Raw genomic sequence first — 72,089 nt, 5'->3', positions numbered from 1 at the left:
CTGACCAGAGCGAGTATGTATCCAGCCGGGAGGAGTAGAAACGCTCCCAACATATCACTGAAAGACAATGGACCGCTGCGGTGTTTAGAATAATTGCTGGAATTAAAACTCTTCTGGCTGCGGGAGAGTTCGTTTCTGTAGAATTTGTGATATATTCCGCAATTCATGATCCTCGAGATGTACTTCATAAACGCCTTCTTGCAACAAAAGTCTTTCCTGACAGCGATGGCGACATTCCAGGTTTCGATGGATTCTTCGAAAATGCGTTTGTTCGTGTGAGGGGCCACCCCGTACTCCAGGAGGTAAAAGAACTTCGGTCCGATAATAGCCGTGTTTTCGGCGATGTCCGCCGGTGCCACCACCTGCTTAGAAGAAGACTGCCATTCTGTTTCGATGATGCTCCTTCCGATCAGCCTCAGGTTCTCGTCCGTACTTTCGGTCAGTGTTTCCTTATCCGTCGATCCCTTCGTGGCCAGTACCTTAAATGTGCCACTCGAAACGGCATCCGCTAGTTCTTTAATGTTCTGCACTCCTTTTTCTTGTATGGGGACTGTAAGAGACGACAAAAGTACAGCGTTGTAAGAAGAGGAGAGTACAGCAGCAAAGATGAACCAGCTGCCCAGAAGTATTCTGTCTATGTTGGCACTGACCACAAACGGCAGCGCTTGCTGGACAAAACATCCGAACATACCCAGGAACAGCCTCAGCAACCGAACGTTCTTTTTCATCAAGTATCCGAACAGGAAGGGCATGATGAAAGTGGTCACCGTAGAAGCAATCCAAACTCCTAAAGTGAACGGTTGCAGGTAAGAACCAGCTTTTGTTCGCTCGCGAGGCAACCTGGTCACAAAAGTGTTCTCTTCGATCGTGAAGGGAAGAAAATCCACGGCACGCATTCTTTTGGGTGTCATGGTGAGGTGACCGATGGCAAGGTCGGCTTCGTTTCGAAAGACCATGCCGACGATTCCTGTCCAGTGATTGTTTTCGTCCAGTCGACCCCATTCTCTGTCGTCTGGAATGACTATCTCATAAGCGAATCCCAGTGCGACGGAAAGAGCGTGGATGAGATTTGCCTGCACCCCTCCGGTGAATGTCAACCTTCTCGTATCACTCGTGTTCACCTCGACGATATGCCGTATCGTCAACACAGCCACTCTCAGTTTGTTGGGAATCATCCTCACTGCATAATTTTAACGCATTCAAATAAAATGTTGTGGCTTATTCTCACGCAGGCGTCTAGAAAGTACATTCATTTTTAATACGTCAATGGTAGTAGTTATTCTTAATCAAGAAGTAAAATGGTGCCGTTGAACATTTACGGGAGAATATTTTCAAACATTTCACAAACACCTGGTCAGCAAGTTGAAATATTTTCACAAATAATAATCCTTTTTATCTTAAAAAAGATGTTCTAATAACGAAACAAAGGCAGCGAATAAACATATTTCTCTAGCTATACAGTTTGTCATTCCGGCTTACGCTGACCACAGAGCTAAAGTTAAAATATCCTTAGTGGTAGACGGATCATGGGAAGTTTTTATAGCCCATTATGCAGTTCTTGTGCGACGTAAATGAACTGCAACAACATGGGAAGTTTTAGAGTTAGTTCCCCAAAATTCTGTTCGTATTATTTACCTTTGCCGAGGAAGAGGCCAAAGCGTCAACGAAGACATCCAATCAAATAGTATCTCAAGCTACGTCTCTGCCTTTTTTTTTATTAAATTGAAAACTATTTCTGTAGTTAAACAGTTGTGAAGGAAAATAACTGGTTATAAATGTCAATATTTAATAACACAAGAATGACACTTCAACTTCGTGTGTACTTTATAAGTACTTCATCATTTATAGAATGCGGATGATATGTATTGACAAATACTTTGTTCCAAAGGAGAGAGAATGTTTGAAGGTCAGTGGAGCGTGACTACTTCAAAACAATAGGAGACAAGAGATAAGAAAGGGGGAAAAATAAACTGAGCGATTTCTTTCATTGAAGAATAAGTGGATAAACACTCTATTTATCATGCCATAGTCATGTTGGAACTCCGCCCACAAATCTCCCTCCGCCATGACGTTGTCATTAAACTGAGTCAATAAATATTTGGAAAGGAGAGGCGTCCATTCAATAATTATACTTTATTTATCAGACAAATTGATTGAATGTGCCCTCAAGCGCATTTTATAATAACGAACGAAAAAAAATGAGTACGCTCCATATAACCTTAAATTCAAATTGCTGTTCGACACGTCAGGTGGAAACGTATAAAATTATGAATTAAGTCTAAAAAAAACGGGAATCAATATTTCCTTTTTCGGGAAATTGATAAATAAAACATGAAATTATTCATGAACATGAACACGTTTTTTACTGGGGTTCCTTACAGGAGGGTGAAAACAGACCTTTTGCTTCGATCGTTTCATTCATTTTATTTTTGTAATGAAATCAACTGATGCAAAAATTGTTTCCCTACGCATCATCAAACTCTTATAATTATTATTATTTTTTGGTGGACTTCATTTTTTTCAGTATGTCCCATTTTTCTATTGTTTGATCACTGTTTAACGAAAATTTAAAGTGCAATTAAACTATTTAACCATCAATTTAAATAAAAAAAAAAGACAAAAACGACACCTTTATGGGTGTTGATAAGCTTATTAAATAGTAGGACGATACAAAGCGTTCTCCAGCTTTTATATTTCCTTGATTACTTGTTAAGAATAGGAATTTCTTGGAAAGAATACTTTAATTGGAGAATTATTGAAATTCTCACAGAATTAAACGAAAACTAAAATCTGATCATTATCGAAAATATCACAAAACACATTTTGTGTGAGCTGAAAAAATTCTTAAAAAAATCTTTGTTCAAACTTTGTTCAAATCAAAAATTCTTAAGATATTCTAAAAAATCTTAAGATGTTTTAAGATAGCATTAACTCAGGAAACTGTCTTAAGAATTTCTTAAGAAAATCTTAATTCACCTTAAAGATATTCAAAATGCCTGTAAAATGTCTGCAAAATTTTTTAAGATATTTTGGAAATCGAGTTAAATCTTAAGAAATTCTTCAAAATTTTGAAGAATTTCTTGTGAAAATGATATTTTTTTAAAGTCTTAAGAATAGTTTTAGTGGGGTAAGCTTATCAAATTGTAGGAAGAAAAGAAACGTTCTTCAGCGTTTATATTTCTTCAATTACTTGTTAAGGAAAGAAGAATGATGGTAAAGCTTCGATCAAATTCATGAAATTCTTAAAATTCAATATTTAAATTTGATTTTCTGCTTTGGATTCAAAACAGTTTATATTAAAAAGCTTATCTTAAACATTTTCAGAGCTGTAAGCATATATAATTCTAATATTGTGCGTGATGTTTTATAGAACAAAATATTGTTTACTGTTCTATACTTGAAATGATTCGAATAATCCTTATTTTGGGCCGAGAAAAATCCTCTGCTTTTTTTTAAAGGCATTGAAGTATGATTTTATGTACTTTGGATTGTGAAACTTGGATTCTTTATTTAATTTAAAATTGAAATCTTTCTATGCCACCTCTTAATTAGCTGGAAATAAGTACAAGAACGGTGAGTAATGTATTAAAGCTGAGGTCTTAGTCCAATATCTCAAATTTGAATACATCGTGAATTTACGTTATAACCGTCGTTGAACAGCTGTCCCAATTTTGGGCTTTACGACTACCAATGCTCAACTCTGTAGCCTTGTAATTTTGAACCCAATCCAGAAGACAAGGAAACTCTTGGATTAAGTATCGGGAGAAATTTGCCTTCGTGGAGGACTTTTTGATGGAACTAACCCTCATTTGCGTTACATGGGGTGGAAAATCTCGAAAACCTCCATTATCCGAACTCTCTATTACTCTCAAAAACCTCCATTATTCGTCTACCACTGAGGATAATTTACGTCAGCACTGTGGTCGGTGTAAGCCGGATGCGGAATTCGTATCGACGAGCCATCGCTGGAATTCGAACCCAGTTCACGTCAATGGAAGGCAAACGCTCTATCTCCTGAGCGATTTCGACTCATCGAAAATTTACTAAGAGGTGCAGGACAAAATTAACGATGGCTGTGGCACCTTTCTGATGCAAACATCATTTAGGGTTCTTAACCGCAATAAAATTTCGTGCATGAACAATAGAGCCTCCTTTTCTGGCAACCCCATTTTCGCGTAATATGATTCTGATTTCAATTTAAATATATATATAAATAAAAATGAGCGAAGCGAAAAAATAATAATGAAAAGTCTCATTGAAAAATTTCATCAGATAGAACCCACATCCTTATGGAGCAAGAGATTTGATCGGTTAAAACAAAAATAGCTTGCATTTCAAATTACTTAACCACCCACATCGTAGCGTTACTTAAGTGTCTATTCTACTATTTCTTTTTTTATTTATTTTAAACATACCATTGAACTAAAAATTGACTTTTAGTATTCAGAGCAATTAAGGATGGGAAAAGGGGTCATCTTCCCATGGCTCTAAGAGACTTTAGACTTAAGAGACTTTTAATAAATAAAAAATTTAAATTTTTTAAAATTGTACGCTATTGATAATTCGAAAACAGTTTTGTTTTAACATTACGAAAATATGGGAGAATGCAATAGTATCCTCATGTCTGGGAAAAAACTTTATAAACCAAAACTGGAAAAAATTATTTATTCAAAAAACTTAGACAAAAAAATAGACGCACCAAGAAGGAGTTGTCCGATTGAAACGAAAATTGGTGGATAGGAAGACAATGTACAGAATAGTAAATGGTTAAAATTTCAGAACAATTGAATAATTTATTGCAGAGTTACAGTAACAAGTTCAATAAGGTGTTGACCCACCTCTAGCTTGGATACAAGCTGCCACACGGCGTGGCATAGACCGATAAAGCTCCCGGATGATCTCTTGAGGTATTTCCTGCAAATTCGATCCAATTGTCGAACGAGGTCATCAACATTCCGTGCCAGATGCAATCGCCTTCCCATCATATCACAGACATGCTCGATGGAAGAGAGATCTGGTTATCTGGCAGGCGATGGAAGAGTTTGACAAGCTTGCAGACAGTTCATAGCAACACGTACCGTATGTGGTCTGGCATTGTCCTGCTGAAAAACCAGCTGCAAAGGGAACGGTAGCAAAACAGGTCTTAGGATGTCGTCGACGTACCGCTGTGCAGTAAGTGTACCTCTAATGACGACCAAAGGGGTCCGGCTGTCAAAGGAAATGGCACCCCAGACCATAACGCCTTGTTGAGGGCCGGTGTGGCGTGCAATAGTGAAGGCAGGATCCCCCCCTCTGCCCTATGCGTCTCCAAGCACGTCTTCGATGATAGTCAGGACACAGTTGGAAGCGGGATTCGTCGCTAAAGACTATACGTCCCCAGTCGGCATCATTCCAGCCATATCTGTTCAAAACATTCACGCATACGTAATTTCAAAGCAATGGGATGATTGCTTCTTGGTGCGTCGATTTTTTTGTTATAGAGTGTAATTATCTTGCTCGCTTTTAAAATTCTAATTCACTTTTTTAACTGTGACGGCATAGCAGACAATTAAAAACTATCCATCCATTTTATTTACAATTAAAACATTAAAAACGTTCCTAAAACATTACTTTATAAAATTATCTATCTCTTCATCAGCCATGTTTCGCTTTTTCTATGAGAGAGAGAGCTTTTAATTTATGCAGCTGCCACTTTTGGCGATACATATCTACTGTTAGCGAAAAAGTACATGTTATATTAAATTAGAGCTATTGTTATCTGATTTAGAAAGGCGCCATAACAACTATGGATAAAAAGAATTCTACAACATGTTTTCTATTTGTTTAAAAACTAATCGTTTTGTCAAAGTGGCCACCGTTAAAAATTCTAAATGATTTCAAAATGGGGCTAGGTGTTTGACCATGGTTGAGTAATGAATGTTAAAAATACTACAACTGACCAGTAATTTTTTTTTTTAATTTCGTCCAATAGAAAGAGGAGGAAAAGTGAGAAAAGAATTCTTCAAGTTAGGTATTTAGTTTCCTATGTTCATTTTTGCGTTGAAACTAATTAGAACAAAATCAAGTATACCGGTCACAAAGCTAGAAGAACGATAATATGATTCAACTTAACCCAATATTGAGGTCGTAGTATTCTTTTTTTAGTAACTTTCTTTAACAGTATATTCTAACTAATGTAAAATTTATCAACCTTTTCGCAGGTTTCTGAAGGAATTTTATCTAAAAAAAATGGCGCACATTTTATCATGAGGTTTGCTTAAACTTTTATTCGTTAATTTCTTATTTATTATTATTCCTAGTAACTTACTTTTGTGTTTGTTAGGAGGGAATCTTGCGATCATAATGTTGACCTTTTTCTAACTAAGTAAAGCACTCAAATCTCTACTGGAGATTGGCACCTGATAAAAATGCAAATTTCAATCGTTTTTGGATTGTTATACTTAAAATATTTACGTAATATATTAGTATACTTAATATAATGTATTATTATGCTTAAAAATTTGCAAATTTAGCTTATGCTATGGTTTTTAATATAATTCAAAGAGTAGAGCCAAATTATAAGTTTCTTACATTTACACATAATCTTCTCTTACATTTTACTTTTTTTTTTTTTACTTTACAATTTTCAATTCCTCGAAACTTCGAGATATGTCTCAGCCATCAAACTCTTTTATTATTCATTCAAGTTCCGCCCTTGTTGTTTCGCGGGAAATCAGGAAAAAAACTTACATTTTCTTGAGTATTAAAGCTTGCTTTTAGAAACTCTACATTTTTTTGAAGATACATTGAGAACACTTTTAGAATAATAAGTGATTTCCGAAGAACAAACATTTTTGGTTTGTCTTTCAAGTGAATTTCAAAATGTTCTAGAACTTTTTTCCCGTGGGCCCAATTTTCTGCCTGTTCTGCTATACAACATGTGTGTAATATAGGAAAATTTGAACTACAAACATCATGACTGTAGAAGAAAATCTTAAACAAAAGTGAAAAGTTTAATAAAAAAAATATCTAGAAAGAATCTAAAATAATGTAATATTTTTCAAGACGCCAATCATTTTAAAATTAAAAAGTACTTATTTGAACTTTTTGAATATAACTTGAGAATTTTAAAACCTTGCGTGAAAAAAAAAACTCAAATACACAGTGAATATAAAGAGAATTTGTAGACTGGGTCGATTATCTCTAGAACTACTAAACCCATTTTAATGAAATTTGATCCGTACCTACAATGATACAATACAAAACAAATAACCATTCAAATTGTAATACACACGCATGATAGTGCATAACACTCGCTGGAGTCGAAAGGTATGAAATTGCCACACCACAATTCAGGCCTATTGCCACTGGAAATGATAAACTGCCTCATTTCTAGTATGAAATCACTGTGATGGTCCTGTATATCTGGAAGAGAGGACCCTACTCCCTATTAACCCATAACTTGGGCGCTCGAGTTTATTCGACCGCTCTAAGCAGGCCAAACTGTGCACACTCGAGATAATTCGAGCGGCGTTGCATTTTATGCTGATATAATTTTTCACACTTGGTTATGCTGCTATAATTTTTCACACTCGAGAATTGAAAATAACAATGTGAAAGTTAAGAAAAAAATTGTTTTATAAATATTTATCATGTACATAGGATTATTCAAAAATAAAATATACGGAGATGCCAACTTGCTCCGGACAGCAAATATATATTTTAAAGTGGTAGTTTATCAATTGTGATTCTTGGTTTAATAAATTCAATTGAGTAGATTTTGATCCACCACTATTTCTAAATAATTCGTAGGCTTATACTATAATTCACCACTTTATAGTACTTACGTCACGCTATACCTTTTAAATAGCAAGCAAAAATAGTCAAATATTTGCAAAATTTGCTTTGTAGTTATTTACAGTTTTTTTTAATAATTATTTTGGCATGTCCGGAGCAGTTGGCATCTCTGACTATAGCCTTTTTCTATGGAACAAAAGCGCAGTATATCAAAATTGTCCACCAAAAGAAAAGGCAATGTTCTAAAGCAGTGTTTCCCAAACTTATGACTTTTGTGTACCCTTTCTAAATTTTTCGTAACGCTGCGTACCACTCATAAAAAAATGAATGGATTTTTTACTATGAAAAAAATGCACAAAAGCTAAAAATCACAATTGGCTGTTGATACCACTCATTATTAACTGTTAACTCTGCAAAAAATAACCAATAGAAAAATACGTAATCGTAAATTTTCATGGCTAGCTTTGTTTTTAAATACAATTTTTGAAATTTTCGTTTGTTGCAAGATATTTCGCATAAGGACGCGTACACCAGCTAAACTGTTCCCGTACCCCTGGGGGTACGCGTACCACACTTTCGGAAACGTTGTTCTAAAGTGTGTTTTTTTACATTACACAAATTAATTTTTTTAGGTCGATTTCTTCTGTTAAAAAACCTGTACGTTTAGGGGTTAATCTCACCTTAACTGTATGAGAGTGATAAACTGTATTTACATGATCCCAACAATAAACTATTTTTTTTCTTTCAAAAGATTAGTGCGATATCACTTGTGCGTATTCAAAATACTAATAATAGGTATTGATGTAAACTATTGTTACCATTTACTGGACATCATAAGGGAATGCGCATCCCAAAGCAGATATCCATTATCCTGAGTCTATTGCTGCTTTCGAACCAAATTTGTCTTCAGGGGGGGGAGGAATTGAGTCGCTTTCTAATTACAGAAATTTCTCATTTACTCTGCACAGGAGGATTAAAACTGATCCGCACCAAACACTATCTAATGGAATTTTCCTTTGGCATTTACAGATAAACTACTAACCTCCAAATCAACGTTCGACAGTTTCCTTTAAGGTGCCCGAATGTGTCCCACGCATATCAGTTCTTTTAAAAACAAGTAGCATATATATTTTTTTAAAAACTCAATTCTTATTTAGGTCAACAGAGAAATTTTTTAGTTAAGTTACTTTTTCTTAAAGAATTAAAAAAAATTTCCCCCATATAAATTTAAAAATTAACTAAGAAACATAAAGTAGCGACATGGTGACTGCGACTCGTGTAATTCATAGAAAAACAACGGTTTTATTATATCAATCTCTTTTTAAGATCCATTTTTACATGTGCTTGTGAAACCTGGATCCTGTCTCGTACGGAGGAGGATATGTTGGGTACCTTTAAGAGTACTTTTAAATCTTGAGAAGAATTTTAGGAGGGATTTTTAAAAGAAATGGTGCATGTCTCGCACGGAGGAGGATATGTTGGGTACCATTAAGAGCACTTTTAAGTCTTGAGAAAATTGTAGGAGGGATTTAAAAAAATTGTACGTGTCTCGCACGGAGGAGGATATGTTGGGTACTTTTGAGAGTAATTTTAAGTCTTGAGAAGAATTTTAGGAGGGATTTTTAAAAGAAATGGTGCATGTCTCGTACGGAGGAGGATATGTTGGGTACTTTTGAGAGTACTTTTAAGTCTTGAGAAGAATTTTAGGAGGGATTAAAAAAAATGGTGCACGTCTCGCACGGAGGAGGATATGTTGGGTACCTTTAAGAGTACTTTTAAGTCTTGAGAAAAATTTTAGGAGGGATTTTAAAAAAATGATGTTTGGCTTAGAAGAACAAATGTAGAGCTTTATCACTCTGTTTATCACTTAATGAACCTCCCATTATTAACTTGATTACTTTCATTAAAGAATGAAATGGCCCATTATCAGAATGCATGAAGACCGAACCACAAAAAGAGTTTTTAATGCCAGACCAGCTGGCACTCGAAGAAAAGGTAGGCCGAATTCGATAGGGATAGATGGCCTACAAAAAGACCTCTTGGTCTTTAAAACTAAAAACTGGAAAACGCTAGCAGAAAAAAGGTTTGCCAGGAAAAAAAACTTCTTGAGAAAAGCCAAGGCCCACCCTGGGCTGTCGAGCTTTTGATAACGATGATTAAACTGTTTTTGAAGTTCCCCCTTATAATCAGTAAACTTTCTAAAAAATCTTGCTAGAACCACGTCTCAGGAACTCAAAAATAAAAACGTGATCTAATTTGTTTGAGAATATTGTTTAAAAAAAAGTTAAAATAGTTTAAATGTCGTATTTTCTGCCACACAACCGAATTAGTTAAGGGTTGTGAGTGAAATGGATTTCTTAGATTCGTGGTCGTCCATTACTTTTTCAGAGAAAAGAGGCCGCAACTAATGCGATTTTCTATCCAAAGCTTCTCATTTGTCAAATTATGTGTGAAAGAAGGTTTTCATGTGGTAAATTCGATTAGTTGTTCCGTGAGAAATGTTATTCAGTTGGCTTTCAAATAATGACCGCGTTATTGGGAGAAAAATTCAATGCTTATTAATAAGTTTAACGCCAAGCTGTTGTTTTTCTTTCACTTTATTTTAAGTCAATATGGGGATAAATATTTATAACATTGTTTCCGAGAGAAGATATTGCAATTATGTGCTTTGATAGTACAATACATTTTACTAATGAGTAGATAATTTTTACGATTATGCATAATGATTTATTAATGATTTCTTATGGTACATTGCATAATGATTTATGATGTTATATTTATTATTTTTTCGAAGTTTTGGGGTTGTACTAAACATTTTAAATATCACTTCGTTGCGCAATCTTTGAAATATTAATAAAATCGGAGGAAGCTCTTAAAATTCGTAAATTTTAAAACGAGTTGATACAGTCTCTTTTAAATTTCGAAACAGTACGTTCATTTTATATAAAGTTTGTTTTGTAACGTGTTGCAAGAATCTATTATAAAATATTTAAATGCAACAATGGAAAAATTTGTACACCAAATAACTTTAAGAGGGCTTATAAGTCACTTTTGTAGTGAACACACAAACCTGTACATGTATTTGCAATTATAAACAAGTAATATTTAAAAAAATTAAAGTCAATTCCTAGTTAGATCAACAAAGAAATTTTGTTATTTTAGTTACTTTTTATTAAATAATTAACATTTTTCTTTCTCATATAAAACTAATATTAATTAATTTCATTTAATTAATGAAAACTGTGTTAACATCAAGTGTTATAAACTACAAGTTTAAAAAAAAATATTTGAACATGAGTGGATGAATAATAAGTATTAAAATTTGAACAATTGTATGAACGATACGAATCTGTGAACTATACGATTAAAAATTTGAACAAGATATATAAATATATATAGGGAGAGTGTGAAATAATAGTAGGAATTGCAAAAAAAAGTTGCGTGGTATCAGATAACTGAAAAAGAATAAATTTTGATGACGTGAACCACACGTGCTACCACGTCATGTTCTTTATTGAATTTATCTGACACAGAGAATATAAAATAATTAAATATTTGAATGTGAACAATAAACTATTTTTGGTCAAATAGAGCTATAAGTTAGACATTATCACTGATGTTATCTTTAAAATAGGTGAAAAAAATGAATCGTTTCTAGCAGGGTTGGCAAGATTTTGCCGCAGGTGGAAAAAACCAAGGTAAATACCGGTAAAAACCGTCCTGGCAAAAACAGGTTTTTGCCAAGCAAATTGGCAAAAAGTGGCAAAAACCTATATTTTCCAAGATGAGAGGACAAAAACACATTTTTGGTACAAAATTATTCTTAAAATTGAAACATATACTAGAAATATAAATAATTACAAAAAAATTAACAAAATTATTATTCCATAATTAAATCATAACTTAATAATATATCATTTTAAGTAGTTTAAAACATTATTGATTGGAAAATTTGCGATTATTCTCTTTTTTCCAGTGAAATGAACTTATTTTAAATTAATATAACTATAATTTAAAGCATAAAATATCTATCAAGATGTGTAGTTAATTATTGTACAAATAATAATTTTTTATAATATAATAATAATAATATTATAGAAATAATAATATTTATTTATTTGTAAAAAAACATTTATTTGAGGATTCTAAAATGAAAAGAGGTCGGTCAAAAACTTACAATGTTTTAAAAATTATTGCCTTTATATTAATTACTAATATGTTAAAAATAATTTTTTCGTGTAATGTATCAAAATTACTATTCCTTATGATTGATTTAAATTTGTTTCAAGTATTTTGTAATAATATTTAATTAGCAATTTAGATAATTTGGTTTTTGCCGGTTTTTACCAGTTTTTGCCGGTTTTTACCAGGTTTTTGCCACTGTCCTGGCAGAAACCCCTTTTTGCCGGCAAAAACTCCAACCCTGGTCTCTAGTAAAATTTAAAACAATGAGTAACGCCTAATCCACCAGAAGATTCCATTTCGTTTTTTGCTCATCCTTATTTAATGAATGAATTAATGTTTAAAAAAATTGTATTAACATCAAGTGTCATCGACTACAAGTCTTAAAAAATGTATTTGAACATGAGTGGATGAATAAAAAGTATTTTATGAAAGATTGAAAATTTGAACAACATAATAGGGAGAGTGTAAACTAACAGTAGGAATTGAATAAATAAATTCGAGATTTATTAGGTGATCATAATTTTAAGCAGTGTGTGCTATAGTCAAAGGAAAGATTCTTAATTCTCTTGAGATCGAACGGAACATTTTGTTCCTAAAGTTAAATCTTTCATTAAAATTCCGTTCATAAATATTGGACATAAGCCAATATGAATGAAAACTAAATAGAGAGAAAAATTGAATTTCTGGTGGATTTATTTTCCAAAGTAAACGTCTCTCAGCATAAAATGGAATAATTCTTTTGGAACTACTTAATACATCGAAATCTGTTCTATTCAAAACTGTTACAATGATTCGAGCTATAGAACTGTTGAAACTAAAACTGGAATACGGATGAATAGTTTTTGTCATGTCGTTCAAGACAAAATACAGGCACTTGGCTGTAAGCTTTCGAAAAGATTTTTAAATCTACTTTTAATTTGTTCGAAAATGTATTTTTTTTCTTTCTGTTCAAATCCTACTTCAAATTGAATAAAAATAATATGACACTCTTCGAATAACTTGAACTCGGTGCAAAGATTTAATGTTAATCTATAAATTTGAAACAGTCAAAAAGCTTGAATTTTTTCTTTAAAATATATTAAACTTTATTTTATTTTTGAAAATAAAATCGGCAGATTTTTTTTCTTCATTTTTTGGGAGAAATTAAAAAAATAGATATATGAATCTCATTATCTTTTTTTAAAAATTTCATTTGAATCTCATTTGCATACTCTTTATGATAATTAGAGAAAATTTTTCTAACATTAAAAAAAATACAGCAAAAACTAATTCTTAAAAGTTTTTTTTTAATTTTCATAAGGTTATGGACTTTCTTCATTTTTGATAATTTTCACCGTTTTCATAATTAGCAATGAGATCTAAAAGTAGAGAAAACTCTAAAAACAACTGTTAAATATTCTGAATAATTTCAAAAATAACATATTATTTGCGAAACATGATATAATAACACACATAAATAACATTAGTGTTGTGACATAAACAGATGAGATGCAAGAAAATGGCGTACGTTTCGAAGTTTTCAGCGAATCACATAGTTATACTGTAAAAAAAAATTAATGCTGTAAAAAAATTTAACTACTTCACATCAAAGTTGAGTAGAACCAAGGACAGTTCCTGGCTTAGTAAAACACTAAGAATGTTCTTAACATTATTCGGTGTAAAGTAACTGATATAATTTTTATAAGTCAGCAACACTAATATTTATAATTACTGTAAGATAAGTTTATATAAGAGATGGTAAAGTTATTTTTACGAAACAACATAAAGCATAAACAACATTGGTGTTTTCGAATTCACCAATGTTGGTTAAAATATTTAATGCATGTTCTGAATGCTTGTGAAGTTGGTGTAAACTTTTCCCATTATAAGAGATTCAAGTTAACGTCCTTAAATCTTATTACTACTTTTTGTGCAAGTTCACATAACTTATTGTTCAGCATGGAATTTGGAGAATTCGAGTTAATTCGTACAGCACAGTTTAGATTTGGCAACTAATCAACTAAAAAAAATTCTTAATTTAAAATCTACTACCAGCTTTTAATTTGAGTTTCCTCAAATAGCTTCTTTGACCAACCTGCGTAAGGACCGAGGATGTGCAGTATCGGCCCTCGTTAAACTGTTCTTATTATAATGATTCATTATTATTACATATATTAATTCATTCATTAAATTTAGTAAATTAATTTCTGTTTTATATGGACGAAAATATTGTAATTATTTAATAAAAAATATCAAAAAAAAAATTTTTTTTATTCACTTAAGTAAGAATTGATTTTTTTTAATATTACTTGTTCATAAATTATGACCAAGCTATTTTACTATAGCTAATCACTGAATAACATATAAAGCAACACTACATATTTTAAAGGGAACTCTTAGTTTTGTTATAAATTCTTCACAATGTAAAAGTTTTACTTCCCATAATGGAATTCTAGAATTTATTTTCAGTTTGAAGTTAATAACCATACACTATAATTACTGTTATGCCACAATAGGCATTATATATTTCCTTGTCTTAATAATTTCGTTAATTTCTTAAACTTTTTTTTTAATCATTCTTAAATTAAATTCCATCAATTACTTAATTTTTATTACAATTTATAAAAAGCGAATTTAAATATTTTATTCTTTCATATCGATTAATGTAACGGCTAACTTTTTTATTTAAATGCTGATATAAGACTAATTAATTCATTTTCAATTTCCACTTTTTGGCGACAGGAGGATGCCAGTCCCAACCCTTGAATATCAATCTTAACTTAATTCTTCTTCATCCCTTTGAGGGTTTTTTATATTTTTTTTCATATTTCGAATTATGGCCATTTTCAATATTTAATAAATCAATATTTCTTAAACGATTTTATTAATTTCTCTGAAATAATTTTACATTTTATAACCGCCGTTGAACAGTCGATCCAATTTTTTGGTATACGACTACTAATGTTCAACTCCTTAGAATTGTCATTTTGCACCCAATCCAGAAGACAAGGGAACTCCTGGATCAAGTATTGGCAGAAACTTTTGCAATCGTGGATGACTTTTTGATGGAACTAACCCGCGTTACATGTAGAGGAAGACCACGAGAGCCTCTCACGGTTAGTCTGACGGCAAGGGGACTCTAACCCATGATCCGTCTACCACTGAGGTTATTTTACGTCAGTACTGTTGTCGGTGCAAGTCGGATGTGGAATTCGTATCTACCTGCCCTTTGCTTGGATTCGAACCGGGTTCACCTCATTGGAAGGCGAATGCTCTATCCCCTGAGCCATCCTCTGAGATAATTATATTACAACCAAAAATATGTTTGAAACTACATGTACGATTCCACAATATAATTTAAAACGATCACCGCCACAATAAATTTTTTTATCTAAAAAATATTTAAGTTTGGCCTTTTATTTTCCTGCATGTTATTATTACGAATGCTTTAAGCTATTTAAAAAAAAAAAAAAAAACTTAATTTATTTTTTAAATTATTATTTATAGTGTTATTACTTTCGTTGTTTTATTTTTAAAGACCAAAGATGGAGAACGAAACTGTCATTTTGGAATTTGATACGGAGATTTTCTTAAGGGGATGTGAAAAGGTGAAAGTTTAAGGCAAGAAAAGACAATTTGCTGTTACTTTTCGAAGAAAGCGGCAAGATTATTTTCCCTCAAAAAGAAAGATAAAGCCTCAAGTAGACAAATGGGGTTGGGCAGATTGGAAATATAACTTTCAGGGGGATTGAAAGGGGGGAGAAAACAGAATTATGTCTTTCTTCTTATTTTTTATTATTATTTTTTTTTTTTTTAGAATTTCGCTCCAGCAACAGCCCATTAAAGGTAAGGGTGGTGCAGAAATTCTATTTTATTCATTTTGAACAAATATTCTTTTCTTACATCCCATAAGTTTCAAAGTATTATCAGCTTTCTTTCTAATTGGCATGATTCTGACAATAGTAGTAGAAATTCCATGAATTTTTTTTTTTGGCTTAGTATCACAAAGATTCAATTACGAAGGGATTTTTTCTTAGAGCTATAATGCGCTTTCAAATTTTTTTATTTTTTTTGCTGTTTTCTTAAACTATATTACTCTAATATATTTTATTAGTTAAAAAATGTTTTCTTACAAATGTTTTTTTTTCGTTGTGCAAAAATATTTATTTTACATGCTTATCAATGAATCGGTATTTTTCAATTCCTACTATTACTTCACACTCTCCCTATTATCTTATTCAAATTTTCAATCATTAATAAAATATTTTTTATTCATCGACTCAAATTCAAATACATATTTTTAAAACCTGTAGTGGATGATACTTGATGTTAATGCAGTTTTTTTCAAATATTAATTCATTAATTAAATAGGGATGAGCGAAAAACGGAATGGAATTTTCTAATGTGTTAAGCGTTAGTCATTATTTTAAATTTTACTATAAGCGATTCAGGTGTTCACATATTTCAAAGATAACATCAGTGATCATTTCTAACTTATAGCTCTACAAAAAAAAAATAGTTTATTGTTCACATTTAAATATTTAATTATTTTATATTCGCTGTGTCAGATGAATTCAGTAAAGAACATGACGTGGTAGCGCGTGGGGTCAACACAAGGCCTGAGTACGGAAGGAATGAGTCATGCAAGGCAGACCGGTGGTGTTGGGTAGATAGGGAATAGGATGGTTTCTTTGCTTCTCATTCCGTTATGCATTACAGCTTAATCATCTCAATTTGTTAGCTTCTTGTAAATTTGAAGATAGAATGTTTTTTTTTAACTATTTGCAGCTTTGATTTAATAAATTCATTTGAAAATTTTTTTAATTTGATTTAAATAAGTTTTTTTGTTTTTAAAAATATGAAATCATGATTTTTCTTGATTTTAAAGAAATCTTTTGGAAACTTCATTTACAATAGACTAATAATTTATATCTTTCCTTTAGAAAAAATACAAAACTAAAGAAAAGCTAATTAATATAAAAACTTAAAATTATTTACAAATTGAATATAAACAATCATGTATTTATATCTTGTATCAGAAATTTTGCAATAAGAATGAGTGACAAACACTCAATTTTTTAAAAATCTTAATATAGATATTCCTTTCATGAAGTATAATTTCATTTCCAATAACTGATTATTCGTTTCATTTAAAATTGTAATTTTGATTGTTTTGTCTACTTCTAATCAGTTTTGCAATTAATTAAGGACATTATATAAATTTGGAATAAAGTAATTCTAAAATATTTAATTCTTTCCTCCAAAATAAAGTAATATTTTTACTCCTTGCTCAGAAATCAACAAATATTACTGGAAGAAACCAATCAAAAATATAACAAATAAAAAGAATTTTTAAGGGAAAAAAAGGTTGTCCTTATATGCTGCAGTAATATATTGAGAAATATTCTGTCCATTAAATTCTTAAACAGATTTTTTTAAAAATACTATTTAAAACAAAATTCATATTTTGAAAATTTTCCTATTTTGGTTTTCTCCATATACAGATTTAAATAACTACAACCCTGCAATTTGCATATGAAATACATAAGTCTTAAAAAAACCTAATAAGATGTCGAGCATTTATATTAGAAAATATATAATAGTCAAAATGTTTATTTAAAAAAAAATATTATATTTTGTACTTAAATTCCTTTGATAATATTAGCTGGAAAAAAAGCTATGGTGGTATATTTTGAAAAAAGTTTTATACTGCGGCATAAATATGATTTTAAATTTGTTTAAAATTACTTGGGTATTTTTTTTTTTAATTATTAGCTTGAAAAATTACATTGATACTAAAAATTACAATTGAACAAGTAAACAGTAAATTTAAATTTATACTAATCACTACACCCAATTTATACTTTTATAGCTGTCTGATTCCAGGGGCCTTTTTTTCAATTCCTACTGTTATTAGTTCACACTCTCCCTATTATCTTGTTCACATTTTCAATCTTTCATAAAATACTTTTAATTGAATGCTAAAAACTAACGCTTTTAAAACATACATTTAATATTTTACTGAAAAAGCAAAAAAATCAGCATTCAACTGGTCATTTGGATAATTTCTACCGTAATTCATCAACTGATACTTTGAATCGTCCCTTTGAAGGCAGATGCTTTTAATGTGGTCATTTGTAAAAGATGAACCAAAAGAAAAAATCCACATATTTTAAAACGAAACCAAATGTAAAAGATTCGCACTTTTCAGAAATTTAAAAAAAAATTGCAAATTGTCGACTCTACTGTGTCGATTATATTCACTCTTGAAATACCGTGTTTTGGTCAAAATAATTCAATTTAAAAATATTTTTTTCAGTATTTGTAGACATAGATCTGCATTTTCATTAAATATAACTCAATTATTTAAAAATGAAAATTCAAATAATATCGCGCTGTTCAAAATATATAAAAAATATACGCAAATTGTCCTTTCTATTGCTTTCTTAAATATGCACGCTGGGAATAGGGTGTTTTGCACAAAGTTAAACTCAGTTAAAAATATTCTTTCAGCATTTTCAGACATATGTAGTCTTTTTTAGAAAATATGACGAGCATATTTGAACATGAAATTAGTTTTAAAAGAATCGCACTTTTCAGAAAATCGAAAGTTCTCACCGTACAGTGTCTTTTAAATTTACGCTTGATATATCGTGGTTCGAACAAAATAAATCAATAGAAAATTATTATTTTAGTATTTGTGGAAAAACATACACATTTTTAGAAAATATGAAACACACGTTTTAACATGAAACAAGTTTTAAAAGAATCGATGTTTTGAAAAAAATTAAAAAAACTCGCAAAAAGTCCATTCTATTGTTTGGTTTTTATATTTACATTGGAAATATCCTACTTTTCAAAACATAAATCTATTTTAAAATTAGAAATGTTCAAGAAATTTGATGCGAAAATTTTGAGATGTAACCAGTTTTATAAAACTCACATTTTTCAAAATTGTTTAAAAAAAATCCCAAAATGTCCGTTGGGTTGTTTCCTTAACAAGTATGCTGGAAACATCGTGTTTTGCACAAAATAAAAAGCCTTTACAAATATTCTTCCAGTGCTTTCAGACATATGAGGGTATTTTCAGAAAATATGAGACGTATATTTTAACATGAAACAAGTTTTAAACAAAATGCAGTTTACCAAAAATTTAAAAAAATCCATTTCATAGCTTTCTTCATACTAACCCTGGAAATATCGTGTTTTGGAAAAATAAATCTATTTTAAAATTGATGATTGAAAACTATATGTATTTTCAAGAAATTTCAAGTGAAATTTTTAACTTGAACCAAGTTTTAAAAAAACTTAAAAAAAATCGCAATCTGTCTCTCAATTATTTCTTTAATAAGTACGTTGGAAATATCGTTTCTTTTTTGTAGAAATAAATCTATTTTAAAGACATTCTTTCGCACTTTTAGACAAATGGAGGTATTTTCAGAAAATAGGACGTACATATTTCAATATAAAACCGATTTAAAAAAAATCGTTCTTTTCAAAATTTTTTCTAAAGAATTCACAAAGAGCAGAGAGGAGAGCAGGGGTTGCCAAACTTTTTTGATCATCGACCCCTACATAATTTTTCGAAATCTCCATCGACCCCCATAAAAGTAATTTTCTGTTAATTAAAATAAAACTCTATTAGATACTGTGTTTGTACATTTATATTATGATTTTGAACATTTATTAAAGTAATAGTACACAGTGTAACAATAGTTTTATGAAAAATATATTAATGTTGAAATATAAATACCTTAATATTAATGAAATAATAAGTAATTATAAGTAAGTAGAAATAATAAGTAAAGTAACTACGGATTTATTGCTTCTTAATCAATGACTTGGGTGTGCCTGGTGTTTTTTTTTTTTTTTTTTTGCAAGGTTTGTTTAATTGGGTTCAAAATTGGTCAATTTTAATCTTAAATCCCCTCGAAACTCCACATTTAATTTATTTCTGTTCTTAGTTAAGATTGAATTTACGTGACTGAAACCGGCTTCAACCATATAGGAACTTGGAAATGCTATCATAAATGGCTGAGCTATTTCGTAAAGTCTTACATATTTTTGCATTATATTTATATTTGTCCAAAATTTGCTTATTGGTAAATTTTTAAAAAGCGTCTTTGCTTCAAATCCCCATGATAATTCAGAAAGCTCATCTTGCAGGTTGATGCCCACGTTTTCAATTTGAGCAGAAAATGACACAATAATCCAATCAGGGATGTCAATGTTTTCCAAATCAACAAAACGCAGTTTAAAATCGTCGCTCAATTTTTGAAGATTACCTGTATATATTTCCAAGTCTTCTTCTTTTATTTCTAATTGTCAAATATCTGAAAAATACTGATAATCCTTCGACCAATCGATCTTTTCGGTTCGGATGGACCCCCTGGCTCAGATCGACCTCCGCTTATGTTAAATAGACCCCTGGGGGTCTATATAGACATCTTTGGCGACCTCTGCTCTAGAGCCTTTTATATTTTTGCTTGAAACGTCGTGTATTGAAACAAATCAGAAAGCACCTTTTGCGGATAAAATCGTATTTGTTGAGACGCTTGTGGCATTTAAAATTATTAATTGGAATTTCTTTTTTAACCTTTTTTTTTAAATTTTAAGTTTCTTTTTTATTTTTCTACTTGTAATTTTTGTATTACAAAATATAATCGTCAGAAGAAAGGCTCAGCATTATTCAATTAATATCACTGTAGAATCAGTAAAAAATTTATTGGCCACTAGATGGCGCCTTATAATGAAATTGCAATTCAATATAGATAGATTTAAAAATTTAAAGAAGGCAGATGTAAGCCTATTGTACCAAAATAAATTTTTGTTATTGTTTGAAACGAGAGCTTGAATCTACTACTTACCACATCCTTGAATTGTTCATAAGAATAAATGAGAATAATGAATTGTTGACTGGACATAAGCAATAACCTAAACCTTAACTAAAACCTTCATGAAGCACACTTCCAGTGTATCCCTCCGCTTGTGTTATGAGATGATGTGTGAACAGGCTTATTATTCTAGGACGTTTTATTATTATGATTTGTGTTTAAATTCACGCGTAATTTTACCAGTCATAAAAGTTTGTAGTAATTTATAAATTCCGACTGATTGTGATTCTAAAACAAATTTCAGAAAATTAATATCACAACAAAAACAAAGTGTTTTTTTCTTTGTTTTGTTTTTATTTTTTAACCATCGTTGAATAGCGGATCCAATTTTTGGGTTAATGACTACTAAAGTTCCACTACGAAGTTTTAACTTTGAACCCAATGCAGAAGACAAGGGAACTCCTGGATCAAGTATTGGGAGAAATTCGCCTTTGAGGAGGATTTTTTGATGGGACTAACTCGCATTCGCATTACATGGAAAGGAAGACCACGAGAACCACTTACGCTTAACCTGGCGGCAAGGGGACTCTAACCCATAAACCCTCTCCCACTGAAGATATTTCACGTCAGCACTGTGGTTGATGCAAACTGGATTCCTATCGACCCACCATAGCGGGGATTCGAACCCGCTTCTTCTCATTGGAAGTCGAACGCTCTATCCTTTGAGCGATCACGGCTCAAAATATAAGTTTTTTTTTTTATATCCGTCGTTGAACAACCGACCCAATATTTGGGTTCACGACTACTAATGCTCAACTCCGTAGCCTTGTAATTTTGAACCCAATCCAGAAGACAAGGGAACTCCTGAATCAGTAGGGGAGAGTGGGGTCAATTGTAACAGGGTACGATTGTAACAGAGCAAAAATTTCGAGTGTCGGGCTCTAGATTTGGTTCCTAGGTGGCACACAAGGTGTATTTAATAAATCTACATGTACACCCCTGCTGGCAAACATTTTTATGTACTTTTGAAAGAGTTACATCACAAAAGATGTTTTCACGCTACGTAAGTACTTTTTTTTGGTATTAGAATATTATATTGTAACAAAGTAATTTTTTTAGACAAATAAAAATTATTAACCAAATATGTAAGTGGACACCTTAATTAACACTTCAGAAAAAAAAGATTAGTTTTGTTAATTAACTAGCATTGTTTTTAACAAATGAAGTTGAAATGGCGTCTTGGGGACGATTGTAACAATAAGTAAAGGGACAATTGTAACAGCTGAAAATAAATAATCTTTTGTTTACAAACCATTACTTAACTCTTTAAGAACCACCAATAGTTTCCTATATCATTTATATTATGTTGCATATGCATTATTTTATTTGTCACCTTTCACAGCATGAATTAAATTTTTTAACCCTTTAAAGTTAAATTTTAACCATTTAGGTCTCTGCTCATTATTATTTTTACTCCTAAAATATCGCTACTATTTTGATCAATAAAAAAATATATCACAACTATGATAATATGTATAACTAACTATGTTTTAGTTGAATTTATGAACTGTTACAATTGACCCCGTAAGTGGGGACAATTGTAACAAGTGCATGACTGTCAAAAATTGTTAATAACTAATATAATAACATTTAAAATTAGGTATTTACTTTTTTTTTCTAGTAGAGGATAGTCTACTTTACTCGTCTGTCAATTAATACTAATAATATATTTGATTTTTTGTTAGTTAAAAATTATTAAGTGAAAAATGTTACAATTGACCCCACTCTCCCCTACCCGCAGAGGTATGTTATGGGAAAATAGTATTTGTTATGGGAACATGAAGGACTTTGCGACTCGACAGATTTAACGTGCATCAGTCACCATTTACTACACGGGGAGTATTCGGCCGGCGGGGATCGAACCTAGGACATTTGCCCAGCTCCCTACCTATCAAGCTATGCCGGCTTGGATAAAATAGCACCGTTAGTCATTTATTGGTTTACATCTTGCAGAGTATGGCAATGCTTGCGGAGACTTCCAAATTTTTACGTTGTTTATTTCCTTAACATTTAAAAAACGCGTTATACAATTAAATTCCTTTAAATTTGAAACATTATTACATTTTAAGTGCATTTAAATTTTAAAAAAATGCGTTATGTCGTAAACACTCCGAGTATAATAATATTTTCTGGAGCCGTTTTTCAAACTTAGGCATAAAAATCAATCGGAAGTATTAACCCGGAAGTCTTACGACGAATTTTAACTACTAGCGCCATCTGTGGTTAGTGATGGTCAACCACCCATACTGAGCTTATATTTTATTTAAAAAGAATGCGATTCGTTTCGGCAGCTGTCCGACTAATTCTCCATCTAACACAGCTACCAGTCAGATTTCCAGAATTCTTTTTTTTTTTTTATCACTTTAGTTCTATCCGAAAGGGTTTATTTATATCTTTTAAATATTTTCTTTTCGCCCTTATGAAAGGCGTGTGTATTGTGGATCATATTAGATATTGTAGTAAATAAAACAAGAAGAACAAGAATAAATAAATAATTTTATTTTTTAAGCTCTTAATTCTATGTTCCATAAAATTGATCAAGTTTTTCACAAATAAACAGTTCCCGCGGAATACAAATAAAAATGCTTCTTAAAAAAAAAGGAAGAAAAATAACAAGCATTTTAATAAACACATCACTCAATCGATTATTATTAACGAACCCAATCTGTTAGTATTTTACCTCTTTTAATATTTTCTTTTAAAACAGAACTTTAAAATGTCTATCAGTCTTAACAGTTCATCTAAGCAATACTTATATGTAATTTGATATACAATGTTTGTCATAATTCATATATATATATATATATGCAACTACACTTAATATTTCTCAAGTAAAAAACTGTTGGTCATATGGTTTTAAAAATATGCATACACTGGTCTACGATACCCATGATAATAAATCACTACAAATACTTCACACACAGTTAAAGAGAAATCATAAACTAAACCATACCTGTTTTCTTTGAGAGGCAATTCAATGATAAGCCACATTTTCGAATGGTTCTTTAAAAGTTTTTAAGAACTATTTTTGAGAAAAACATTGATTTTCATATACAGTCTCTGCCAAATTATTAGACGCACTTTATGATTCTATGTAAAATCATAATTATTAGGTGATACAATACAGCTTTATTGTTTTTATGTGACTGAAACAGGTTTGCACTTGTTTACGTTCGTGTATGATTTTTTTTAACATTGTAATACAATACGTTAGAAATAAATACAAATAGGAAGTATATAAAAAGTTTCCCGAATAAAAACCCATTACATGTATGTTTAATTATAAAAGTATTGCATATAATTTTGTGCAAAACATGTCATTATTAAAAATCTACAGTACATCTCATAATTTGGTCTAATTATTAAAGTATAGGGGAGAGTGGGGTCAATTGTAACAGGGTACGATTGTAACAGAGCAAAAATTTCGAGTGTCGGGTTCTAGATTTGGTTCCTAGGTAGTGCACAAGGTGTATTTAACAAATCTACATGTACACCCCTGATGGCAACCATTTTTATGTACTTTTGAAAGAGTTACATCACAAAAGATATTTTCACGTCACGCAAAGTACTTTTTTTGGTATTAGAATATTTTATTGTAACAAAGTAATTTTGTTTAAACAAATAAAAATTAGTAACCGAATATGTAAGTGGACACCTTAATTAACATTTCAATAAAAAAATATTAGTTTTGCTAATTAACTAGCATTGTTTTTAACAAATGAAGCTGAAATGGCGTCTTGGGGACAATTGTAACAATAAGTAAAGGGACGATTGTAACAGCTGAAAATAAATAATCTTATGTTTACAAGCCATTACTTAACTCTTTAAGAACCACCAATAGTTTCCTATAGCATTTATATTATATTGCATGTGCATTATTTTATTTGTCACCTTTCACAGCATAAATTAAAATTTTTAACCCCTTAAAGTTAAAAGTTTAACCCTTTAGGTCTCTGCTCATTATTATTTTTATTCCTAAAATATCACTACTATTTTGATCAATAAAAAAATATATCACAACTATGATAATATGTATAGTTAACTATGTTTTAGTTGAATGTATGAACTGTTACAATTGACCCCGTAAGTGGGGACAATTGTAACAAGTGCACGACTGTCAAAAATTATTAATAACTAATATAATAATATTTAAAATCAGGTATTTAATTTTTTTCTAGTAGAGGATAGTCTACTTTACTCGTCTGTCAATTAATACTAATAATATATTGGATTTTTTGTTAGTTAAAAATAGTTAAGTAAAAAATGTTACAATTGACACCACTCTCCCCTACTAATATAATACGTGGTATAACAAATATTCTTATTTATACAATATATCGTCCAATTTATACAGTCGTCGAATTTATATTCTATATCAGGGGTTTCCAACTTGCATGAGGCCGGGGGCCACAATTAAAAACAAAAATCGAATGGAGGGCCCAACTTTAATTATGGCGGGCCAAAATTTTATGTAGGACTCTTTTATGTTAGAAGGAACATTAAATATTACTGTCAGATTTTTACCAAGTTGTACAAAACATAAGTATGGAATTACAAATTAAAATAAGAAGTAGATTTTTAAAAATATTTAATTGCATATTAAAAAATTAGGGCTACAATAACTTTAATGTGCACATATGTATTAAACAATTAATGTGCAACAGATATCTAATTGTTAAGATATAAAACTTTAAAAAGGTTGGTATTAAAACTTACATAGTAGCACACAAAATATTCAATGAGAAAATCGAGGTTTGTCTGCTTCAACCACCAGAAAATAGATATTTACATTTTAAAATTTACAAATGTGTGTGTAAATATTTTTGTTCAAAATGAGTGGTTTCAAAAAGTTAAATCGGAGAATTTCTTCGAGAAAATTTCTGATATACACATGCTAAATTATATTCATAAAATACAAAAAAATGAAATAAAAAAGAGCAACATACACGATTATTTATGTATTTGAATAAATATTTTCTTGGATGCAAAACCTGAGAAATAAATTTTTGTGCACCGTCGGTATGCTAAATTTCACTGAAACTAAGAAATTAGGTTTTTATTAACGAGAAAAGTATTTTAAACCCATACAGATTTTTTACGAAAATTGTCCTCCAAAAAATGACAACTAATATATTTTAGTTCGCGGGCCACGAAAAAAAGCATCGCGGGCTGGATACGGCCCCCGGGCCGCCAGTTGGAAACTACTGTTCCATATCGTCGAATTTAACCCATTGATCCACGAACGTAAAGAAGTGCAAACCTCGTAAAAACAATAAATCTGTATAGAGTATGACCTGATAATTAAGATTTTACATAGAATCTTACAGTGCGTCTAATAACTTGGCTGTAGGCTGGCCATAATCTACTAAAATAATATATGTAAAGTATCAAGAGGAAATATTGGAACTCTATCTAAAGAAGAATTTGATACAAAAATGTGACTTATCATTACGTTGTCAGTCATTTGTAATATATATTTACAATATCCATTATAATAACAATACGAAAAAATCATTTATAACTATTCTAGTAAACATTTAAAAAGGAATGTTTGAGATGAATCACAGATAATTTTTGCACCTCATCTGCTTTCAAACATCATAACTATTAGTATAAACCATTATGAAACATCGGTTTTTTTTTTCGTTGGATACTTTAGTACTTTTTTAAAAATTCAATTCAACCAATAATAAAAATAATTTTCTATGTAATTTGTTATGGAATGAATTAGAAATTTTTTCTGAACTTAATTTAATATTTTAACCACCGAATTTTATTTTTGTGCGTAGAAAGACATTCCTCTTAAATAGTTGATTATCTTGAAGAAGAAAAAAAATACTAAGACAATAACTTCAGGAAATTTAAAAAATAATTAAAATCACTCAGATAAAAAAAAAAAGAGTTTTGCCTTATTTCTTTCTGATTTATATGTAAAATAGACCTTCTAAAAAAAGTGACCTAAAAGAAAAGAGATTTAGCAGCTCCTAGTATGAACTAAGAATCAACGCATGCGCAGGAGAGTCAATGTTACAGTTAGGAACTACGTCACGTCCCTTTAACCTACATTTTATTCTTTCGCTCTATCTCAAAATGTGCTAGTTCATCAATATGGATAATATAAATGAACTTTCGACAAAAAAAAGTAATAAATATCTAATATATATAATTCTCTTACGTGGCTCCCAAATTTTGGCTGTATTTCTTTTCCGCCGGTGGCAACGTTTGCTTTGTTTTATTTACGTTACTATTTCTCTTACACGGCGACAAAAAAAGGCTCATTACAACTCCCCGAATGACAACGCTAGAAAATCGACCCATGATTGCCGCTAAAAATGTCACATGCCAAATCTAGCTAAGGTGGCTCAACATATAGCGCTTTTAAAAACGGAAACTGAAATAACCACAGAGCATCAGCTGCGGCAATCTCATACTATTAAGCTAGGCAGAAGTGAGTAGTCTTTGTCGATAGATCTCTATTTTAGTATTATGTCGAAAGCGCATTTTTTCACGAATTTATTTGACGATTTTTGATTTATATCACGAATTATACTATAACACATTTCTAACAGGTTTAACGAATTACATGTCATTTATTTGAATTCAAATTTATTTTAATGACTTAGTATTTACTAAAAAGATGTAATTTTTTTTAAAAAAAAAGTTTTTATATGGATTTGAATGATTGTTTTATATTCTTAGAATTTTGTACATTTGCAATGTGATTTGAGATTGCAATGATTTGAGAAAAGTGAACCAGTTGTGCTCATGAACCCAATTTCTAATTTAAAAGTAGTTATGAGAAATTTATCATATATATTTGAGAATTAAATCTGCAGTGGTTGACAAGTAGATAAGACAAACACTGGTTTACTTTCATAGTGGTCTCATCTGACTATCTATAAGAAACCGTGTGGAGAAGTTATAGGAGGCTTTGGTCCGGTTTACATTATGTCTATGAAACCAACCCTTCCCCTTTTATGAAAATTCTTAAACTAAAATAGCAAAGAAGCAAAAAATGTCAAAATAAATAAATAAACAATGTTTGATTTTGAGTTTCCCAATTTAAGGAGAAGGGAATTCCCCATAAATCTCCTTCTTTAGCATAAATGTTCCATTTCTGTTCTTAGCACAATGCTCCATTCTTAGCACACATGTTCTATTCTCTCGCTCCTGAGATGAATTTTTAAGGTTAAAATATGTTTCCATCCCTTTTTTAAATTACATTTACGGTCAATTAAAAACATTGATTCCATGAAACGGTGCTGGTTGTAGAAAATAGGAGCCACACATGAATATAGGAGGTAACTTTACATATAAATCATGAAGAATTGGTGCCTTGGATAGTTTTCAACCAAATCAGCACTATCTCGAAGTTTCACTATTTTGAAACATTCATTTAAAATCATGAATGTACTAAAAACGTTGATTAAAATGTGCTGATCATAGAATTGCAACTTTCAGAAATTAAATATATTTTTCCTTAGTTTTTTTAATAGAGTGTTAGCTTATTTGACAGGGATAATAACTCTTAATTCTTGTTTTTAATGTACAGTGCGCACAGTAAAAATAGTATCACCCTCAATAACTTTTGCTCCAATGAACGGATCTTCACGTTCTAGGAGTCAATCTTAATGTAATGATGGTTAATTAATGAGTGCAGTTTCTAAGGGGTGACCTCAAATATGCTAATTTATTAGTGCATACGATATTTTAAGTTATAAAATCAGGCACAAAAACACTTTCTCTGAATAAACATACCGTTGATCGGAATTCTGATCACCAAAATATAGGGGGTAGTCGCTATCTAGGAAAAATGGTCCCAATAGTTTGAGAGCACTCCAAAATTTTGGACCCCTTAATGTTAACTTTATTTTTTACATATTTCGCCATATCTCAAGAAATTTTTAAGCGAATTAAAAAAAATTTAAAATTTGTTCTTCAAGAGATAATTCTATGCAAAATATAAGTTTTAGTATATATTTATTATTTTATTTAATAATAGTCGGAAAAATTTTGAATCATAAGGTTAACAATTTTTCACATCATTTTATAATAAACAATTTTAAATGGCAAATGAGCGAAATTGGTCGAAACATTTACAATTTACCAACCTTACAATTCAAAATTTTGCGTCTGAAATAAAATAAACTAATGAAAAATAGTAAATACTCCCTAAAAGTTGTTTTAGAGTGGAATTATCTTTGGCTAATGGAAATTTATTATTGTATGCAAAAAATGTTTAGTACGCAAAAAGTAAAATTAACATTAAGGGGTCCAAACTTTGAACCACTCTCAATTAAACTATATGGACCATATTTCCCAGATTGTGGCTAACCCCTGTTTTTTGAGTGTCAGAAATCTGAATCCGCGGGGGGAAAAAGTATGTTTATTCAGTGAAAATATGTTTCATGTCTGATTTCGCAATATCGTCTGCACTAATTAATTAACATATTTGAGGTCACCCTTTTGAAAGTTTAATATTGAGTCCTAGAACGTGAGGATCCGATCACTTGATCGAAAGTTTTTGAGGATGGTCCTTTTTTTATTTTGCGCATTGGACATGATAATAAGTTTCAAATCTATTATTACATAATAAAAGTAATATCTTTATTTTTCAATGGAAAATTCAAAACATGTTGAAATGAAACTAACAAATCTGTTTTAATTTAATTGACTTTGTATGCACTATTTAAAAGAAAAGCCATCATTTTCTACTCTTTTAGTATCGCCAAGTTACTACAATTATCACAAACAACAAGGACATTAACTATTTATTTTACTACACATGAAGCAATATTTACTACCACAGAAAGACTACAAATTCCTTAAAACATTTATTTCTTTATTATGGTCCATTAAACTTGTCCTTAAAGGAACAATATTTCAGCTAAATATTTACGAAAACTGAAAAAACTTTCCTCAGAGTTTCAGTTAAATAAAGCTGAAAACCTAAAAATGTATTTTTCTTTTTATTTCATTTTAACAGAAATATGATTTTTGGGTGAAAATATATATTTTTACTTAAAATGATACAAAAAAATATAAATAAAATCTATAATTATCCGTTAAGCCATGGTAAGAATATATAAAAAAAGAATTTATGAATAGTTTTAAATAAAAAACATTTTATTCAAAACAAATAAATACATTTAAATGACAATTTAAAAATAATGCTGTGATTGAAATATGCCAACTTTTTGAAAGGAGCGAAATTATATATACATTTTTATAAAGGGTATATTTGTTTATTTTATGAATAATGAGTAGTTAGACTTAGTTATTTGCTAACTATTGAAATCTATCTCGTTGGTTATGTTTCGATTTTTTTCTCCATCCTATAGTATCGTATGGATAAAATAGAGAGATACAACTTAAAATCGTATCTCACAACTAAAATTTCAGGTTACGAATATTAAAAGACATTGAAAGTAAAAATAATTATCATGATATATTATTTAAAAACGATATTGCTTTAAATGTAAATATTGCACTGGTGCACTCTTTTCTGCATTTTTATTGCAAAAATTCGAAATGACATCATGTTGTACATTTTATTTATTTATTACAAAAATCTTTTAACATCCATGGCTTTTGGAAGAAAAAAGATGAGAAAGTTTTAAAAAGACCAGAAATACATGTTCTTGCACATACAATTTAAATTTGAAAAAGAAAAAAATGTGAAACATTGTGCATTGAATTGATAAATATCATATAAAGTTTATTCAAAATATATAGAAAAAACAACGAATGTAAAAACACCGGATTATATTAAATACTTATATTGTTTCTCATGTGTGCACGTGACTTTGTGTTTATATATTGTATAAAATATCACACTCCACAGGATTTCAGTATCAGAACTTCAATGCAATAAAAATTGAAAATCTCTGGTTCATAAAGAGTTTGATGCAACTGTTTCCGTTATCGAAATCTTTTGAATTGTTTTTCAAAGTATAGTTCGTTCACCAGGAGTTGGCACTTGGCTCCACCTCTTCTGACGCAGAGTTCATGTCAGCGCGGAGAGTAAGAAGAGAAACGCGCTTGAAATGAAGACAATCCTTAATGAGAGCCAAACACAAACAGTGATTTCTTTTTCAGTCACTTACTTCGCTTTATCATCCGTTATTATACCTTTCAATTCTGTAGCTAATTAAATAAATTTAAAAACTGTTCTTTTCCCAGCAAAATGTCTTAAAAAGGACACAATTTTCACTCAAAACAGAGAAATAACATTAAATTTATGAAATATTTAATGTTAAAAAAATGCAGATAAAGTTTGCGAGATAAATATTTTTGCCATACGATCGCCAAATATCATCCTAGTTCAGGATTTCTCACATCCTTCGCCTGAAAATAACGAAATAGTATCGTCGCAAATCACGTGGTGAAGGCGGAGCCAAGTGCCAACTCTTGGTGAACGAGTTATACATTACACAGGATAGAAGTAAAAACATAGTAGATTAAAAAAAGGCTATACTGCTTTGAAATTTAACTCATTCCCGACAATAAAAAACATTTCCAAAATATAAGCGTTCAATTTAAAGAAAACAAATTGTTTCTCCAATTGCTTTGAGAAAATAAAGGAGACTGATTTCTTTGTAATTCTGGAAAACTTAGCGTTATAGAAATAATGTAGTTTAACAACTTTCTAAAACAAAGAATTACTTCCTACGTTGTAACAGATATTAACCGTTACTTCCATTTTCAAGCAAAAGTTAGGATGACAAATTTTTATTTGTCATCCTAACATTTTAATTTTAAAATTAAATTTTTAATTACCCGGCCCCAATGTAATTCGCAGAACTATTCAATTAATCATTTCATTATACTTGTTTCCAGATATTTATTTTTCTGATATTATTCTAATCTATTTTGTTTAATTTTTATTATTACTTAAAGTTTTTCTTTAAATTAACACTCGTTTCAAATAATTGTCAACCTTTGTTTATTTTTTTTTGTCTTATTTTTTTGAGCTATAGCCAGTTAGCTGATAGGAATTTAAAAACATTTTCAAAATTGAAATTACTCGGTGTAAAACGTCTTAGCAGATCGTATTAAATAAGTGCACTCTTTCTTCTAACTCAAACCACAACTGTTTGCTTTGTTTTTTAAATGAACAAATTCGAACTGCAATTTTATTCTGAAGTTTAAACTTATATATTACACCATTAACTTTAAGAAAACTGCTCTAAATCCATCTCTAAAGATTAGAACAGTCAAACATTCTTTAATGAAACTTACTTAGCATCCAAACTGATTTAATGCCGCAAAAAAGTAATAAGTCAGTCTTTTGTTTGCCGATTACTGGTCTATACTGCACTGGATTAGGAGGGCAGTGGTTGTGGGTTCGAATCCCACCGTAGGCATGGATGTAACTTTCTCTATCCTTTCTTCTGTGTGATTGTGTGAATGTAAACCGCCGTATAAACGGTTTTGTGGTTGTATGAAGTGGCCGACGATACTCCACCGCACTGACTTAGACACAGGTGCCCACTGGGTAACGGTAACAACAGAGTATTATTCGATCAACAGGAGTTGACACTTGGCTCCACCTCCTCGGACGAAGAGTTCATTTCAACGAGGGAGTAAGAGGAGAAACGTCACCTCGTTTGAAAATGAAACAACCCGTAATGCGCGCCGCACGCAAACAGTGAATTCTTTTTCAGTCATTTCGCCTTATTATCTGCTATTATATCTTTCGTTACTCGAGAAATACCATTAAATTTATGAAATATTTAATGCTAAAAAAATGCAACTAAAGATTGAAAAATAAATATTTTTCGCAAATGATGGCCCAACAGCAACCCTGTTCAGATTGTTCACATCCTTCTCCCAAAAATAGCGAAATAGTATCGTCGGATACCACGTGATGAAGGCAGAGCCATTTCCTGGTGAACGGACTATATATATATATATATTTGTAAACATAATAGGTGACTCAAGCGTTCACGATTTCCCCACGTCAGTGCATATGCCATCTTCTTTCAGAAACGTATTGATTTTATAACCGTTGTCTAACAACACACCCAATCTTGGGATTAGCACCTTGTCATTTTGAACAAGAAAACAAGGGAACTCCTGGATCGAGTATTCGAAGAAATTTACCTTCGAGGAGGACTTTTTTGATCGAACTAACCCGCAATTGCGTTACATGGAGTGGAAAACCACGAGAACCTTCAACGGTAAGCCTGACGGCAAGGAAACTCTAACCCATGATCCGTCTACCAGTGAGGATATTTCACCGTGATTGGTGCAAACCGGATGCGGAATTTGTATCGACCAGCCATCGCCGGGATTCGAACCCAAGTTCATCACATAGGCAGGCGAACGCTCTATTATCTAATCCATCACGGCTCTAGAAACGTGTTGATGTGGATAAAGAGTAAACTTTGCCGTAACAACGGAAATGAAGAGGGTAAAAGTTTGGAGAAGTGAAAAATCGCCTAACGAACTATAACAATTCTGGAATTTCTGAAGGCAATGGGAAATAGATCCAAGCACCCGGAAATGAAAAAAAAACTTGTTTACCAAATAAGATGAGAAGAACCAGAGATATTCAGAAGAGGATATTATTCCAGCAATCGTCCAGCACGTCATAGAGGAATGGTCAGGCGATGAGATGCGGAGCTGAGAAGAGGCAGATACAGGTGGATAGCACCGTGAAGAGTGTAAAAAGGATGAGGCAAATCCTGTCCACCACCATGGCCGCGTACTTCCACTCTGAGATGATCTCACCGACCTTCTCTTCCCTCTTCATGCGACCGGTCACGTACCTCAGTTCTCTGAGGATGGCGTTCAGTTCTCTTTGGGTGGCGAAGCAACCTCGGACGGTAGCAGGTGTCTCCTCGGTCGGCAGGTAGGAAGAAGAGGCGTTCTCTCGAACGTCGATGTCGAGGACATTGGCGAGAAGACTCTTCGAGGATCGCTCTTTCAGTTCGAACTCTTTCTTCGAGTTGAGACTCTTCTTCTGGAGCTGGTTCGTCGGCCGATTCATTCTGAGCAGGCGTGGCATCCAGACGAGAAGTAAGGAACGAACCTTAAAGGCAAAAAAGACTATTTAAAAAAGGATTTCTTCGTGAAAAATCTTATTTTAGTTCTAATATTAACTAATATTATCATAATAATAAGTTCTAATACAAACTTGTATTAGAAAGTTCTAATATTAACTTATATTAGAAAGTTCTTATATTAACTCCCGCAGTGGACTGATATTTAACTCACGGTTCCCAGCAGATCACCGAAGTCAAGCATCATTGGCTGTGGTCAGTGTGTGGTTGCGACCACTTAGATTAGTCTGTGTAGGGACCGATGGTGTGTGGTATGGATCCTCGTTAAACTGTTCTACCGTAAAGTGCTCGACTTCGCGTTCAGGTCATCCGGCTACCGAAGCCGGGGTGCGATCCCTACTCAGAGGATCAAAATTGTGATGGTATGTCTTCGGATCTTCCTCTGGGATGTTTCCCAGACAGTCGCTAATTGCTCATTGTGCAGCTGTAGTGCGATGTAAATGAACTATAACAGCAAGTCTAATATAAACTATATGTGCCCGGTGGCTGAGGGGTAGCGCTTCGTGATCTCGTGACGCAAGCCTTGGGTTCGATCCTCGGGCCGGGCAAGGTTGACGCAATCTTTCATCCCTTCAGTGGGTAGATAAAATGAGTATCGAGCATGTCTGCGGACTAAACACTGGGGTTTAGTGTTCGGCTGACCACCGAAACGGAACATGTGCTCCTGCACCCCAGAGCAAAAGGTCAGGAAAACTGAGATGAGCATAGTAGGCCTTGGCCCTCTATGGGCTGTCACGCCAGTGAGTTTAGTTTAGTATTAAATGTACAATATTGATTGATTGAATATCCAGAAAGGCATGTGACAACAAACCAGTCGGCTACTAACCTTAAGAATACCTCTCTTTGGGTATCAAAAATGACAAGACACCGAGTGCTATACGATATGAAAAATTTGAATAAGTGTTATTTATATATTTTGCTAATTGTAGATCTGTAACTGCAAGGCATATTTTTATTGTAAATGTCGAAAACTTTAAAGCTAATTTAAAGAAATTCCTTAAAATGTCACTTAGAATGAGCTCTATTGAAATTAAAGAGGATGCCACCCTACATTGATGCAGATGGTTATGCAAAAAGTAGAATTATTTACTGAATAGGATACCATTCCCTTAAGAGAAGTATACGTGATAATATTATGTTGTCCTGCACACCCAGAGTAACCAATGAAATCGAAGAATAATCTCTGGTAGAAAGTAAAGGGCGGTTGAACATTGCAATTTCAGACTGATTCCAAAATACAACTGCTTAGTTAAACTGAACAGAATATATTGACTAATAGACTGCAGTCCCCAAACACTATGGATAACTACTAGTCTATTCGAACCGTGGCACTAGAGGAAAGGAGAGAAATATGTTAATTTGCAGCAGAGATGAGATGTTTGCTAACTGTACTGGACGACTCAGGATCTCGGGTCCTCAACGCATGGTTTCTTATCTTCTAGAAATTTGATAATTTTTAGGTTCTAATTGTGTGAATTCATGCGTTTTTAATGCATAGCTTTTATCATTTTTGAAAACCTTTCAGTGTTTTTTGATTATTTAAAGTTCCGTTAATAATGGCGCATTGCTCGATGTCGCGACTTAATGTAATGGATTCAGTTTTGAATTTGACATACTCAATAAAATGACAATAAAGTCGTCTAATATGAGTTAACCTTTTGCTCACGACAGGTACAACATATGAGCCATATATGATGGTGCAACAAGTGGACCGTATGCGATGATACAACATGGTATACAATAAGCAAAGGTTTAAGCACAATTGCAAATTTCTATAATGTTTTTTTTTTGTTCAAATGCATTAAAATAGTAACTAAAGTGGGCATTAAAGAATTTATTTATTTAAATAAAATGGTAGAAAATTCATTTTATGATTTTTCAAACACTCATTTAGGCTAAATTTTAAATTTCATTCGAGTAATTTCCACTTCAAATCAAATTAATCAAACTTTTAAGCTTATAATTAAATAATAGCTATTTTTTGCTAATTAAATAAATTTTAAATCTATTTGTGCTAATTTGCAATTATTTTGTCCCGCATTGAACTGGCTGTAAAGACACGGCTCCCAGTAGAACATCGAACTCAAGTATCACTGACTCCTGTCAGTGAGCGGGTGGGTGACCACTTTGATCAGCCTGAGTAGAGACCGAGGTTGCGCGGTATCGGTCCTCGTTAAACTGTTCTACCGTAAAGTGCTCGACTTCACGCGTCAAGATAGCAAAGCAGGGGAGCCATCCCCTCTACAAAGAATTGAAATTGAGATGGCATGTCTTCGGATCATCCTCAGGAATATTTCCCAGACCGTCTAAAATATTGTGCAGCTCTAGTACGACGTGAATAAAATACCTATCTAAAATCATTCTATGCATTTAAAGGATATTTAACAGTTGTTTGCAATAAATGGTAACTCCTTGAATATAATTTTATTAATCTTGTAATAACATTTGTTTTTAAAAAAAATCTCGTTTAACTTAATTGTGGAGTTTCCTTAAATTTTAATTTTCAGACATATTTTATTCCGTTTGAACCTTTGACGACGTTTATAGGAAGAACAATGAGTTTGAATAACAGCCAAGAAGAAGGTCAACGACCGTAGAAACTGAAAGAAAGTTATTAAAAAATTGCAGCAAAGGAGAAGAATTTCACCTTGTATGTTGTAAAAATTGAAAAAATTTCGTTCCATTTCTCAGAGATTCATTTACTTTATATCTAATACAAAAGAAATAGTTTAAGTGTATTTCTTTCTAAACAAATACCGATATAGTAATTACCATAGCAACAACTTTACCTTCGCCCCAATTTGGCTCAAAATTGGCTCAATATGGGTCCTATATGAACATGCTCCGAAGGACCCATATTGGGATGTCTAGACTTTTTAATATGGGTCCTAGATACGGCCAATATCGACTTACATACGGCCAGTATAGGCTCTATAGCGGCTGAAGAATTAGTATGTAATATCGAGTAAATGTAACAATTCCATAGAAGGTCGATATACGTTGTACAGTGGCTGTAAAATATCGGGCGAATCGTACTGTTCTATCGAGAACCAATATCGGAAAATAACGGCCCTTTGAGCCAAGAATCGTGAATATGGGTCCAATGAGGGCCCAAGATATTTCGTGAATATGGGTCCAATGAGGGCCCAAGATATTTCGTGAATATGGGTCCAATGAGGGCCCCAGATATTTCGTGAATATGGGTCCAATGAGGGCCCAAGATATTTCGTGAATATGGGTCCAATGAGGGCCCAAGATATTTCGTGAATATGGGTCCAATGAGGGCCCAAGATATTTTGTTGCTAAGATATATCTGCACCAAAATGAGATAAATGAGATAAAAACAATTGAATAACACTACAATAAGTTTTTGAGCTTTGCATCTTTGTATTAGTTATTACTAGGTAATAATTTACTTATTTCTTAAAGAATTGGGCACAATGACCTGAGTGGGAACGTTGCTTTCAAAAAGTAACGAGTAAAAGTACAAGTACTTTGAGCAAAAGTAACGAGTAAAAGTACAAGTATTATGAGTAAAAGTAACGAGTAAAAGTACAAGTACTATGAGCAAAAGTAACGAGTAAAAGTACAAGTACTATGAGCAAAAGTAACGAGTAAAAGTACAAGTACTTTGAGCAAAAGTAACGAGTAAAAGTACAAGTATTGTGAGCAAAAGTAACGAGTAAAAGTACAAGTACTATGAGCAAAAGTAACGAGTAAAAGTACAAGTACTTTGAGCAAAAGTAACGAGTAAAAGTACAAGTATTATGAGCAAATGTAACGAGTAAAAGTACAAGTACTATGAGCAAAAGTAGCGAGTAAAAGTACAAGTACTTTGAGCAAAAGTAACGAGTAAAAGTACAAGTACTATGAGCAAAAGTAAAAAGTAAAAGTACAAGTACTTTGAGCAAAAGTAACGAGTAAACAGTAAAAAAGTTTTGATTTTGTAAAGTAACACGTAAAAAGTATATGTTAAAGTACAATTAGAAAACGAACGTGAATAACATGATTAGAAAACAAACATGTTATGATATGACTATATTTACTTGATATTATATATAATAATGATCTCAAAATACTATATTTAAAAAGTAACGACGTACAAACAAAAGCACGCCATTTTTACTTTTACTATCGTTACAAGTAACGAAAGTAAAAGTATTGCCGTGTACGCAATTGACTCAGTTAAAGTGTACACATTTTGTATCTTCCATTTCTCTTATTGGGGGCATTGATAATGGTGATTTGTCTGAGCACTAGTTTGTGAAAAAAGACAAATTTGACTGTTATTTATTATATTGGAGTGATAATCTTCTTACTTCTTGAAATCCACTAACAGTTTGTTTTGTCACTCTTAAATGCATGTTTTCTTATCATATTAATAGAATGAATATAAAATACTTACAAATTGGGGCATTTCGTGTGTATCTGAACTCCTGTGGTGATAATTGAGAACCACAACTGTCATAACTACTGAGAATGCCACCATGATCATGATGCAGGCAAAATAGGTACCTAAAATAACAAATCGGTTGAAAAGGAGTGGTTTAGTTTTATTCTATTCCTACTATTAGTGTCACACTCTCCCTATTATCTAGTTCAAATTTTCAATTGTTCATAAAATACTTTTTATTCATACACTCAAGTTCAAATACCATTTATTTAAACTTGTAGTGGATGACCACTTGATGCTAAAACAGTTTTTTTTTCTTCAAAAATTAATTTATTCATTAAATTTAATAAATGTTAGTTTTATTTTTATATGGGAAAAAATATTGTAATTATTTAATAAAAAATAACTAAAAAAAAATTCTTTGTTGACCTCAGTACGAATTGAATTTTATTTACTTTGTTTTAAATATTACTTGTTTTTAGTGTACACCGAAGAGCTATTATAACCACCCTCCATCTATAACAATGGGCTCGCCCAGGAACAATGTTTTCATGGGGCACATTAGGACCCATAAACCTCATAGAACAATCCCTGACGCCTCTAAACTACTTGAACATAGTTCACCCATTTATGGCAACAGTTTTTCCTGCTGGGGATGGTGTTTACCAACAGGATAATGCAACATGTCATAAGGGTCGAATCGTCATGGATTGGTTCGAGGAACATTCCAGTGACTTTCAAGTCATGTCTTGGCCCCTAAATTCATCTGACCGTAATCCAATAGAGCATTCGTGGTCCTACTTGGAAAACCAAATTCGTGCTGCCACGCTAACCCCTAGCAATGGGAGGGAATTGCAGGACCAGTGGGTGAGCACATGGTACCAGATACCTCAGACTACCTATCAGCACTTTGTGGAATCAATGCCACGGCGGGTGCTAGCAGTTTTGAGGGCTAAAGGTGGTCCTACATGTTATTAGCAGGGTGGTCATAATGTAATGGCTCTTCGGTGTATAGAGGAGGTAGCATCACTGTAGTATTAAGCATATTTTTGGCAGTATCAGACACATTCCAATCCATAGGAAGAATGGATATTTATCCCAGGAAAATAAATAAAACCATAAAATCAAAATTTATCTATTATCTGCAAATATTATTACAAAGAGCATTGTCATACTTTTAAAATCACAAAATAAAAAGGTGATTCGAGAAAGGGAGATCCATCTAGAATTCAAAAAGTAATACTAAAATTGAACTTTTGGTCTGAGGACCGCAGCCCCCAGTTCTATCCAAGTCAAAATTTCTGACGGTTTTCCATTGATAGATCAACATAGTCTTGATGGTAACCATCAATAACTCCATCATCAACCATTATTTTTTTTTGATGCCAAGCAACATAAGTAACCATCACCCCAATGTAGGAATTCGAACTGATTTATGATGGTGCAACATAAAAAAAAATCCGAATTGTTTTGATTGTATATTCCTGCTAAACCAACAAGAATTTCCATTAAACCATCATAGAAATGAACCATTATGAATTTCCATCGCAGTATCCTAGAAATCAAATGTTGGAATGATTATGAACAACCATCATCCCAAATTAGAAATTCGGACTGATTTATGATGGTCCATGATTAAGAAAAAGACAAATTTGTGAGAATTCCAGCTAAACCATCATAGAAATGTATAGTTGGAATTATCATGGACCATGACCGATAGTCATTAATTGTTGGTCAATGATAGCCATACTTCTCTTGATGGTTAACCATCATAGTTTTATAGTAGCATTTTCCCTCGTGGAATGATGGAAGTTGTTAGCATATCAAACATCATGAGCACTTAATGGAAGTGATGGAGGATGGTAACCATCAAATGAGGTTGGGACATCATGAATCGAACTGAAACCAGCATAAACCATCAAAATTATTTGATCGACCATCAAGAATTTTGACTTGGGTAACGTCAAAAAGAGATGAATTGAAAGTAAAGTGAACTGTTCCCAACAGACAGTCAGGAGCATATGCAAAGATTGATGGTTGGCGATTTATTGAAAGAAAAAAAAGCCGAAAAAAATGCCACCCCCCCCCCCAGTGACAAATATTAAGTTTAAAATAATTTGGCTATAGCTAATCGCCAAAAAGGATTGTGAGAATTAGTAACTGAAACATTTTTGTGGTAATGAAATAAAGAATACAGAGTTACAAATAGATTTTGATGTTTGATTTTGTTGCGATTGTGAATTAATGAGTTTTAGATTTGTATTGAAATAAAAAATTAGCCATTACACTGATTGTTAGATTGTTAATTTAATAAAAATTTGATTACTAATGATTAAATAAAATAAATTTAAGAACATTTAAAACCTAGGAATTATATAATGCCTATTATGGAGTCACAATGCGTAAAAATGCATTTTCGAAAACTAATATACTTTTAAGCAACTTTATATTGATAAAGAAGGAAAGGAAATACTTTGTACTAAAGCAAAAAACAGCGTGAAAAAAGCACAAGTAAAAAACAGAAATGGACACACTATAGTTTCTGCTCTATAAACAAGAATCTTTTTCGAATTAGTTTAGACACTGAGTTCTACTTTATAGAAAGAAAGTGTAGTATGATTTTGATAATAGAAACATTTCCATCCAACTATCCGACTGGGATTGACCTATTTTTCTTCTTATTTATTTATTTTTGTTTTTGAAAACAGCCTTGATTAAATTTTAATTTTATTTTTGATAAACGTGGGTTCTAAAAGTATCAATTTACAATTAACGGTAAACATTTATAAAATATTATTTTTTCAAAACAAGCAGCACAAAATTTCGAACACAAAAAATACAATTTTATGTCCCAATAACAGCTCTACAAATTGTAGTGCATAATTTCCAGAATGTTTCTGCAACATTGTTTTTTTTTTTAACTGTTTCTTTTTTGTTGTTTGTTCTCTGTTTTTTTAAACCGTTTTTTTGTTCATTTTGCTTGCTGTCCGTTTTTTCATCTGTTTTTTATAAAGTAAAATTTTTAAAAAACTTCAAATACATAATGAATAAGAAATAAGTATAAGGCTCACTATTAATTTTTTACAAAAGCGTTCTAAGCATTCTTATCATAAGCGTGACAAAAATGATAATTTCGTACTTTGATTTTCAGTTCAAAACATCATTGTACAAAATCTGCATACAAAATTCAAAAGAATTCTAAATTAAAAAATTTTTTGCGATGTGCGTTTGTAAATTTTTTTTTTCTTCTCAAAGTCAGTGTTTTTCTGAAAATGAATTTAAAGCATGTAATAGCCAAACAAAACGTCCATTAGCATGCGTAAAAAAACTATAACTTCGCTTCTAAAGATGGTATAAAGAAGTTGAACCAAAATTTAGAAAGCTAATAAAAAATGTTCAAATATGGATAAAGGAACTTCCGATTTTCTCTTTTTCGAATATCTTAAAAAACTCTAAAAATATCAATAAAAAATGCATGTTTTTGTGAAATGAGCCGTAAGAATGAAATACGTGTTCGAACGATTCTTTCCCTGCAAAAATGGAATATTTTTACTCATCGACTCAGCTGAACAAAATATTTTTATGAGTAAACTTAACTAAAGTATCCATTTCAATATTTTCTTCGAACTTTCGAACAATTCCTCCTAATCACTTTTTAAAGAAAGCAATACATGTACGAGCGTGTAAAACTTATTGTTATTTTGAATGAAAATAGTATTGAATTTCCAAGCTCACGTGACTAGTCTAATGTTTCGTTTCTGTAAGGTGCAAATTGCAGAAATGTTAGTTCAGGTTCAGTTAGTTCGCAACATAAAATTTGTTGAAACCTACTTGAAGAAAAATTACTAAAACTTATTGAATTAAACTTACAAAAGCTTATTGAATAAAACCTACTAAAACTTATTGAATAAAGCTTACTAACTTACTATTGAATAAATCTTACTACTGATTAAAGCTTACTAACTAATTGAATAAAACTTGTAGTGAATGATACTTGATGTTAATACAGGGTTTTCAAATATTAATTCATTCATTAAATAGGGATGAGCGAAAAACGAAATGGGATTTTTCGATGGGGTAAGCGTTAGTCATTGTTTTAAATTTTACTATAAGCAATTCAGTTTTTCACATATGTTAAAGATAACATCAGTGATCATTTCTAACTTAAAGAGCTCTATTTGAACAAAAAAATAGTGCATTGCGGACATTTAAATATTTAATTATTTTATATTCGCTGCGTCAGAAAAATTCAATAGAGAGCATTTCGGTCTAGCAAGTGTGGACCACGTCAGCAAATTTATACTTTTACAGTTGTCGGATAACACGCGCCATTTTTTTCATTTCCTACTGTTAGTTCATACTCTCCCTATATCTTGTTTAAATTTTCAATCTTTAATAAAATACTTTTTATTTATCCCACGATTAATTGAGAATGATATTACGACGTTTAATTAAATGTGTAACATTTAAATTGTGTGTATGTGCAGATAAAATTACGTGTATGTGTGTACAAAATGCGTAATATTTAAATATAGCAGTCTTTCTACACTAGAGGACAAAATTAAGAGATGGAAAGCTTTTTCGCACATGCAAGATACCCGCACACCACTCCATGTGTTTAACAATGATTCCGTGAATGCCTAGAGGTACAGTCAAGAGGTCCTAGAGCCCTATGTGCGTCTTTTCAGGGGCGCTGTTGGCCCTGAGTTCATTTTTATGGACGACAATGCGCGATCACATAGGGCTCTCATGGTTAATGAGAATCTGGGAAGCGAGGATATTCAACGAATGGTTTGGCCAGTCAAATCCCCTGACCTGAATCCTATTGAACATGCTTGGGATGCTCTTGGGAGAGCTATTGCGATGCGCCAACCTCTTCCCAGAACCATTCTGGAGTTAGAAATTGCTCTGGTGGAAGAATGGGAGGGTCTTCCACAAGTCCTCCTTAACTCCCTTATTAACAGCATGCATACTCGTTGTGGATGCTGTCTGTCTGTCAGGGGTGACCATATACCATACTAGAGGCAACACACACTGTACAAGCCTCCCTTTTATTGTCATCTTTTATTCTTAAGTTCATATTACATTGGATTTATTGGCAATAGGTCTTGCCAGTGAATGGCACTTTCATTTTTGTTTTACATACTTTATTATCATGGAATAAGCTATATCCATAGCAAATTTCATTTATTTATATTCAGTATTTTTTTTAGATATTCGGGAAAATGTCTTCCATCTCTTAATTTTGTCCACCAGTGTATTATAAAAATCAATTCAAAATGTAATAATTGTTTGTGCATTTATTAAAGAAAAGAAAAAAAGATGAAAATGAGGGGGTGTACCTATTATAGAGACGGCGTCGGAAGTGGGCGGCATAGCCTCTGCCAATTGCAGCATGAACACGGTCAGGGATAGGAGAATGGTTACACCTGTAAAAAAAAAGAACAAATAATTAGAACACGGCTCTACATGGTCTGACTGACATTAATATATTTTTTTAGACATCAAGTAGGTTTATTATGTATCGTTGAATAGCCGACCCAATATTGGGGTTTACGACTACTAATGTTCAACTCCGTAGCCTCGTCATTTTGAACCCAATGCAAAAGACAAAGAAACTCCTGGATCAATACCCCCAGTGGTATTGATTTGTTATGAACATGGAAGACTTTGCGACTTGACAGATTTAACGTGCACCAATCACCATTTACTACACGGGAAGTCTTTTGCCCGGCTGGGATCGAACCCACGAACTCTTGGACTTGGGTCCAGTACACTACCAAGTAGGTTTTGAGGCTACCAATCCCACTTTACTCAGTAATGATTTATTAGATTTTGAATTTGTTTTTGCTTTCCTTCTCGTTTAGATATCAATTCGAGATCCCGAATAGAAGTTTTCATCCCCTTTGAAATATATTAATCTCTTTTCTGTCAAGGAAACTATGACTATTTGAATGTTGAAAGTCACACAAATGCATTTTGAAAATTAGATTATAGTTGACAATTTTCAATAAGGAAAGCTTTAAAAAAAGTTTTCAAAAACTGTATTTAAAGATAGATGAAATGCACAGACATAAGCTGCGAAAGTCAAATAGCTGCATAGATAATAGACTGCAGAGATAAAAAAAAAGCTGATTAAATATAGCTCTCTGAATTTGTGAGAGGTCACCTTCATAGTATAAGAAAGTTTTTTTTTTATTCGGAATTTTTATGATATGGACATTAACAAGTATCAATACTCTTGAATTCTTTACGATCTTATCGACACTTGTCAATATGACATTCCCACCCAAGTCAAAATTCTTGATGATTCCATCAAACAATTTTGATAGCTTATGTTGGTTTCAGTGCTACTCATGACGGTCGAACATCATTTATTGGTCTTCATCCAACATTTTCCATTATGTGTTCATGGTTTTTGATCTGCCAACAAACTTCCATCATCATGATTGACTACTTTAAAACTACGATGGTTAACCATCAAGAGATGTTTGACTTTCATGGACCAACAATCTCTGATAGTCCATGATGGTTCCAACTATACATTTTCTTGATGGTATATTGGGAATTCTTGTTAGTTCTCAGGAATATATCATCAAAACGATTGGGTTTTTTTATGTTGAACCATTATAAATCATCCAGAATTCCTCACATTGAGGGGATGGTGGCTCATGATCATTCCAACATTTGATTTCTAAGATACTATGATGGAAAATCTGATGATTCAACATGAACAAACCATCAAAACAAGTTGCTGTTCTTATGTCGGACCATCATAAATCAGTCCGAATTCCTACATTGAGGTGATGGTTACTTATGTGTTGGTTACTATCAAAAAATATAATAGTTCACAATGGAATTGTTTATGGTTTACATCAAGATTATGTTGGTTTATCATTGGAAAACATATATATATATATATATATATATATATATATATATATATATATATATATATATATATATATATATATATATATATATATATATATATATATATATATATATATATATATATATATATGCGAAATAATTTTGGGTTTACGACTACTTATGCTCAACTCCGTAGACTTGTCATTTTGAAGCAAACCAGAAGACAAGGTGACTCCTGGATCATTACCCGTAGAGGTATGATTTGTTATGGGAACATGGAGGATTTTGTGACTCGTCAGATTTAACGTGCATCAGACACCATTTACTACACGAGGAGTCTTTTCCCGATTGGGATCGAACCCACGACCTCTTTACGTGGGCTCAGCGCCCTACTAACCAGGCTATCCCAGCCCTGTGTGTATGAACAGCAGTATCGACTGAAGACTATTTTTTATCTATTATGTTTGTAGACCTCAGTTGCTTATAGAATTAGCAACACTGTCATAAATAGATAGAAATATATAACTAACGATACTAATTAGTAAAAGTTTAAATCGAAATTTCGCATCAATCTATGAAATACGGGGAAGTACAGATAGATTATTTTTTGATCGTACCAGGTAGCATTGATAGAATGTTTTAGTAGTATCAGCAAAATTAATGTTTTTCTTGTAGATTCTAAGTATCGATATTTTCTTTTGATATCATGTCAATAGTCCATATTAAAGATTTCCACAGAAATCGAAATTCAGGTAATGCGTAATAAGCATATATGGCAGTACTTTTTTTTTCGTTACTTGTACCACCGGTACAAGTAAAAAGTACATACTTTTACTTGTACTTCGTTACTTTTTAAATTTAGTACTTTTACTTGTACTTCCGTTACTTTTTTAGGGAAAAAGTACAAGTATTTGTAACGGAAATGTAGAATGAAATCGTTACTTTTTTCTAAAACTCGGTAAGCTTTCTAAAAATTACAAAAAAATTTAAAAAAATATGTGAAATATAATACTGCAGTACCTTCTAGTGCTCCCGTGGAGCACTTATTCAGCGTGGCTACGCACGTTCTGAGAAATTCTCGCAGCAGACTCAGTGACACCACTTTCGAAATGCACAATTATTTTGCAAAATGACTAAAAATATTAATTAGCAAGTTATTTTCATTCATTTTCGAGTTTTATGCATTTATTTAATACATTTTAAATAGAAAATGTTGGATTTTGTTGTTGCGTTTTTCAATTTTCATTTTGAACTCACTAATAATACATTTTTGTCTTAATACATTTTTCACTAAATACATTTTTACCTAGTACATTTTTTACTAAAATTTTGTTTATGCCCGACCTTGTCAAGCAACGCACAGTCAAATCTCTAAGAACTTCAGAACTATTTGTGCTATTGAAAACTATTATAATTACTATTTTAACTCCTGAAAACTCGAAGGTATTAATTTTCCCGCTGATACTAAAATTCGTTTACAAATTTTAATTATTCCGTTCGGCAGAAATGTTCTTAAAATGATTTTCTCGCATGACTTCAGGTACTTTTGGTAATTTAAATAAATGAAAACAATAAACTAAAAATTAAAATCAATAGATAAAATTTCTTTTTCGTGCAATTCCATAAAAAGTTTGATATTAAAATTATATTTGATTTTAAGATTATATTACACGATTATATTATAAAATTATATTATAATATTCTTCCGAATTTAAAAATAAATTTATGTCCATAACTTTCAAAATTAAAAATAAATAAATAAATTACAAAAATTTTGCAAAAACATTAAAGAACATAAGAATATTATTCAATAAAATTCTAGGTTACTTTGAATTTTCGATTTCCTGGAAATGTATTTTAAATCGTTACTTTTTTTGTTTAGTACTTGTACTTTTACTTGTACTTTTTACTCGCTACTTTTTAAAATAAGAACTTTTCACTTTTTACTCGTTACTTATTTTAAAAATACTTGTACTTTTACTCGTTACTTTTTAAAAGTAACGTTGCCATATATGGTAATAAGTCAGGTAATAAGTGATTCAGTTTTTCACATTATAAAAAGCCCGGGTACTTATACATTTTAAATATTATCACCTGCATTTTATTTATCATACAGCTGTAGTAACAATATCCTTTCTTTAAAAAAATCAATATAAAATATTTTTTTTGACATGTAATACATCCATGTATTTGTTATACAAGTTTTAAAAGACTTTTTCTTGTAAAATAAAGCGCGGTCATCAGAAACTTTTCTCACAAAATTCCTTCGTTTTAAAGACATAACTCTTTTTATCATAAGGCCTAAAAGGATTAAATGAATTGGAATAATTCATTTTTACGTAGCCTAATATTTATTTTCTTTTATATTTCATCGATTTATGGCCATAAAAAAATGATTCGACAGGCGTAACACACACTTGTGTTTCATTCTATTTTTAACGAACACATGCAATACTCGTTCATTAACAAGATGCTTTTTTTTTTAAAAGAAAAGATATCGGAATCTATAAAACAACATTTAAAAGGAAGCGTTACTTGAAACAATTATTTCTACTTGAGAAAATGATTTTGTAATTAGTTACATTTCGTTTTATTCCTCGCCAATTATTATAATTCTTTAGCACAAAGAAAACGGTTTCGATAACTTTTCTCTTCACTAATTAAGGATGAGATTTATTCATATCAGGGGAAATATTCGTCACTCAAAAATCAATGACGCTTATGAACTCAAAGTTTTTAATTTTGTATTTAACTTTAATAGGTTCTAATTATTTCCCCCTTTATATCTCTATAGACACCGTATCATTCATTTAAAAGACGTAAAGATTTAATAGGAAATATCTGATTCGCTCATTTTTTTAAATTGCCTGGAATAAAAGAGAAAACATTTTTCGTCAGATAATTTATTCTTGTATTTGATGACAGTTTCTTAAATTAAGTAGATTGGAATAAATTATTTCAGATTTCTTTCGAAGTCTCTTTTTTCATGAGTGAGTCAGTATTCCATTTGCAACCAGACCCTGGATAAATTATTAGACGCACTGTAATATTCTATGAAAAATCTCAATTATCAAGTGATACTCTATACAGGTTTATTGTTTTTACGCGACTGAAACCGGTTTGCACTTGTTTATGTTCTTGTGTATCAACGCGACTGAAACCGGTTTGCACTTGTTTATGTTCTTGTGTATCAACGCGACTGAAACCGGTTTGCACTTGTTTATGTTCTTGTGTATCAACGCGACTGAAACCGGTTTGCACTTGTTTATGTTCTTGTGTATCAACGCGACTGAAACCGGTTTGCACTTGTATCAATGGGTGAAATGAGACGATGTATAAGTTCAACGATCGGATAAATTAGACGATATATTATATAAATATAGAATATTATAATTAATTCCCGGATTTTGATGACATATGCATTTTTTTGCATTTTTGGACATTTTTTGTCTTTTAGAGCATTTTTTTAGATTTATAGGGCATTTTTCTTTAAATTTTGGGGCGTATTTTGCATTTTAATGCATTTTTTTAAAGTTTTCTGTTAATTTTTTCCAATTTTTATTATTTTTTATCAATTTTCATTATTACACTGGCTTTCAAACAATGAAGAAAATCTATGGGATATTAACAGGTGGAGCAAAATCTTTTCAAATTGAAGAAGAATTGTCAGTTAGTGAGACCGTCTTTTTCAAGTAAACACCTATAACATCAGTAGACGTTGAAAGAAGCTTCTGCAGGAATGAAAATTCACTTTCAGACAAGAGACGCTCGTTTACATTTCAAATTATCAAAAAACATTTAATAATCCAATGCAATTCTGATATTTAGTAATATTATGTTACTAATATTTTGGTGTTATATCCATCAAAGTTTCTATAAAAAAGAAAAATATTTTGGTCTCAATATATTTTCCATTTTTTGTTATTTTAGGATATAAAACATATTTTTCAAACTTTAGTGAACGTAGAACAAGTATTGCATTGCTTTATATTTTTTAAATGACTCATAATAATTTTAAAGAGCAAAACATTTTTTTAATTCCATATTTTTACTTTATTTAAGGCATTTTTTGCGCAATTTTTGCATTTTTAAGGGCATTTTTTGCCCTTTTTAAGGGCATTTTCTGCACTTTTTAAGGGCATTAGTTGAGATTTTTTAGGTCATCAAAATCCGGGCTCTAATTATAATTGTTACATCAAATTATGAGATCCACTGGTTAATAATGACATGATTTGCACGAGTTTATAGGCAGTACTTCTATATTTAAACACACATGTAATGGGTTTTTATTCAGAAGACAAACCGGTTTCATTTGAGTAAAAACAATACAGCTCTATAGTATCACCTGATAAGTATAATTTTACATAGAATCTTAGACTGCATCAAATAATTGGTCAGAGACTGTAGGTTATGTTCCAAGTTTCATTTTTTCAATTTTCATTATTCAATTTAATAAGAAAGCTGAAAAACAAAGCAAAAACACCCAGTTGTTTTTTCGTTGAATTCTATATACAAGTCAGAACATCTAAAATCGAAAACAACGACTGAAATTCCTCTATAGTAAGAACTCCTCTAGCCATTCGTCTGGACCCGTTACAATGACTACGGTAACGATGTGTAACTATTTCAAGTAGGGGTGTGGGGTCACTGTGTAGGACTGCTTTAGCCTCGGGTCTGCGCGAGAAAGGGAATCTTTTTCTACGGACTATTGTGTTAGTCCTAGAGTGAAGAGAAGCTTCCCTCCCTGAAATGCGCTATTTTTGTTTTCATTGCGGCAGATGGCCTCTGACTTTGCTGTGGGGCAGTTCTTACAATAGACAAACTATATTCACTCTTGTTCAAAAAATATGAATATTGAAACCCATTGACTAACTGCTTTAATTTGAAGCAATAACTGCAGATTTTCTATCTAAACATTTTGTATTTGCACCAAAAATTGTACCAAGGGTTAGATGATTTGATTGTTATAATGTTAATAGCTTAATATTATCTACAATATATTGATAGCTAGGATATTAATAGCTTAAACGATATTTATATGATATTAATAACCTGAATGAATATTTGTTTTTCTTGTTACTAAACTACGTCGTATAACATATCTTCGAAAGTTGGACACACGAGAGAACCTAATTCCGAACCTATCCTTGAAAGAGGCTAGTCCTTGATCCTTGAGTCCATACTCTACGCCGATGACTTGAGCGTGACGCACATGCGTCCATAAGCTACACGGATGGCTAGACGCATATATGAGCACATAGCAGTCAAAAGGTTAAGTATAAATTTTCACAGGAATTAATAGTGAAAAAGGTTTTAATTGATGTTTTTATATACAAATAAAATTGAGACTTTTTTTTTCACTGAAAAATCTAATTTTAGTTTCATTTAACTGAATATTAAGATTATTATTGAGTTTCTAAAAGTCTTATTGAGCAAAAAAGCTCAGTGAATTGTGAACGCCAAGTGTTCATAAATTATACTTCAAATGCAAGATGTTGCTGGTTTTTCGTTGTTCCTGAGTCAAAATTTTTCATGGCTCTCCATTGATGGACCAACATAATCCTGATGATAACCATCCATGATTCTCTCATGTACCATTATATTTTTTGATGGTAATCAACAAAAATAACCATCACCTCAATGTAGGAATTCGGACTGATTTATGATGATCCAACATGAGAACAACAACATGTTTTGATGGTTTGTTCATGTTGAATCATCATGAATTTCCACCATAGTGTCTTAGAAATCCAATGTTGGAACAATCATCATCCCAATGTAGGAATTCGGATGGATTTATGATGGTCCAGCATGAGAACAACAACATGTTTTGATGGTTTGTTCATGTTGAATCATCATGAATTTCCACCATAGTGTCTTAGAAATCCAATGTTGGAACAATCATCATCCCAACGTAGGAATTCGGACTGATTTATGATGGTCCAGCATGAGAACAACAACTCGTTTTGATGGTTTGTTCAAGTTGAATCATCATGAATTTCCACCATAGTGTCTTAGAAATCCAATGTTGGAACAATCATCACCTCAATGTAGGAATTCGGACTAATTTATGATGATCCAACACGAGAACAACAACTTGTTTTTATGGTTTGTTCATGTTGAATCATCATGAATTTCCACCATAGTGTCTTAGAAATCCAATGTTGGAACAATCATCATCCCAATGTAGGAATTCGGATAGATTTATGATGGTCCAGCATGAGAACAACAACTTATTTTTATGATTTGTTCATGTTGAATCATCATGAATTTCCACCATAGTGTCTTAGAAATCCAATGTTGGAACAATCATCACCTCAATGTAGGAATTCGGACTAATTTATGATGATCCAACACGAGAACAACAAATTGTTTTGATGGTTTGTTCATGTTGAATCATCATGAATTTCCACTATAGTGTCTTAGAAATCCAATGTTGGAACAATCATCATCCCAATGTAGAAATTCGGATAGATTTATGATGGTCCAGCATGAGAACAACAACTTGTTTTTATGGTTTGTTCATGTTGAATCATCATGAATTTCCACCATAGTGTCTTAGAAATCCAATGTTGGAACAATCATCATCCCAACGTAGGAATTCGGACTGATTTATGATGATCCAACATGAGAACAACAACATGTTTTGATGGTTTGTTCATGTTGAATCATCATGAATTTCCACCATAGTGTCTTAGAAATCCAATGTTGGAACAATCATCATCCCAACGTAGGAATTCGGACTAATTTATGATGGTCCAGCATGAGAACAACAACTCGTTTTGATGGTTTGTTCAAGTTGAATCATAATGAATTTCCACCATAGTGTCTTAGAAATCCAATGTTGGAACAATCATCACCTCAATGTAGGAATTCGGACTAATTTATGATGATCCAACACGAGAACAACAACTTATTTTGATGGTTTGTTCATGTTAAATCATCATGAATTTCCACCATAGTGTCTTAGAAATCCAATGTTGGAACAATCATCATCCCAATGTAGGAATTCGGACTAATTTATGATGATCCAACATGAGAACAACAACATGTTTTGATGGTTTGTTCATGTTGAATCATCATGAATTTCCACCATAGTGTCTTAGAAATCCAATGTTGGAACAGTCATCATCCCAACGTAGGAATTCGGACTGATTTATGATGGTCCAGCATGAGAACAACAACTCGTTTTGATGGTTTGTTCAAGTTGAATCATCATGAATTTCCACCATAGTGTCTTAGAAATCCAATGTTGGAACAATCATCACCTCAATGTAGGAATTCGGACTAATTTATGATGATCCAACACGAGAACAACAACTTATTTTGATGGTTTGTTCATGTTAAATCATCATGAATTTCCACCATAGTGTCTTAGAAATCCAATGTTGGAACAATCATCATCCCAATGTAGAAATTCGGATAGATTTATGATGGTCCAGCATGAGAACAACAACTTATTTTTATGTTTTGTTCATGTTGAATCATCATGAATTTCCACCATAGTGTCTTAGAAATCCAATGTTGGAACAATCATCACCTCAATGTAGGAATTCGGACTAATTTATGATTATCCAACACGAGAACAACAAATTGTTTTGATGGTTTGTTCATGTTGAATCATCATGAATTTCCACTATAGTGTCTTAGAAATCCAATGTTGGAACAATCATCATCCCAATGTAGAAATTCGGATAGATTTATGATGGTCCAGCATGAGAACAACAACTTGTTTTTATGGTTTGTTCATGTTGAATCATCATGAATTTCCACCATAGTGTCTTAGAAATCCAATGTTGGAACAATCATCATCCCAATGTAGAAATTCGGATAGATTTATGATGGTCCAGCATGAGAACAACAACTTGTTTTTATGGTTTGTTCATGTTGAATCATCATGAATTTCCACCATAGTGTCTTAGAAATCCAATGTTGGAACAATCATCATCCCAATGTAGGAATTCGAATAGATTTATGATGGTCCAGCATGAAAAAAATCCTAAATTGTTTTAATGGTATATTCCTGAGAACAAAAAAGAATTATTATTAAACCATCATGGAAATGCATTATTGGACCATCACGAATTCCCATCATAGAATCTTAGTCAAATGTTGTAACGGTCATGAACCACCATCACCCCGATGTAAGAATTCCGACTGATTTGTGATGGTTCAACATAAGCATAGTAACTAGCTTTGATGGTTTGTTCTTGTTGAACCATCAGAAATTTCCATCATAGTTTCTTAGAAATAAAATGTTATAACAGTTATGAACAACCATCATCCCAATGAAGGAATTCGGACTGATTTATGATAGTCCAACATAAAAAAAATTGTTATGATGGTATATTTCTGTTGAACCAACAAGAATTATTACTAAACCATCATATGGAAATGCATTATTTAACCATCACGAATTCCTATTAAACTATCATGAAATGTATAGTTGGAACCATCATATGAACCTTCTTATATTTCGTATTTCATAACATTTAAAGAATTAAAAGAAAGTCTAAATTAATGTCGATGACGTAAATTCACAGTATTTATTACACTTATATGTTGAAGGCGCATGTTAATGAAGGCGAATATTTTATTATACTAATTCGAAATAGAATAGGAGTCTCAAGTTCAGGCGAATTTTTCCCACTCCTAACTTTTCCCCTCTTCGTTTCCATTGCTTATGGCTAAGTTTACGTCAACGTCCCTGGTAACGAAGTTGCGGATATCCTGGCTAAAAGAGGCTGCTCTGAGATGGCAACTACCGACTATGACCTCACTTTTCAAGAGATTTTCTCAGTGACGAAAAATAGAGTCCGGCAGGTCTGGCTCTCCCCTCCTGCCCATCCCTGGTTCTGTAGGAAAAGACTAGGATGTGCATTGGATCTTGAGGCTGACAGACAGGCTCAAACGGCCGCCTCAAGATTTATCAGTGGGCACCTCAAATGCATGACCTTTGAATGCGGCCGCAAAGTCTTCCCAACGTGCACCAAGTACCATCTGATGCCGGCCTCCCCCGATCATGTCCTCCACTGCTTGGGGCTCGCTCTTGCGGATATCCGTGATAGCCCACTTCTGGTGCTTGATTTTGCTAGGGTCCGCGGTCTCTTGGATTTGATCTAGCTGTCGCTAGATCCTGAAGGATTGGACATAACACAACATGGCTAAGTTTACTCTTTTTCCACAGTGAAGGCTCAGAGGATAGAGCGTTTGCCTTCCAATGAGGTAAACTGGGTTCGAATCAGAGCAATGGCTAGTCGATATGAATCCCGCATCCGGCTTGCATCGACCACAGTGCTTACGTAAAACAGTCTCAGTGGTAGACGGATCAGTCCCCTTGCCGTTAGACTAACCGTTGGAGGATTTCATGGTTTTTCTCTCAGTTCTCTCATGGTCCTCCACAAATTCAGGTTAGTTCCATGAGAAAGTCATCCACGAAAGCAAACTTTTCTCCATTACTTTATCCAAGAGTTCCCATTGTCCTATGTATTGGGTTTAAAATGACAAGGCTACGGAGTTCGTTATTAGTAATCGCAAAGCCCAGAAAAATTGGATCGGCTGTTGAACGACGGTTATAAAATCAGCACGTTTTTGAAAGAAGATGGGATATATACTGACAAGGGGAAACTCGCGAAACCGTGGTAATGTAGAAAAGTTGAGAGAGTGGGGCAATCGCGAAAACTTGAGGCACCTATCCCAGAAAGCATATAACATTACGGCAGCCATGACGGAATTTCTTCTTTATTATCAAGAAAGTGTTTGTACTAAAAATATTTTTTTCAATAAAGCAAAAATATTGAAGTTTCAAACCTTCATCTTAAGAAGATTAAAAATTATTCGTTTTTAAACTTTTTTAAAAAAGCATTGTCACTTACGATGTTTAGGCTGACGCGACATTAGAGATAGGATCCAATTGCATTGTGCATTAAAATTTCATGACAAGGTGTATTTTTAACTGAGTTTACAAGATATTGCGAAAAAAAACTTATAATTACGTAGATTTAAGACTATTTCCACTTTGAGACTAACTTTATTAAAGGATTTTTTCTCAAAATATTCTCAAAAATAAAACACAAAAACCAGACCACTTGGAATCTCCCCCCCAAAAGCACACATGGTATCAGAGTTCTCGACCTGGAGGCTCCCTGGCCCAAGGTTTTAGTAGACAGGAACGAACTATTCTTGCCCGCTTTCGAAGTGGGCACCTTAAATCAATGAAATTTTCGGAAGGATCCAAGAACTTTGAAATTTTTAACAACTGTTCTTCAGAGCAGGCCTCGTCTCACCCCATCTTCCCGTGCCTAGGGCTCACCCAAGCAGGATTTAGCAGATGGAAGGTGTTAAATTTTTTGAGGGTGTATAACGTCATGGACCTGGCCAATTGGGGCGCGCAACAACAACAACAGGGATTTGTTTCCCTCTCGAACACCCTATGTCAACCTCGATTTAAGGTTCTTATATAGAAGTTTGTTTTCTAAGGTTTTGGATGAGGGTAATGTCGGTAGAATAGAGCAAATGGTCACAGATCTCGTTTTAAGGTTAGAAGGTTTGCACTCAAACCGCATAACAAACTTTATTAGGCTTACATTAAAAGGTTTTTGCTAGGTGAAAATAAACCTTATTTTGCTATATCTGGGTATTATACACCGAAGAGCCATTGCATTACGACCACCCTGCTAATAACATGTAGGTCCACCTTTAGCCCTCAAAACTGCTAGCATCCGCCGTGGCATTGATTCCACAAGGTGCTGATAGGTAGACTGAGGTATCTGGTACTAAGCGCTCACCAACTTGTCCCGCAATTCCCTCACATTGTGAGGGGGTAGCGTGGCAGCACGAATTTGGTTTTCCAAGTAGGACCACAAATGCTTTATTGGATTAAGGTCAGGTGAATTTGGGGGCCTAAACATGACTTGAAAGTCACTGGAATGTTCCATGACGATTAGACCCTTATGACATGGTGCATTATCCTGTTGGTAAACACCATCTCCCGCAGGAAAAACTGTTGCCATGAATGGGTGAACAACTATGTTCAAGTAGCTTACAGACGTCAGGGATTTTTGTATGAGGATTATGGGTCCTAATGTGCCCCATGAAAACATTGTTCCAGGGCCAGCCAGAAACCATGAAAACCTGGGCTAGCCTATTGTTATAGATGGAGGGTGGTCATAATGAAATGGCTCTTCGGTATATTTACTAACATGTACATATATAGACAGAATGGATAATGTACCAAGTGTGAGCTTCTCTCCTGAGTCGGGTGGAAGAGCGAATCCCAGAAGTGCCATCGAAGAGATGAGAACACATGGAATGATGAGGTTGAATCCGTAATATAAAGTCCTCCGCCTGATGTGGATATAGAAGGTGATGTCCACGTAAGGCTCTGGGCAGCAAGCATAAATTATCTCGTTGCGCTTGCCTGGCAGTGCTAAAAAACAAAACAGGCATTAGAAGAAGAAAAATTATTTATTTAAAAAATCGCAGTGAATACTGCAACACAGGGCAGCGATGGCTCTGGGATGGAGCGCTTGACTTCCAATGAGGTGAACCGGGGTTCCATCCCTGCTCGATAGGAATTCCGCATCCGGCTTGCACTTGACCACAGTTCTGACGTGAAATATCCTCAGTGGTAGATGGATCATGGATTTGAGTCCCCTTGCAATCTGGCAAACCATGGGAGATTCTCGTGGTCTTCCTTTTCCTCTCCATATAACTCAAATGCGGGTTAGTTCGGTCAAAAAAGTCATCCGAGAAGGTAAATTTCTCCTGATACTTGATACAACAGCTTTTTCGTCTTCTGAGTTGGATCCAAAATGACATGGCTACGGAGTTCAACATTAGTAGTCGTAAATCCTAAAAATTGGGTCGGTTGTTCATCGACGTTTATAAAAAATACTGAAACGCAGTTTTTAGTTAGAGGATGCGCAAGCAATGCCTCAAAATCTGTTTTCTTCGCTTTTTCGAGTAAAAAAAATTCAAATAAATGATCAGTTACTACAAATAAGTTGCTCCACATTATTCACCTTATTCATAAATTTCAACTTTCAAAACGCTTCAAAAATTACGGGTCCCGCAGTGGACTGATCATAAGGATGCGGTTCTCAGTAGAACACCGAAGTGAAGCATCACTGACACCCGTATTCACCACGCCGAGTTAAATTCAAGAGTAACTCGGGGATCGGAATATCCACGGTTCAGAGTTACTCTCGGATTAACCCTCGCTTTTTATTCTCCAACCGTTTTCAACAGAGGATTTCACAACTCTTGCAGGAAATATAACGAGGCCTTTGATTGGGCAAGGTAAAACCATGTGACTTTGTATATAATATAAACACGTGCATCGTGCATAAACAAATTAGCGTGAGTATCGCTAATTTAAGTGGAGAGGTTTTAAGAAACGATGTCTTTCAAAAAAGTCTATTTCATCTAACTCTTCTTAGGTCATTATTTCTGATAGTTGGGACATATCTTTCCCTTCTTTCAACAGTTTCAAGAAATTCAAGATCTTCAAGCTCAAACGCAGCTATAGAATCCTCCATCTTGTTTGTTTACAAGCTCCTCGTCAATAGGTTACCCTCCGATAACACGGCAAAAATGGAGGGTTACCCGGAGAGTCAGAACTGTCGATGAAATCTGTGAGTTTGGCGAAATTTCGGCTGGAGAATAACGTTTCGCACTAAACTCGTGATTTTACTCTTACTCATAGATTACCCGGAGGTAATCTGTGCTGGTGAATACGGACGTGACTGCGGGCAGTAGGCAGATGGGTGACCACTTTGATCAGCCTGCGTAGGGATCGAGGGTGCGCGTTATCGGTCCTCGTTAAACTGTTCTACCGTAAAATGCTTGACTTCGCGCGCAGATCGTTGGTCTGCTAAAGCAGGGGAGCCTCTGCAGAGGATCAAAATTACGATGCTTGTCCTCGGATCATCTTCAAGGATGCTTCCCAGACTGCCGCCAATAGCCCATATTGCAGCTTTAGTGAGACGTAAATAAAATACCTACCATAATTTACATTCCTTTCCTCAAAAGTCAAATTTCTGCGAATTTACTTGGGAATTCTTTTTCAAATATGATCTAGAAATATCTTTTTTTACTAAACTGAGACATTTTTTTTTATAACCGTCGTTGAACAGCCGACCCAAGTTCATGGGTTTACGACTACTAACGTTCAACTCCGTAGCCTTGTAATTTTGAACCAATCCAGAAGACAAGGAAACTCCTGGATCAGTACCCCCAGAGGTATTGATTTGTTGTGGGAACGTGGAGGACTTTGAGACTCGACTGATTTAACGTGCATCAGTCACCATTTACTACACGGGGAGTCTTCGGCCGGCGAGGATCGAATCCACGACCTCTTGGATATGGGCCCAGCGCCCTACCGACCAGGCTATCCCGGCCCTAAACTGAGACATTATATTTGTTTGATTTTCATGCAAATAATTTTCTTGGTTAACGTGTAAAGTCGGGATCTGGCAACAAATTTCGATTGCAAAATTTCCGCCGATAGTCAGTATCTGGTTACCATGTTATTCTTTTCTTTGCTGTCTCTGCTTTTGATGACGTCAGAATTGGTTAACCATAATTTCTACTTACCGTTATGTGATTGGTTCTTTTTTTTTAATTTTCATATGTTTATACATAAGCATGTTTTCAAATCGCCAAATCGGTGCTCTAGTTTCTAATTTTTTAAACGGAGAACTTTTTCTGCGGAGGTATAGCCACATTGAATATACCAACAAAGTCAAGTCTTCCCATAATCGATGATAAAAAAAAAACTGCTTATCCTATCCAAAGTATGCTTTAATTGGTATTTTCGAAAACAACAATAATTTAAGGATGAATGTACCGGAACTTGGTTTACAATTTCTCCTTTGTTGGTTTAAATATATTAACTACCATTTTTTAAATGTATCTGAATGTTGAATGCAATGCTAAGGTGAAATAAATAGATTCTTCACATAATTCTTTCAGATTGTTCAACGGCAATTTCGGAGATATATTATGCCACAGTTTTTACAGTGTTTAAAAGAAAGAAATTAATGCAGCCCGATCTCTATTTAACGAAGTTGCAGAATTCCGATAAAAAGTTCCTCATATGGAAAATTCGTTATATAGAAAATCATCATTTGAAATACTTATACAACACAAAACAGGTTTTAAATTCATAAACACTCGACATAATTCAAATAGCAATTGATGCACCTTTATCTTGTAAATTATTATCCACTATCGAATTGTTTCAAATGATTTTAACATTTTATTACATGAAGGTTTGGTGATTTCTTCATAATTTCCGTTTTCATCTTCTTTGTCCTTGTGATGCCACAATTTGCATACACATATTTATTTTCTATCTTTTAAAATATCCTTCATTACTTAAGCTTATTTTTATTAATAGAATTATTTTTAAAATAAATCAAAAACTTAATCTTTTTAAAACAAACATAAAATATTTATTTCTTCTCTTCTAGATTAATGTAACGGATACTTTTTTTATTTCATTACTAATGCAGACTTATATATTCACTGTCGCCTCTAATCGAGAACAAAAATCTATTTATAACTTTTTATTCTAATTTTCCAACGGCTAAATGTTTCGGTTGCATGGTTATAAGAATTCACATAAATTTGTTGGCGACTCGTGATCGCCAAGGTATTATTTTAACTCTATATTGATATGCTGGTTGGCTTTGTTTTGGCTATGCTATATTTTAATAAATCGCCAATTTTGGATCTCCTTCCAATGCTTCTGTGTCCGCTGGGAACAATTTACATGTACTTTTTAATTTGGCTTTTGACTAGGCAGGTTGTGGGGGATTCGTCTCCCATGGCCTGTCCTTATTAATATTATTATGTAAAATTGATTCAACTAAAATTTATGGATAATATTTAGTTTTGTATCTCGAGCTCTACAAATACTATACTACTAAATAAAAGCCTTTTATTAATTCTAATCCGGCTCAACTATTATTTTCATCATCTTCTGTTTTCAACATCAATTCTTCAACTGGCCCACTATACGAATACAAATTTCACCCATACCTTGATATTCCACCATCTCACCAATAATAAATGGCACACTGAAGAAATATTTCTTCAAAGTCCTCCTCACAATTTATTGCTGTATTGCTTTTATTTTTCACACTGTCCAAAATATTCGATTCAGTTAATATTTCGGTGGTTGCAGCTGCAGAACCAATAAAAAGAAAATTATTAATCAGTACATTACCGTTCATTTCGTGGTTCTCTCTTAGCTGTACCCGCCTTCTTTTTTTTGCTCATCTGTGTCTTGGCAACGAGTAATGATACACTTCCATTGAAATAAAAAGCGCTACATTTATTGAGAATCGAAACATTTGCTCTTTATAGAATTAACAAACAGATTTATTTGTTTAAAAAAAGGATTAGAAATGATTAAATTTAAGAGCTAGGCAATGTGTAATCCCTCTAATGGCCTACTTCTGCTTATTTGTTGTTTTTCAAAATCGGTCTTTTTAAGCTTTATTATAGCTTTGAATACTTTCATTGTTTCTATTTTAAACAAACATTCTCGCGTATGATATGTTCAAATTAAACATTGAACCTTAACAATATATTGTAAATTTAGATTTCAAATATTAACGAGCTATTTTTTTAAAAAAATAAATTGTCTTTTTTTTTCATTTGGCTTACAGTAGAAAACTTTTTACGAGATTTAAAAGAGATAGTATTGATTGAAATTTTCATTCACTGTTAAAACTGTGATGTTATACCTATCCTAATTTGTTGTTTTTATATTTAATTTTATAACCGTCGTTGAATATAGCCGACCCAAATTTATGGGTTAACGACTACTAATGTTACTACTCCGTAGCCTTGTAATTCCCAATCCAGAAGACAAGGGAACTCCTGGATCAAGTATTGGGAGAAATTTGCCTTCGTGGAGGACTTTTTGATGGAGCTTACCCGCATTTGCGTTACATGGAGAGGAAGAGCACGAGAACCTCCCAAGTTTAGCCTGACGGCAAAGGGACTCTAACTCATGATCCGTCTACCACTGAGGATATTTCACGTCAGCAGTGTGGTCGCTGCAAGCCGGATGTGGAATTCGCATCGATTGGGATTCGAACCCGGTTCGCCTGATTAGAAGGTGAACTCTCTATCTCCTGAGCTATTGCTGCTCCATACTGGAAAAAAATATATATATTTAACTCGATCCTCAAAATTACGTCAAAATGAATTTTTCTCAACAGACAGTATTTTTTATTCGATTTCAGTAGTTTTCGTAAGATGAGCCGCATAACCAATTAGAATTGGTTTCAAATAATATAAGCCTGAAATAAACTACCGTTCGCGTAAAATACGCGAAACAATTCATCATAAAAACTTGTTAAAATTTGCATTTGGCTAAGACTTACGGAAATTGGCGATTACCTTTGATATGTGGCTAATTTAATGGCTAATAATTTGAAGTCCATAGCTCGGGTCCTGGTGTTGTTATATCTTAAACTTCCGGGTTCGATTCCCGGCATGGAAACATTTTTGAGTCGCGATGGCTCAGGGGATAGAGCTTTCTCCTTCCAATGTGGTGAACTAGGTTCGAATCCCAGGGATGACTGATCGATACGAGTCCGCATCTGGCTTGCATCGACCACAGTGTTCACGTGAAGTATCCTCAGTGGTAGACGGATCATGGGTTAGAGTCCCTTTGGCATCAGGCCAACCTAGGGACGTTCTCGTGGTCTTACCTCTCCACGTAAACCAAATGCGGGTTAGTTCCATCAAAAAATCCTAAACGAAGACTAAATTTCTCCCAATATTTGATCCAGTCGTCCCCTTGTCTTCTGGATTAGGTTCAAAATGACAAGAATGTAGAGTTGAGCATTAGTAGTCGTAAACCCCCAAAAATTGGGTCGGCTGTTTAACGAAGGTTATAAAATAAAATAAATGATAAAGATTCGATTCGCGTACTCAAGTTAACTAAATTCATGAAATTATTTCGTCAATCTTGGTTAAACTTTCTGACGATCGTCATTTTTTTCGTTTACAAGAATGTGAAATTTTGATTTCGCCTCGCCCGATGCTTTAAAAAAAAGAGTTGTTATAAAAGGTAGTTATAGTTGTATAATAAAGATGTTCTTTTAAGAAGGTGGACTTAAATCTGTCACTTGCATTAAATAATTTGAGAATATTTTCTATCCGTTAATAAACACATTTTATTTTTAGAAACATGAATCCTTAAATTCTTACTTTATGCTGTATCGTAAATAAGCAATGAATCTTTATAAATTTCAAATGACATTACATTTTATAAAAGAAACATGTTTGGTGCAGTAAAAGTATGTCGTTTCACGACACCAATTTGGTGAAAAGTACCATTTTCGGTGTTGAGATGTTTCTTACAGTGTTTAAATTTAAAATAAATTACTGAAAGAAAGAAAGAAATCCAAAGATTTAAAGAACCTTAATAAAGTTATTCCTTTAATCATTATTTCACGTAGACGTCTACTTATTTATTAAACAGAGAATAAATTAATTACAATTGCGTTTCATATGGAATTCTTTATTTTCAAAGAAAATAATAATTAATAGATGAGAAGGAAAATTACACTTTTTTTATTCCAAAGATCCTTAGATAAACGCAAACGAGTTTTAAATAAGTTAATTGAAAATAAATATTTATACTAATGGTTTAGACAGTAACTATAACCGTAGACGAAGAAGAATAAAACGAAATGTGTTTATTTATGAACTGAAACATGAATCCTTAAGTAATTTTAGAAACGTGTTTGTTTTGTGAACTTAATATCAACTTCATACTCATTGAGAAATATTAAATTCAATTATAAATTAAGCTCAGTTTCTTAGCCAGGAACATAATTAACATTCTCACACATCACACTATTCTTTCAATTTATTCCAAATTCCGTTTTTTTTATTAGGCAGCTAAAAATTATGCTCATTTCTTATTAGTTGTAACATAATTCCGCACATGTCATTTGATTATTTTGGAATACTGTTTTAGATGATTCGAAAAGGGGTGATTTGTTTTAAGGAGTCGATGTTTTTTCATTTAATTTTCGTAAATATTCAGAGATCAATAAAATGAAAGGAGAATTTTTGATTTCAATCAAGGCTCTAAGGCTGCAAAGGCTGTTCGAGACATTTGTGCTGCGTATGGAAGGGCCATTGTCGAAGGATCACCTAGTGAATGGTAATCTAAACGTTAAAATGTAAATTTTGTCCTCAAAGGCATTCGTCGTTCTGGCTTTCCAGCTGTGACCAGAGAAGAGCAATTATTCACTGACCGGTTTCGTGAAAAAAATGAGCACCTAATTGGGTATACTATAGCCTACGTCACAGGATGTGTTATTCCTACTAAATTTAACTAAAAAACAGCATTTTCTGCGAACCTGATTTTTAGCAACAAGTAAACATTACATGAAGTGTGTTGTTATAAGTCGCTACTCGGCAGGTTGGAATTGCATTAGTCTAGTTCCTTTTGAAATATGAATTTATTAAACATATTTAGAACTCAGCTTATTAATTAAACTAAAAGGTAAATGTTATTCCTAGTAAGTAGAAGTAGTTGTGTTTTTTTTTTCATATTATACCCAATTGGTAAAATATATTTTCCCGCGAAAATCTCACCAATAGTTTTCTTTCAACGGTGATCACGTGAATCGCATGCCGTGTGAAAGGTCCCTGTGATTGGTTCCAAAGAAATTATTAAAGAATTTATTGACTCATAAAGTGGTGCAAGTCTGAACTGAAATCGTTAAATGGATTTATTTAAGTATCTGCTATAATGTAAATACTCACCGATGAGATCCCACTCTCCGTTCGTGATGTATGTGGAGAGATCCCCACCTTCTTCGTTGGACAGCCGAAGGTCCAGTTGATTCCCGTCATATGTCCAAGAACCGAACTTCATCTCGCACTTCTGGTCATCGAAGGGAAACCACGTGATGTCTATCTTACAAGTACTCTTGAATATCCCCGGTGGAATGTACGTGCAGCTGCCATTGTTACGCACTACAACATTTGTAGGGTGGGTGCCATCAAACTTCTCGTCTGCGCTGAAAGGATCAAGTCATTTCATGAGTTAGATTTAAAAATGATTTTTTTTATGCTGCACATTTGTTTTCTATTGCATCAATGTATGTACACATCAAATTTCATTAAAATCGGTCCAGTAGTTCTAGAGATAATCGACCCAGTCTGCAAACTCTATTAATTTCCTACACCAATGAATATAATTTAGGATTTAAAACATCTCTTAGAGCAGTGTTTCTTAACCTTTTTGCTATAATGGACCCCTTTTAAAAAATTTTCAAGAAGTCACGGACCACCCCCCTGTGAGAAAAAAAAATAATTGCAAAAAACATCAATTATTAGAAAACATTTGATTTTATTATTTTAATAGTATACAAAATTTTTAAAATTAAAATTTTTAATGTGAAGGTTGCTGCTGCTTTTCCGTAATTAATAAATTTAATTGGGGGATGGTTTTCGACAAAGCAACGTGCATATCATGTTCAACATTCAATCGATTTCGATGTTATATTTTTATTGTCACAAGTGTGGAAAATCCCGCTTCGCAAAGATACACAGTAGCAAACGGAATTATAGCTGCCATAGTTCGATTTACAAGCAATCGGTAGGCTTCCAAACGTTTTAAAAATTAGGAGAAGTCAACGGACCCACAAAATATAACTCATGGATCCCTTAGGGGTTCATGAACCACAGGTTAAGAAACCCTGTCTTAGAGCAAGTAATCTCGCAAATAAATGTAAATGTTTATCCTCGTAATCAATATTTATTTTTTCTTACGATTATACACATTTCGAGATAATCGAATATCCTGTTTACTGTCCACGAATAATTCTGGTTGTAATTTTATGTTGAGCAGAAAAAAGTAATTTTATATAAATTAAATTATTAAATAGGAGAAAAAGTATTATAAATTATTTTGCATCGCAAATGCACTGTAAAAACAAAAGGAAAGCTAATTGCGAACAAGAATAATTAGTTTAAAAATATTATCCCTTCGATTTCGTACGAAGTAAAAAAAAATTTCCTCTCTTTCTTCTAACTGATTGAAAAACCGATATTAATTAGAATTTTCAAAATGAAAGAAAAAAATTCATTTTATTTCCTAGAATTAATCTACTTGGTCAATCAGTGATTAAAATTCTTAATGGCGACTTATTAACTAATGTATTCCGGTGATTGTTGATATTTTTATTCCATTTTAAAGTGCTTCTTTTATTCGTTAACATAATTTTTCCTTTTCGATTGGGTCGACATTTACGATTTCAAAATAGAAAAAAACATTTCTAAGTTATTTTTCTGAGAAATAAAATCTCGTGATGTCTCTGATTTAATAAAAGGAACCTTTAGTCTTAATTAGTTAATTAAATATTTGCAAGAGATCAGTTTATTTTAAGATGAAGTTCGAAAAAGCAATAACACTTTTGAAACAAATCAATTGATTAAAGGGAGAATTGAATAAAGTAATTTACAACTCAAATTTTGACGGAATAATTACACTTAAAATGTTATATTATAAATCTTGATATTAAAACTATTTTCAAAACAGTCTCAATGCTTTAAAAGCAGTATAGTAAAAAAAAATGCTGTTTTCAAAGCGTTTAACAAAAAATCTTAATCGTTGGAGTGGCTTAAATTATAATTTTTTTAAAAAGCACAAACAATATTAGTTTATATGTATTATATATTTTTTTTAATTTTTACAGTTTTTATAATAACATTGTATTTTAACGGAGCGTTTTTGATAAGCTTTATTCATTGTAAGTTTTTTTTGTCTCACACAGAATATAGATAACCAAGCGGTTAAAAAAGCGATCGAGAATCAAAATAGATTTACAATGGAATCTGAACAAATAAAACCCGTCAAAAAGTAATGACTCGAAAGCACGATTTAAAATATTCGACATTTCCTTAATTCCTGAGGGGAAAAAAAGTTCTTTTTTCATTATGCCGCATATCAGCAGTCGGTGGGCCACAGATTGTGCACTCCAAAATATATTTTAAGAAAAAACAAAATCTTCCTGTGAGAGCTCAGGGGATAGAGCATTCGCCTTCCAATGAGGTGATCTGGGTTCGAATCCCAGCGATGTCTGATGGATACGAATTCCGTATCTGGCTTGCACCGACCACAGTGCTGAAGTAAAATATTCTTAGTGGTAAACAGATCATGTGTTACAGTCTTGCCATCAGGCTAACCAAGGGAAGTTCTCGTGGTTTTCTTCACCGTGTATGGCAAATGTGGTTTATTTCCATCAAAAAAGTCATCCATGAAAGCGAATTTCCCCCAATACTGGATCCAGAAGTTCCCTTCTTGTCTTCTGGATTGGGTTCAAAATTCTAAGGCTAAGGAGTTGAGTATTAGTAGTTGTATATCTGATATTGGGTCAGCTGTTCAGAGACGGTTATAAAATAATATAAAATTACAAAATAATATTTGATGAATAGGGAGTCGTGTTGGTTCAGGAGATAGAGCCTTCCTATGAGGTGAACCTAGTTCAAATCTCAGCAGTAGCTTTTCGATACGAATTCCGCACCCGGCTCACACCAACCACAGTGCTGACGAAAAATATGCTCAGCAGTTGACGGATTATGGGTTGGAGTCCCCTTGCAGTCAGACTAAACGTAAAAGGTTTTTGTGGTTTTCCTCTACATGCAACACAAATGCGAATCAGTTCCATCAAAAAATCCTCCACTAAGGCAGATTTCTCCCAATACTTGATCGAGGAGGTTACTTGTCTTCTGGATTGGGTTCAAAATAACAAGGCCATGGAGTTGAACATTATTAACAAAGTAAAATCTTCCAGCGAAAGACCTTGTACTAAAAATAATATAATAAAAAGTTAAACTTTCTAAATTAAACATTTCTTAAATTGAAAACCGTACGTATTTGCAACTCAGTTCAGAAAAATTCGACTTTAAATCATGTTATCTTTTAATTGATAAATGTAAATTGTGATTATGTATTGATTGACAATAAATTTTAATATAAGGCAAAGAAATACAATAGTTTTGCGATCGAAAGAAATATTAATTTGTAATTAGTGAAATTACTTTCGTGTTTAAAGTAACTTTCCATTAAATGAAATTAGCAAAAACAATTCATTTATTTCATTAAGCAATTTATCAATATTTTTTTCTCGCAGTATTAACGTAGAACAATTTCAGCAGAAAAGAATAAAACGTTTCGCAGTTAAGAGAGTTTTTGCAAAATGGCGATTAGAATTTTTTTCTTTTCTTTCAAACATTGGGTTTCAATCAAAAAAGTGCATACCTAGAGATTCCATTAATTATTTTCAAAATAAGACTTCGGATTTGAAATGATGTTTGAGCATATGCTGTTTTGGGCCTGTCACTATATTATGAGTATATGGGGCTTTCAAATTCGACTATAATTAATTGTTTCGGAACAATTTTGACGCATTTTTGCTTAATTTTGAGAAATCTTTTTTTTTTTTTTACAGTGTGCAAATTATTCGAAAAAACCACGGAGATCATTTAGTCGATTTTCTATTCCACATAACTACGCTTCTCACGTACTTGAAAAATCCTCTGCATCGGGTTACGATTATTTCAAATGAAAAAAAAAAAAAAATAATCATCACAAATTGAAAAACGTAAATGTTACTGTGAAACGTTTGCAAACTTTATGGTGGCTATGTTTTGAGACTGTTTTTTCGAAGGCTCTGACGTCACATGAAATATTAACGTTTTTTTTCTTTTTTTCTTGCTAACAATACGCTTTTCTTATAGCTGCTGAGAGTTGTTGCAGAAACCTTCCAGTACGGCAGTGGGCCCTGCAAAACTTCGCAGCTTCAGCAGATTTTTTTTTAAACAAAAGAACGACTATAAAAAATTGAAAGCAAAAAAAAAAAAAAAAAAAAAAACTTAGATTAAAGATAAAATAGAAAAAAGAATTCGATCTTTATTTATAAAAAATAAGGAAAAATTCTTTTTAAGAAATTTGATGCCGATGTTTAATTACCTGAGGGGATATGGTAATGAATTTCCCTGAAAGAAACTTTAAAGTGACACAAGTCAACACACTATCCCAGGTAGCAAAAAGATATTATTTAACCTTAGAAATATGCAATATAATACTGTCTTGCTAGAAAACGTAAGAGTCCTATCTTCTAATATTAGAGCTAATATTATATAAGATTAAATAGTGTTCAATCTAACATTCGAACTTTTAAAATTATCATCCATTTCAGTTATCGATGCCATTTACCCATTGATTTTCGTTGTAAGAAATTTTTAAAAACATTTTAAAGTTAAATAATTTAAGTTTCGAATAAGGAATCATTGTTTAATAATTTTTAATTTTTGCATGGTATAGTTTAATTTATTTTCTTTTACATATTTCTTTATATTATATGAAGTTTATTTCTTTTGTACATTTCTTTATAATTTATTTCTTTTGTATATTTATTTATAATATATTTCTTTTATAATAAATTCTCGTTTATTATTTAATTCATCTTCAAAAAAATCTATGTAGAAACTTTTTGTTTTCAACTGCATATGGAAATTGCACGCTCTGAGGGAAAACTGGGAGTTCAATCCTTGCAGCAAATGAAACAACCAGTGTGGATATTCCGCAGGGTTCACTTTAAATCTACCATGGTGGAAAGTCCCCATGTAGATTGTGATGTTTGAAGTTTGAAGAAAGAGAGAAACCTGTGAGATTCATCCCTGTTTTTGTGTAGAACACACATTATTAACTGTTGCAGAACATTTCATAAAAACTTTCATCTAAGCATTTAATGACTGCTTGGAAATATAATTTTAAGTAAATAAAGATCTGCAATTGAACTACTTAACTCAAACTGTATCAAATAGTTCTAAAGTCAAGAAAAAAATATATTATTTATTAACAATCATAAATTTTTAACTTGTGTTATAATATAGTATTATTTAATTAAAGTTTAAATAATAAAAAAAAACTGTTGAATCTAAGATATACTTTGGAGTAAGAGGGAAGAAAATGGATGATATCTGAATTCATTAATATAATTTTATTTAGTATTTCTGTATTGCTAAGTAAATAATGCATGGAATGATATTATAAAACCATTGTTATATGTTTTACTGCTTCACAGCAATACAGAGAATTAAGTAAAACTTTATCACCTAATTATTCTACTACCATCCAAATCTTCCTCTTGCTCACTCCAAAAAATAAAAAGCAATGCAAAATAATAACAGAAAATACAAAATTTAACATTATACAGCATCAAAACTAATGCAAAATAACATTACAGCGAACGGTAGATATTATTAGTTCGCTTAGAATCTAATATTATATAATGCAGAGCAAACAGCGACCTTATGTATCATTCTAATCTTAGAAGTTGTGCAAGATAACGTTAGATTTCATTGATTTTCAGATGTTATCTAAGATTAGGCGCTATTTGGGATTTGTTACAATTATGTTTATTTCTTCCGTGTAATATTCTCATCGGCAAACTCATCGTTTCTTTATGAATTTTTTATGGGGCATCTGTTTTTTTTTTCCTTTTAGGCTGAACTAAATAATAGTTGTATAATTAAACTCAAACAACATAAAGTCTTTGCGAATAACTACTATGTTACATTAAGAATGCTACACAGCGACATTGTTACACTGTGAAAAATTGCATTGTGAAATATTTAAAACATTATTCAGCGTCATTTAATATTATAAAAATTTACGGAAATCATACATTGATAGTTTTAATCTAGGGGGGAAAACTCACCATTCGGTAATTTTTTTAAAAAAAAGTTTCATAACTTTTGAAATATATCAGTCATAATAAATAGCATTGCTGTTGGCATTTTAAAATGACTTTGCACTAGCATTGACTATTTTGTATACGTTAAAATTTAATTGAACTTCAAAATTTCATGTTTCTGGCACGTCTCAAACAATGTTTCTAATAATAACTAGCTTCAAAATTTCCCATAAATGTTTCAAAATAATTTTTTTTTTATCTTAACCGGTGTAAGCATTTCTAGAATGTACGCAGAGGGTATTATTTACAAAAACTACGTTTAAAATATTTTTTTCTGTCAATAATGTGTTTGTCCCAAGAAAATCCGTCATTTTTCTGGCTACTTTTATTTAGTGGTTTATAACCAAAATAGATAGAGCCAGCAATCAATATCTTATGTTAATAGATTGATTAGATACCCTCCTATATGAACATGTCTTGTTTGTTGCATGAATAAAGAACCAATTTTCTGGTTCAAAATCTATTATAAAAAATTTTTCAAGGTGAGTAGGTTTTTGTGTTGTCATTTTTCTGGCTTCTTGAAATCATTAATAACATAAACTACACAGATTAATCTGAGTTATTTTAAGATATCCCGTTGTTTTCTGTAGAATATAAACGTCTTAGGCCAAAATTTGAAATTAAAGTAAAGTTATATGCTATAAAATGGCGCATTTGTCATTATCCTGGCTGTCATTTTCCTGGCTTATGAATGCCAGGACATTGAAGTGTTACCAGAAATTTTGTTTAACTGATAGTACTGTAAAGAGGAAAAGCAAATACAGTACAGAACCCGTTATCCGGAAATCAGAAAACCGGAAAACCAAAAAACCGGAACGAAATTCGATAAATTTTCCCGCAATATTTTTAAATTTTTTTTTTTTCCTCATAAGATTTTAGGATTTTTCTTTCTTTTTTGAAAGATGTTTACCTTACCATCATTTTGGAAATAATCATTAGTGTATTACTTCATCATTTTTTCTTCTTTTTAAGAATATTTCTAAACATTTTTTTTTTAGTTGGGTTTAACAATAAAAAAAAAATGGCTCTTTGTAGCGATTCAGAAAACCGGAAAAATCAGTTATCCGGAATAGCGATGGTCCCGATCGTTCCGGATAATCGGTTCCCTACTGTATTAACCTAATACCAAGTTTATGTATGATTGTAATATGCTTGGATGTAATCAAAGTCATTTATTTATTTAATGATTGATTATTATACACAATTTTATTCTGTACATATCAGCAACAAAATTTTTTTTGTTTCTCTCTACAGTGGATAAAAAGAATTAATTTTAGCAAATTATGGTCCATCTAACATAAAGGCATAAGTTGAGTTACTTAATATTTTCTTAAAATGACTGTTTTTTAAAATTCTAAGCTAATATGTCATTTTGTTGGCATTCAAGATTTGGAGAATTTCGATTTTATTTTTTTTCTCGAGCAAATGTCAATAAACTACACTGCTGTATAAGATATTAATAAATGTAGCTAATGAAGTATACAAAAAAATTTTAGATTATTTTGAAGACTTTAAATTTGAAGAAACTTTTTGGTCCGAATTGTCATGTTTAAAAAGAATCACCCATATACAGTCCCTGAGACAAGTTTCCAAGTTTTTCCGTTAACGAACGTTGTTAAGAAAGAAAATAAGTACCTATTGTACATGAGAACATCCGGCTTCCATATCCTCCAAGGGGGTATTCGAAGATCTTTAACACCCCCGTATTCACTCGCATTCCACCGAAGATTCACGTCCACCCACTCCTACAAACAAAAAACAACATACGTCAATAACTTAAAACAAATAAACATCTCTTTTGTTTTGTCATCTCGGACTGAAAAATGAAAGAGGGAAAATAAAATGCTCTTAAAAAGTATTTTAGATTAAAAAAAGAATCAAACACAATTATACCAGAATTTTTAAGTTAAGTTGAATTTCACATTGCTTCGAAATTTTACTCTTTTAGAAACCTATGCTTTAAAAAGATAGCGCAGCTTTTTTTTTCCTTTTAATAAGCCTTTATAGAATCGAAATAGAAAATAATAAAGTAAATGTCGAAGTTTTCAATTTAATATTTAGATGGGAAAGAAAGAGATAATCGAAATCTGACAAAAATTGTAATTAGTTTGACTGT

The 72,089-nt window shown here is 32.3% G+C and overlaps 1 protein-coding gene across 1 annotated transcript; it reads right to left on the bottom strand.

Moving 5' to 3' along the window:
* Positions 1–32,221: 32,221 nt before the first annotated feature.
* Positions 32,222–71,712, bottom strand: LOC147806594 (neuronal acetylcholine receptor subunit alpha-7-like). The gene is made up of 6 exons (XM_087149455.1): positions 71,609–71,712; positions 63,972–64,228; positions 56,401–56,595; positions 43,637–43,723; positions 38,307–38,416; positions 32,222–33,870 (listed from the first exon to the last, which is right to left on the bottom strand). The coding sequence occupies exons 1-6, from the start codon at positions 71,617–71,619 to the stop codon at positions 33,442–33,444; spliced, it is 1,089 nt and encodes a 362-aa protein (XP_087005581.1). The 5' UTR covers positions 71,620–71,712; the 3' UTR covers positions 32,222–33,441.
* Positions 71,713–72,089: the final 377 nt, after the last annotated feature.

The sequence above is a fragment of the Parasteatoda tepidariorum genome, chromosome 8 (assembly GCF_982258835.1).
Source record: "Parasteatoda tepidariorum strain Cologne lab strain chromosome 8, Ptep-v5.0, whole genome shotgun sequence".
In the NCBI taxonomy this organism is placed as follows: domain Eukaryota; kingdom Metazoa; phylum Arthropoda; class Arachnida; order Araneae; family Theridiidae; genus Parasteatoda; species Parasteatoda tepidariorum.
Note: the sequence above shows the minus strand (reverse complement) of the source record. Positions and strands in the feature narration are given on the sequence as shown.

What these genes read in the sequence shown, in the direction of transcription:
- LOC147806594 (XM_087149455.1), bottom strand. An exon ending in CGACGCCGTCTCTATAATAG is followed by an intron (nt 38,417 to 43,636) that starts GTACACCCCCTC and finishes TTGTTATTTTAG; the next exon opens with GTACCTATTTTGCCTGCATC. An exon ending in CACACGAAATGCCCCAATTT is followed by an intron (nt 33,871 to 38,306) that starts GTAAGTATTTTA and finishes TTTGCCTTTAAG; the next exon opens with GTTCGTTCCTTACTTCTCGT.